The sequence below is a fragment of the Phycodurus eques genome, chromosome 2, assembly GCF_024500275.1.
Source record: "Phycodurus eques isolate BA_2022a chromosome 2, UOR_Pequ_1.1, whole genome shotgun sequence".
NCBI classification, from domain to species: Eukaryota; Metazoa; Chordata; class Actinopteri; order Syngnathiformes; family Syngnathidae; genus Phycodurus; species Phycodurus eques.
This window is the reverse complement of record NC_084526.1, coordinates 1960102-2029579: the sequence shown is the minus strand read 5'-3', so window position 1 is coordinate 2029579 and position 69478 is coordinate 1960102. Positions and strand designations below refer to the sequence as shown.

Sequence of the window (69478 nt, the reverse complement as noted above, 5' to 3'; positions counted from 1 at the left end):
GTGTTTTTGGCCAGCTTTTCTATTGCCCATATCACACAAAAACACTCCCCAAAGAGTCAATTTTTTGCGACACAAACTGAATTTCTCCGGAACCCATCATCCCACTTTCAAAATTCTTGATTTGCTGTACTCAGGTTGAAGTGGCCATTCCAACCAAACTTGTCATTTAAGACTGTCATTTTTGGAAAACCTTACGTGTTTAGGTTGGATCTCAATGCGGCGGATCAGTTCGGTGTTCTCCCAATCATAAAATCCCAGATCATTCACTGACCTCACCCCAAGCAAGAAACCTCCATTGATGCCTGCAGTGTCCAAAAAAAGAACATATTGGTTGTTGTTTTTACCAGCAATAACCTATTGAACCACAAGTTTGCTTTATGACAGTAATGCCATTACCCTTTGCTTCAAAGTCAGGCGTGAATGATTTCTTTACTTTGAAATTCTGCATTATTTTCACGATGCTTCTGCTTTCTCTAATCGCATATCTGTTAAAAAGAGAAGAGGCATTAACTATTACATATAGTTAATGCCTCTTAAACATACTGTAAATAAGAAAGACAATTATATGAGTAGGGATTGTGTTAGATATATTGTAGAAGTTATAATTTATTTGCTTAGCTTGCATGAGTATTATGGACAATTTTTAGAAAGAAAGATGTCTCGCCTTCAAGAAGATGACTCAGCAGGAATCATCAGAGAGAAGGACGTGGCCGGGACGTGGCAGGTGTTGGTGCCATGTTTTCACCTTGAAACCCTCCCCTTAGTGTGTTGTGTCTTGTAAACTTAGAAACCTCCCTATTTTCAAATAAATGCAGGAGCGACGGGAGAGATTGTTTAGAGCGTGTTGAGAGGCTGTAACCTGAACAATCTCCCATGCGCCCTCCTCATGAGAAAAAGAGACCAGCGTCTTCATTCCTTTTGTGTCTATTCATTATAATGTTGGGTAAGATAAATCCAACAGATTGTCTGCTGCTGTCATTTTACACAAATACATAAGCACTGAATAGAACATTTGCTCATACAGTAGCAATTGAGCAGTAAAGCAACCCAGACAGAATTAAAAGTGAACACTTACTCAGATGAGTCATGTGCCAAAGCAAACTCCTGTGCTGAGCCGAAGATCTTGATTCTCAGAGCTATGGCGGTACAGATGATGTCTCTCCATCGCCACACACTGCAACAAACCTATAAATGAGAGCTCGACATGAGAGCAGGTCACTCAGCAAGACATTGAAATTGTTTGTGCACATTCAGCGTACCTCCCGTTGGGGTTATGGTGGATAGTTTGAAGGTGTATCTCAAAACTTTCCAAGGCTTTCACCGCCAGTGGGAGCCTCTCTCCATCCTTAATCTCAGCATCACCCATTTCCATCAAGTTGTCGTGCTGTATTTGACGGTGCTTGGCCCAAATAATCTTCCCGCTGGTGTCCATTGACATGGCCGGCTCCTCGCGGCCCACCTGAAGACAAAACAAACAACAGATGTGATCGACAATGTTTTTTTTTGTATGCATGAAAGCAATGTGAAGACTGCTTTTATATCACCTGCACGATATTGAAGGGTACTTACACTATAGTAACAAGGTACAGTACTATCTTGATGAGTGCCCCAAATGACACGTTTTTCGAGTTACAAAGTCATGCTTGATCAATTTTTTGCTTTTAAGGTACGGTATGCCCTTGCAAGTGGGCAAGAAGAGCCACAATTGATTATGCACTTTCGGCTGTTAATTTAATATAAAAAACAGCCAAACACAAAATGACAGCACCCATAAGGAGCTGCTGTAGGCCCCAACTCACGCCTAGAAGATCACACGCAGAGTAACCTAACTACTAAGTCCACCCACATTCACCATCCTGACACGCTCCTTAAAGGCACACTTCCAACACGTACTACTGTACATACAGTAATACTTTATAAAACCAGTTTATTTCTTCACATTCTCTTTTTATTGTTTCATTATGTTTTTATACAATTTAGTTGTATTTGTCTTTATCAGAAACACAGCAAAAAAAACAAAAAAAAACTTGTGGTGTTTTTTTGGGGGTCCTGATTCAATGGCATTTCAATTAATTTAATGGTGAAAAATTGAGTTATAAGCTTGGTCACGGAACAAATGAACCTTGTACGCCAAGGTATGATTGTAACTCACATTAAGAAAAATTTACTTGCAGGAGCTGTGTGACTTCAATGATTAAAAATACTGTTCTTGTACTTTAACAATGATGCTGCCTTCATCATAGCCCAGCGCTACATTGTTGGAGCCCCTGAGGACGCACGCACAACGCACTCGCTCCATACCGTAGTTGAGGGTGCTCTCCAGGCGGTATGTGCTTGAGTGCCAAATACGTACCGTACCTTCAGTGAGAGATAATGTTGTGCGAAGCAAAGACTAATATAGTTGTTGGAAGAGAACGGAACACGAGATATTGCAGCTCACCATCTTCTCACTCAGTGATTATGATTGGCAGCTCTGGGTGGAAGCTAACGCATGAGACATTCTGAGCATGGCCGTCCAGTGTCTGAACACAGGTCTTGTTCTAGAACAGAATTAAACTCCAGATAAATTATTTTTAGAGATGTCCCAATCGCATTTTGTTTTGCACCCAAGTCGGTCTTTAATGTTAAATAACTCCCGATACTCAGTCCCAATCAGATACATAAAATGAATAATAAATAAAAATGATAAATAAAAAAAATAATAAAATATTTAGCATTTACCAAAAATAAATAATTTTGGTAATCCTAATTGACCTAAAACAGGAAAAAAAACATCATAACATACTTGTCTTTTAGTGTTGGCAGCTATAGGTGGTAACTAGCCACATTTTCAGTTTTTTTGTGAAGGCCTTGTATGTTTGTAAGCAGTTTAACCTCCTCAGGTACTGAGTTCCACTCACCAGCGCTCCTCACTGACCAGGCTGACTTACTGAAAGTGCTCCTGCACAGAGGAATGAGACAGTCACCTCTGACAGAGCCTTGAGTGACACGCTCAGAGCTGTTTCTTAGGCTGATGAACTCAGCCAGAGGAGCTGGAGCCAAATCATGCAGTACTTTATAAATCAAATTTAAATCTGCAAATATGTGAAGGTTGTCCCAGTTTAAAAGACTGTATTTTTTTTTAATTGCACAGTGATGATAGTGCCTTGTTTTTTTTATCCATCACTTTAATTATTTGTTTGTACAAAACTTCCAATGTTTTTTTTGCATTCTGACCAGCCTGGGACCAACTGGTTATGCAATAGTTAAAGTGACTAAGAATCATTGAATGTAAGTATATTTTTGCGGCTTCAGTTGACATTTCATTTCGAATTGCACGAACATTTGTGAGGTTTAATTTGATGTTTTTACACAATTTGTCAATATGGGCTTCAAAGGAAAGCTGTGAATCTATTATTAACCCAAGATATTTGTATTGGCTGACAATTTGCATTTTTTCTCCATTAACAAGTATGTCGGGGTCAGGTGAGACTCTATTTGTTTAAGTGAAATACATGACTACAGTTTTAGAAACGTTTAGCTGTAGACAGCACTCCTGCAACCAAGTTGTGACACAGGACATTGTATTAGTGAGTTTAGCAGCAACAGTATCTTTGGAGCGACCATGAACAAAGAAAACCGTGTCATTTGCATACATTACGCACTCAGCTTCAGAACAAACAGTGGGCAAATCGTTGATATAAAGACTAAAGACAAGGGGGCCTAATATTGATCCCTGAGGGACTCCAGACTGCAGATCAGAGTCTCTTGACTCTGATCTGCAGTTGTTAACTGATACAGATCATGCAGATATGATTCAATCCAGCTCACAGCTTTGCGAGAGAAGTTACATTTTGAGAGCTTGGTAAGAAGAACAGAGTGATTTACTGTGTCGAAAGCTTTCCTGAGGTCCAAGAGGTTCCTGAGTGCGCCCCTACAACTCCACCCTTGTCGAGAGAAGATTTTATTTTCTCAATGAAGAGGCATGTAGCCATTTCAGTGAAATGCTTGGATCTGAAACCAAACTGCATGGCGTGGAGAGAGGGGGAGCTGCTGTATAAATAATGGACAATCTGCTCTGACACCCATTTTTCTGTAATTTTGGAAATGGCCTGAAGAATGCTTATAGGTCGGTAGTTATTCAGAGAAGTTGAATCACCGGATTTAACGACAGGGGTAACAATAGCAGATTTCCAGGCCTTTGGAAAGTGACCAGATGAAATTGAAAGATTAATGATTGTGGCAATAGGGGTAGCAAGAGTTGTACCTAGATCTTTGAGCATGTTCGTGTCCATTCCGAAAACATCCTTTGCCTTAGATGGTTTGAATGAATGAATTAAATCGATAACTTTGGTCTCAGTAATATTTGTAATAGTAAAGAACTGCGTTGCAGACAATGCAGGGTATTCCTTCCTTTGTTTTGCTGCAAATTTAGCAGAGATTTCTGACACAGATTCAATGAAGTAGTGGTTAAAAGCATCAGCCATCACTTGAGGTTCCGTCAGGATGTTTCCATTTAATTGAATTTGCATTAGCTTTGTTTTGTTATTTTGTGTATCACACAGGAGGTTTTTTTATATAATTCCAGGTTATTTTAGAATTTCCCTTTGCACTATTCAAAGCAGGAAAGAAAAAGTCAGCTTTAGATTTTCTTATTTCTTTCACTACCCTATTTCTCAGTGAAATAAAGTGGTGTCTATTGTATCGTGATTTGACCGTCAACTTCAAGGAATTATCTCGTTCTTTCATCAGTTTCAGAATAAATGGAAGGAAACAAGGAAGGCCATTCTTTCTAGCTTTTAGTTTAATTATCCGTGTAAATTGTATAATCATTTTTTGTATTTTGTTGAGTGGCACGGTGGCCGACTGGTTAGAGCGTCAGCCTCACAGTTCTGAAGACCCGGGTTTAATCCCCGGCCCTGCCTGTGTGGAGTTTGCATGTTCTCCCCCTGCCTGTGTGGGTTTTCTCCCGGCACTCCGGTTTCCTTCCACATCCCAAAAACATGCATGAATTGGAGACTCTAAATTGCCCATAGGCATGACTGTGAGTGCGAATGGTTGTTTGTTCCTATGTGCCCTGGGATTGGCTGGCAACCAGTTCAGGGTGTACCCCACCTCCAGTTTACTTCTTGGATAGACTGTTGGAAATTTTGTTGTTCATGTTTTGGTATCCTATAGGATTCAGTGGTGGCCAAGGGTTTGAAGCGCTTTTTATTTAATTTTCTTGTGACCATTATAAGATTGTGATCAGATAATCCTGTGAGCATATTGTATGGCTTTAAGATCCTTTCTGGCCTATTAGTAAAAGCTAGATAAATCTGAGTGCGGGTGGAGTTTGTAATTCCCGCAGGGCCATTAATTACCTGAGTCATATCCATATCATCCATAACCCTTTTCAATTTTTTCCTAACTTTGTTAACTTCCCAATTAACATTTGGTCACCCATTATTATCACGTCTTTTGCAAGATTGAGTTGTTTCAGTAAAATTTCCAGCTTTTCATAAAAATCTGCATTTGATGAGGGTGGCCTATAAATAACTACAAGAAAAAAAGACATTTGCTGTGACAAAGAAACAGTTAGTCCAAGAAATCCTGTAACATGTATTTCATCCATGCATCCATCCATCCATTTTCTGAGCCGCTTCTCCTCACAAGGGTTGCGGGCGTGCTGGAGCCTATCCCTGCTATCATCGCAGGGCACATACAAACAAACAACCATTCGCACTCACAGTCACACCTATGGGAAATTTAGAGTCTCCAATTAATGCATGTTTTTGGGATGTGGGAGGAAACCGGAGTGCCCGAAGAAAAGAAAACCCACGCAGGTACGGGGAGAACATGCAAACTCCACACAGGCAGGGTCGGTGATTGAACCCGGGTCCTCACAACTGTGAGGCTGACGCTCTAACCAGTCGTCCACCGTGCCGCACATGTATTTCATTACAATTAAAAGTGTCCTTGGCATAAATCATAACACCTCCTCCCTTAGAACCCTGTCTGTCTTTTCTAAACATTTTATAACCAAGGACAGATAGTATTGCTGAGGGCGAAGATTCATGGAGCCATGTCTCAGATAGGCAGAGGAAGTCAATATTTGAGTCAGTGAGAAGTTGATTGACCTGATCACTTTTCGTTAAAATGCTTCGTATATTTAAGTGTGCACAAAGAATGCCTCTTGGTTTACGTGTTGAGTCCCATATTAATTTAGAGTTATTGGTTTACGTGTTGAGTCCCATATTAATTTAGAGTTATTAACGGTTTGGAACACCCTGCATTTCCGGTGCTTTAGTATTGCGGGGGTTTTGGCAGCCCACTGTTTCTTTTATTGGCAATGTTTCCATATAGCTTTACGCTGCCAGCTTCCACATCAGCCAGCAGTGGTGAAGGCCCAGCTGGCAGAGGTGGAGGCCCAGCCAGCAGAGGTGGAGGCCCAGCCGGCAGAGGTGGACGCCCAGCCGGCAGTGGTGGAGGCCCAGCCGGCAGTGGTGGAGGCCCAGCCAACAGTGGCGGAGGCCCAGCCAGCAGAGGCGGAGGCCCAGCCAGCAGAGGCGGAAGCCCAGCCAGCAGTGGTGGAGGCGGAAGCCCAGCTAGCAGTGGTGGAGGCCCAGCTGGCAGAGGTGGAGGCCCAGCCAGCAGAGGTGGAGGCCCAGCCGGCAGAGGTGGATGCCCAGCCGGCAGTGGTGGAGGCCCAGCCGGCAGTGGTGGAGGCCCAGCCAACAGTGGCGGAGGCCCATCCAGCAGAGGCGGAGGCCCAGCTAGCAGAGGCGGAGGCCCAGCTAGCAGAGGCGGAGGCCCAGCTAGCAGTGGTGGAGGCCCAGCTGGCAGAGGTTTGAGGCCCAGCTAGCAGTGGTGGAGGCCCAGCTAGCAGAGGTGGAGGCCCAGCTAGCAGTGGTGGAGGCCCAACTAGCAGTGGTGTTGGCCCAGGTAGCAGTGGTAGAGGCCCAGCTAGCAGAGGTGGAGGCCCAGCCGGTAGAGGTGGTGGCCTAGCTAGCAATGATTTTAGCTGATCTAGCAGTGGTGTTAGTCTGGCTGCTCGAGGTAAAGGCCCAGTTGGCAGTGATGTTGGCCCAGGTACTTTCTCATTAGACCTCAAACTTTTACAAGTACTACAGATTTTGTTAGCTCTCCAAGTCTCACCATCTGGAAATTGAGTAGCTTAATAGGTGCAAGTGTTCATTAAAAGCGAAGCAGAGGTTTTATTCTTAAAAATTACAATTTATATATACAATCAAGCCATATACCTACACCCAGAAATTTCATCTGCCCTACAGATAGTCCGCTGCCTTGGCCATTTTAGAGCGCCTCATTGTCAGCTGTGAGTGCGTACACATCATGGAGAGAAAGTTGGAAGAGCAAGGAGTAGGTAAGAAGTCAGATGTGACAGCCAGCATGTGTACCGGGGCTTCATGGTAGCTTGGCTGCTTTAGAGCGCCCCGTTGTCACGGCATGGAAAAGTCCCGTGACAACCCGGTGGGATATATTCCAGCCCCCGAACGATTTAAGCGTATATATTTTCGTGGCTCAAACATGTAGATATGTGTAGGCATAAGAAAGATGCTAGAAAAATGAACATCCATTTTCAGGTCATAGTAGTAGTATTTGATTGACAGTTAAGCAGGTTGTGGTTTTATGCATTCAGCGGACACGCCCCCATCATTTGAGAGGAGAAAAGAAGATTTATTTTTCATGATTTTGAAATGATTATATTATATGATTTTATATACTTGATTTTATTTTTTAATCATTCAAATTTGGCACGGTTGTTAACAATACTCCTCCTTGTGGCATGTAAATTTTAGAAGATTTAATAAAGACTCAATTGAAATGTATCGCTCATAAATGTGTAAATAAAAATTAAATGTTTGAGAACTGTACTTAAATGTACTGTACTGGATTCAAAAAAGTTTATATCACTGTAACATTATGGACAGCTTAAACATTTAATTCAGTGACTGTTAGAGTTTCAGAAAAGAGAACAAAAGTCGCGGCCGGGGTATAACCTGCCGGCCGTACAAACCTCTATTGCCCGGTTCCTTTATTCTGTTCGAGGTAAAACTTCCATGATTCCACTTACCCTTTTCATGGAAAGTTTAAACAATTTATTTGACAATACAAAGTCAAACAATAAGGTTGGAAAAGGTTTAGCGCTGGGCTCTCCCACGTGTGGCTCAGAACAGCATGTGTGGTGAAGAGAGCGCAGAAATTCTTGCCCGCTTGTTTTGTGGTCAAAACCGCTTCCCGTCGTGACGTCATGCAGTCTCGGACCAATCGTAGCTTCACCCTAGTGTATGAGGTCCGTTCGGAAATTCAGTCCGATGCTCCCATCGCGCCCCCCAGAGACAGACCATGCTCCACTTTCTATAACTTTCCTAATGAGCGTGTTGGCTATTGCTCGGGATACATCTGTACATCCGCCATATGGAATGTGTCAGTTTTACTTGTATCAAGTGATAAACAAGGCAAGATAAATCCAACAGGCACGCACACTAACAACGCTCTGAGTTACCGAAGGTTCCGGGGTGTGGACAGCGCGCCCGGAGTGAACTTCCCAACGCACTCTATGTTGATATGTTGTGCGTTTGTTGTGTCGGTGCGACTGAGGGTAATGCAATTATATGTTTATAAGGATATCTGGATGTGTAAGTGTAATGGAATGAATCAAACAAAAGTGTATACAGTGTTGTGTAAGCGTGCAGCCAGGAATTTCTATCAACTCCCCCTGTTGTGTGTGTGTGTGTGTGTGAACAATGTGTATCCTATATGTAGACCCCCATACCCAACACCAAAGTACCCGGCCCCCCAACGGGTTTGACTTTTGACAACTCCGCCACTGGGCGGTGGGTAGGTGTGTGCGACAGTTGGAAAAACCTAACTATGTATCGGAGAAAAAAGGTGGGGACTACTTCGTACAAGTTTGTGTCACGTACTACTATTGATACTCATACCATATTTTGAGCAGAACTGCATGAGATTACGCAGGAGTTGTGGTTTGGGCGCTGTACGAACAACTTCTTCCTACCTTAATAGTCCTGTCTTGGGAGGCACTTGCAAACTGATTATTGTCTTTAGGGTTGATGACGATCTGCATGACATAGTGCCTGTGACCCTCAAACACCTGGCTGCAGGTCCACTTCTTGTCCCAGTCCCATAGCTTGATCAACTTATCATCTACAAAGAGATGGGCACAGTGTTTAAGAAGTGCACCGCTGGAGGAATACATTTATCTGTTTGTTGGTGTGGATTACAAGAAGAAGCATACCACTGCTGGTGAGGATGAAGGGCTGAGTTGGGTGGACAGCGATGCAACGGATGTAGTCAGAGTGAGCCTCAAACATGTGAACACGCTCCAAGGTGTTGTAGTTGAACACACGGATCTGCAGGTCATCCTACCAAGGGAGAAGAACATTTTCTAACCATTAATAGTCATGAAAAAAACACTCTGACAAAATATTCTCTTGGTATCAGTCTATTTAGGAAAATGAAAGGATATGAAAACCCAGTTATCAAAAGAAAACAGTAGTGTGATAACAGTGTTTAAGATAGATAGTCTTGCCTTGACTTATGAGTTCATTCTGTGACCAACCTCGTAACCAGGGGTGGGGAGAGTAGCCAAATATTGTACTCAAGTAAGAATACTGTTACTTAAGAATAATATGACTCAAGTAAATAGTAGTCATCCAAATATTTACTTGAGTAAAAAAGTACTCAATGAAAAAAATACTCAAGTAAAGAGTAACTTCTGATTTTTTTTGTTTTGTTTTTTTTAATCAGAGCATGAACATCAAATAACATTTTTTAAAAAACAACATATGGGAGTCAACACACACCTGCCACCATTTAAATTTTTAACTGCCCAGAAATCGATTAGTGGAGGACCCGTTGACGTTGAATGTGCAGAGGAGCTAATAAAGCCATTAAAAGCATTAAATCGGTGCTTCGTGCCTTTATTGTTGCCGCCACCCAGCTCAGCTGTGCAACGAGAGAAGGGAGTTAACCCCTGCGTCTCCCGACCACGGTCAGGTGACCGTAGCAGGAAAGGTTAACACTTCGTATAGAGTAACTAAAATACATTAAAATAAAAAAATAAGATGCCGTACTTACCATTACTGCTGAGAGTGTGAAAAAAGGAGGGCGAAAAAAGCAAAGATACTCCCGCAGCACAAACAGAGAAAAGCACTATGCACTAGCTAAGCAGAAACACTATGGTGCTGGGACAAAATGGCGGACGAGGCACGGGCGTCGTAAAGTCGAAACGCCGTAGGTCGAGTGCGTCGTAACTCGAGGACTTCCTGTATTATGACCTTTACTCTAAATATGCCATATTAAAAAAATTGAAAGTGGAATATTTGTTATGACATAATTAGAGCCTTGAATAAGTCATAACAAAATAGATTTGTATGCATTATCATTTTTGGAAGAATGGCAGTTTAAAAAAACAACAACACTGCAGTAATTTGAGCCAAAAGATGGTAGAGGCTTTTAAGTGTGAAACTACCTCAAGAATATTTGATTACTTTCAACCCCCTATTTGTGTATTTTTTTAAATAATGCCCTCTCAGGACAATAAAAGCAGTATTCTGTTATGACCATAACTCTAAATATGCCCTACATGTATCCATCCATCCATTTTCTGAGCCGCGTCTCCTAACTAGGATCGCGGGCGTGCTGGAGCCTATCCCAGCTATCATCGGGCAGGAGGCGGGGTACACCCTGAACTGGTTGCCAGCCAATCGCAGGGCACATACAAACAAACAACCAGTCGCACTCACATTCACACCTATGGGCTATTTAGAGTTGTCAATTAACCTACCATGCATGTTTTTGGGATCTGGGAGGAAACCGGAGTGCCCAGAGAAAATCCACGCAGGCACGGGGAGAACATGCAAACTCCACACAGGCGGGGCCGGGGATTGAACCCGGGTCCTCAGAACTGTGAGGCTGACGCTCTAACCAGTCGTCCACCGTGCCGCCCCCTACATGTATATTTAAAAAAAAAAAAAAAAAAAAAGTGGAAAATTTTATATGAGGTAATTACACCCTTAAATTTTGTTTATTTTAAATATAGCGAGGCTGTCCCCGATGGTGCCGTCATGCTTCCGGGTTTTCATCTTCACCGAGCAGACCGCATCACGGAGTTATCGGGGAAAACAAAAGGCGGCGGGATATGCTTCTATATCAACGAAAAATGGTGTACGGACGTCACGGAGCTCAGCACACACTGCAGCCCGCAGTTGGAGTCGCTGTTTTTTTAACTGTAATCCATTCTACTCGCCGCGTGAATTTGCATCATTCATCCTGGCTGGCGTATACATCCCGCCTCAAGCTAACACGTACGCCGCACTGCTAACGCTCGCCGAACAAGTCAACGAAATTGAAAAAAAAACACCCGGACTCGTCCATCATTATTCTCTGGGACTTTAACAAAGCTAAACTCAACCACGAACTCCCTAAATACAAGCAGCACATCGACTGTCCTACCAGGGAAAATAACATTTTAGACCACTGCTATACTACGCTAAAAAACGCATACCGTGCTATACCTCGTGCAGCCCTGGGCTCGTCTGATCACTGCTTAATTCTCTTAATACCGACGTACAGGCAAGAACTTAAATGCGCGAAGCCTACAGTGAAAACAGTGAAAAAGTGGACCAATGAAGCAAAGGTAGAACTTCAAAGCTGTTTAGACTGCACAGACTGGAGTGTCTTTTAAAATTCAGCTGGCAGCCTGGATGAATATACGGACACTGTCACATCCTATATAAGTTTCTGTGAAGAGGTTTGTGTACCAACAAAGTCATTTCGCACTTTCAACAACAACAAGCCGTGGTTCACTGCCAAATTTAAGCAGCTTCGCCAAGCTGAGGAGGACGCATATCAGAGCGGGGACAGGGCCCTGTATAATCGAGCTAGAAACCAGCTGACTAAAGAAATTAACATTACAAAGAGGAACTATGCAGCAAAGTTGGAAAAACAGTTTAGCGCTAACGACTCTAAACGACACCACCGACCCCTATCACACCACCGACTTCTGCGTTAACCATCCACGAACAGGATGTGAGCCGCATCTTCAAACAACAAAAGATTAGCAAAGCGGCAGGCCCAGACCATGTGTCCCCATCCTGCCTCAAAGTCTGCGCGGACCAGCTCGCACCAGTCTTCACTACGCGAGGATCCTGTTCGTGGACTTCAGCTCAGCGTTCAACACCATCATCCCTGAACTCCTTTCATCCAAGCTTCTCCAGCTCAGCGTCTCACCTGCCATCTGCCAGTGGATTTACAGCTTTCTGACGGGCAGGACACAGCAAGTGGGGCTGGGGGAGGCCACCTCATCCACACGCAGCATAAGCACTGGGGCGCCCCAAAGTTGTGTCCTCTCTCCGCTGCTCTTCTCTCTCTACACGAACGACTGCACCTCAACGCACCCGGCTGTCAAACTCCTGAAGTTTCCAGATGACACCACTGTCATCGGCCTCATCAAAGACGGCGACGAGTCTGAATATCGACAGGAAGCGGAGCGGTTGGAGCTGCGGTGCAGCCGACACTACCTAGAGCTGAACACGTAGAGATGACTGTAGAGATGATCGTGGGCTTCAGGAGGCATCCTCCGCCACAGCTGCCCCTCACGTTGTCCAGCTGTCTTGTGTCAACCGTCGAGACCTTCAAGTTCCTGGGAATTACAGTCTATCAGGACCTGAAGTGGGCGACCAACATCAACTCCATCCTCAAAAAGGCCCAGCAGAGGATGTACTTCCTGCGGCTTCTGAGAAAGCACGGCCTTGCCACGGGAGCTGCTGAGGCACTTCTACACAGAGGTCATCGAATCAGTCCTGTGTTCTTCCATCACAGTCTGGTTTGGTGCTGCTACAAAAAAGGACAAACTCCGACTGCAACGGACAATCAAAACTGTTGAAAGGATTGTCGGTACCCCCCACCGACCCTTGAGGACCTGCACGCTGCCAGAACCAAGACAAGAGCGTGCAAAATCCTCTCGGATCCTCCACATCCCATCATCAGCTCTTCCGGCTCCTTCCCTCAGGTAGGCGCTACCGATCAATGCAAACTAGAACTAGCAGACATTCCAACAGCTTCTTCCCTCTTCCAATCAACGTCTTAAACACCTAACCTACAATTCCATTACAACATGCTGGCAATTTTTTTTACTTGAGTTTGTTGTCACATTTCTGTGGGGCCAATTATATATTACTCGGGCCCTCAGTGTAGTAGTCTCGCCACGCTGCACTATTTGCATATCTGTTGTTGACCAATACTGGCCACTCATGCCAGAGTAGCATCTGCAACATTAGCACAATCAACATTGTCCCAGATTATCGCACTACTAGTCACTTTAAACTGCATACATTCCTTGAGGTTTCGGCGCTCTTTGCACAATGGTCATTGAACCGGACTATTGCTATATTAGTCATTCAAACTGATCTAAGTGCTAGAGGACATTCTTTTTGCACAATTGTCAAAAAAAAAACATTAATTTGTATCTGCATTACCAGATTACTAGCAACCTTTTATTGCTCAGTGACTGTTTTTCTCAGTGTCTTTAAGTCTCACAAGTATTCTCTGTCATTTGAGTGTCTGTGTCGTAATAGAGCGGCTCCAACTACCAGAGACAAATTCCTTGTGTGTTTTTTGGACATACTTCACAAAATAAAGATGATTCTGATTCTGATGTAGTAGTTGGCTTCTTTCGGTGCAGGCTATCTTGTTTTCATTGTTGTTTACTGTTTTACTAGAAGTGTCGTTTTTTTATGTCGCTGTTGCCGAGATATTTTGTCCAAGTTGCGTTGCCGTACTACCAGCGTTGCAAATCTGCTTCTCTGTATGCATTACGTAACCACACTCGCTTCACTAAATAATTCCTCCGAAATTAATGACTGTTTGAACCTACTGAAGCTTCGACGCACTACGTCCAATACTACTTGACTGGATTAAAACGTAATTCATTAAATCTTAGTGTCGGTCCACGTTTGAAGCATCTCCAGCTAGCTTAGATTGCTAGCCGCGAATGAATAAAGAGACGCCTTCCTTAGCAACACGTCGCTAAGCAGAGATCAAGTGTGAGTGTTCCGTTTTGTGAAATGAGTGCAAAAGCAAGAGGGGAGCATGTGGAGGAGCTTTGGGGAGCTAAAGAGGAAAACGATAGACTGGACGCTGTTTTCAAGGAGCCTCGAGTTGTGTTACACAGAACGGGTTCGTTCAATTCGTACTCTCAAATGTTTAGTAAGTAGACTCAACTTTCGCCTCATTGCATGAATAACGTTATTTCTATTTAATACAAGACTTTTAACATGAGAGAATCTTTACTATGCAGCGGCGGGCCTTCGGTGTGTAAATGTGCTTACTTTCTAGCATTGTGTCTTGTTTTCATTTGCTGCTGCACGCTGTCATCTAGTGGCCATTTTGTGTCATTTTAGATGCCACGTAAACACTGTTTTGTCAGGTTTGAAAGACGTTCTGTCTGTCGTTCGTGATAAATATAACGATTTGAAACATCGTGGATTAGACTGTTAGAGTCACTTTATTTTCATGTTTGATATTTATTGCTTTCTCTGTCTAATAATGGAATTTCCTTAGATAATTTAATGTAAAAAGATTATTATCCAAAATTGTGCTTTTGCACCTGGCCAGTTTCACTCTTTCAGTTGTCAATAAAGATAAGGTCAACTGCTCAACCTGCTGTCCACAGGCGGTGTTGAGCTGACTGCCTTCGTATACAATGAACATAGGTCACACTTACAAATGAAGAAAATAGACTGTTGGGGATACATTAATGCAATTTGATTCAACAAATATTAGCCTTTCGTAAGTTTTCTTAAAATTGACGACTCCAGTCAAGTTATGTGACTCGAGTCCCCCACCTCTGCGTTCCCACCCTCACCTATGGTCACAAGCTGTGGCTCATGTCCAGAAAAACAACACCACAGATGCAAGCTGTGAAAAATTTGTTTCCTCCATAGGGTGTCTTGGCTCTCTCCAGAAATGGGATGAGAAGTTTGCTCATCTTGGAGCGATTCATAGTAGTGGCTAAGGCATCTCGTTAGGATGCCGCCTGGATGCCTCCCTAGTGAGATGTTCCGGACATGTGCCGTCCGGAGGAGGCCTCAGGGATAAGCCATGACAAGCTGGACAGACAGTGGGAGGGATCTCAAGTCTGTTAATTACGATACAGTGAAAACAAGCCAGAAGTTCTCACGCTACTGCAGGGGACGGGCGTCGCCATGGCGACTTAGAGCGGTCTCTCGCCGGGTGCGCGAGTGAAATCTGACCTTCCCTGATTAAGAGCCTGACCCATCGACCCGACCCCGGATGCATATTGGCATCCTGACAATTGCTGATTGTGTACTTTCCTTTACTGAGCTGCTCAACACCTTTAAAGGAACAATGTGATTCTCCAATATCATCATTTTGCATGTTCTTGCTAAACATTGCCGAAATCACGAATTATACATGTGTTTGACAATGTAATGCAAAGCTAGACTTGAGCAAACCATGTGTGTTTGTCTTCATGTACCCTGCAGACGTCAGTCAGGAACGCTTTCATCCTGAGCAGCAGGAATGTAGCTCCAAGGTGGAGCAGCAGGAGTCAGAGTCCCACCACATCAAAGTGGAAGAGGAGCCAGACTACTTCCACATTAAAGAGGAAGAGGAGCCAGAGCCATCTCACATTAAAGAGGAAGAGGAGCTGGAGCACCCGTGCATTAAAGAGGAAGAGGAGGAGGCTGATATCACGTCATCACCATCCCCTTTTGTCATTGTGAAGGTTGAAGGTGATGAAGAAGAGCGTGATGGAGACCACTGTGGAGGAGGATCACAAGGAGACGACCTCTTAGCTCCACTTTCAGATAGTGGCGACACAACGTCACACTATTTTGACACTGATGATGATGATGATGGTGAAGACTCTAAAGGTGATGCACGTAACAATGACAGCAAATACCTGAGTTGTCCTCAGTGTGGCAAGACGTTCGGTACCAAGTACACATTGAGAGTGCACATTATGACGCACACTGGAGAAAGACCTTTTGCCTGCTTAGTTTGTGGTAAACGATTCTCTGTAAAGGGAGTCCTAAAAAGGCACACAAGAACACACACTGGAGAGAAACCTTTTGCCTGCTCAGTTTGTGGTAAAAGATTTTCTACAAAGGGACACTTAAATAGACACTCAACAACACACAGTGGTGAGAAAACATTTGCCTGCCCAGTTTGCGGTCAAACATTCTCTGAAAAGGAAAACTTAAAAAGGCACACACGAACACACACTGGAGAGAAACCATTTTCCTGCTTAATTTGTGGTCTTAAACTATCTCAAAAGTCCAATTTAACAAGTCACATGAAAACACACACTGGAGAGAAACCTTTTGCGTGTTCAGTTTGTAGTAAAAGCTTCTCTTTAAAGACAAGTTTAATAAGTCACACAAGAACACACACCGGGGAGAAACCTTTTGCCTGTTCAGTTTGTGGTAAAAGATTCGCTCGTAAGGCATATTTAACCACACATACACAAGAGCACACACTGGCGAGAAAACTCTTGACTGCTTAGTATGCACTTACAGTTTCAGTGTTTGTTGATTATGATTTGCATGTGCTGGTTCAACAGTGATAATCTTGGGTATCATATGGTATTTATTCATTTATGTGTGTATAAATATAATTTCCAATTACTATTACCATCATATTATTGTATATTAAATTATAACTCATTTGGGCCAGTTGAATTCATGATGTCAATCTTTCAGGCACCACCCACTTCTCATGACAAAAGTTGAGAGTGAGAATGAAGATCTTTCAGCTCAACTCTTTCTTCACCACAACATGTCTGTGTTACTAGTGTTAACTGATAGTTAAATAGTGTGTTATTTATGAATTATTAGCCTGCATTCTACTTTCGGTCTTTCACGCCAAAGAATAACTCATAACTCTTTATAACGATGTAAACGTAATCATAGATTAGTTTAAATTTACCACAGAGCATCACCCAGTTTTAATAAAAACTGGGAAAACTTTGGAAAGAAATCTGATAACTTTAAGACATTACTGGAGTTCATTTGCAGGGGCACCATATTTCATCCATTGAAGACAATTAATCCACGTATTTATAATGGTGAGTGTGTGATATGATACAGTATCAATAAGCAGAGGGAAGTGCAAAGATAATGATCCTACTAACATTAAATTTATATACCCTGGCTAATTTTCATCAACCCTGTTCCTCTGGTAAAATCTGGATTTACTGAGATGATGAGAAGGTTGAAACTTGCATTTTTTCTGGCTCAAAGCTATCCAGCTTTGTCTTCTTGTAGCGTAACAGAGCAATGATCAATGAGATTCGCACAGAGGCCACAGAAAAACTCATCAGAGTGTGCAGAGACCAAACGCTTTAGAGTCCCAGGACCAAAAAGGGCATGCAGGTCCCACGCGGGTGACAACGCCCAGCTAACGACTTGGAGCCTGGAAGAATGAAATAGAGCCTGAGAGGAAGAGAGAGAGGGGAGGACAAACCCAAGGAGATCTTGCTTTTAACGTCCCCCCCCTTAAGGCCGTCCTGGCGTCAACGCGGTAAAGTAGATGCCGCCTGGTAATCCATTGCAGTTACTCAGGTTTATGATACAAAATGAATCATGAAACGCCAACATTAAAATATTGATAGGTACAGTATGTGTGAATGTGATTGTGTAGAGGTGAGTGAACATTTTGCACTGCATGTTCTCTTTTCTCTCTGTGTCCCTCCTCAAAACATCTTCTGTCTTGAGTGCATTTTCCAATAAATATCCATCACAATATAAAATCCACAGAGGGCAGACTTTTGACCAAACTCCCTTGTTGCACAGAAAACTGTTCCGGCATAAAATGGTAAGCCTGTATAGATCCTTCATTCTGCATGACTCAACCAGCTGAACAGGAAGCACAATAAATTAATATTTCATGGAACAAATATTAGAATGGAAGCTGTAAATGTGAGTCAATCTTAATGTTTTTAGGCCGACAGAGAAGACCTTGCTGGCCCTGACGGTTCACCATTACTGTATCCGTCGTTGTGTCTGTCTTGACCCGGAGGTTTTACTAAAGCTGACGGATTGTTTGATGGCCGTTGCAAGCAGTTTGTCCAAGTGGAGTCGCCGTACGTCTGCTGCCGATCTGCTTCCGTGTACGATTTGGCTAACTAAAATGCTTCACTAAAAACTAAAATAATAATCATTCCTAAATTATTACAAAACGAAGTTGAAGCTTTCCATTCATGGGATAGGTGACGTCATTATGCCGTAAATAATCACGCCACTTTAAAATTACTTCATGGGATAGTCACAGTACGCCCTAGGACAGCTTTACTGCCTAGCTTAGCTTAGCTTGCTAGGCGCTAACAAAAAGACTCGTTTGTTATCAATACATCGCTAAGCAGAGATCACGTGTGAGTGTAAAGTGTTGTGCTTATCATGCGAAAATGTGCGCAGAAAGTGTGAAGGAAGAGTACAGTGAGCAACTTTGTGGAACAAAAGAGGAGAGCGAGCAACAACGTCAACTTTTGGACGCAGTTTGCAAGCAGCCTCGAGTTGCGTTAATACACAGAGCAGGTTTGTTCACTTACCACGCTCGCTTGTTCAGTAAACACTTTCAGTTCTTAAAGATGATAATGCCGATAACATTAATGAAACATTGTTGGCATGATCCATCCGAGAATCCCGACTATATGGCGAGCCTTTGGTACCCGGGTCTCCAGTGACTACCCAACACGTCACGATGGTGGAGATTATTGTTGCCAATTTGCCGGAAGACCAAAATTCAGACTTCGATATTCTATCTGCATAAACACATTTTCTCACACTGAAACACATTTCAGTGTTCAATCAAAACGCACCTCGATAGTACACTGACACTGAAACATAAGTAAAAGCAGCGGCATCATAGATGACAAAACATGGAACTTCAAATTATTAGTATTTTTTTAATTAAGCAGTGGAGGATATTAGGAAATATATATATATATATTCTCTTTATAAAATAAGATAAAATGTTGAGATAGTGGCTCAGCTATTTTAACATTTTCAAGCGCTATTAAAAAAAAAAAAATCTCTCGCAGCTGCTGAGATTTGTAGCTTTGTTTAAAATGAAATTATTTTCCCGTCCCGTGAGACTCTTCACCTGTAAAACATAAAGGTTGGGAAACAGTGGAAGCACATCAGCCCTGGTCATATTAGATTGACATGGCAACAGATAGAGGGTGAAATCTGATTGGACAAAGAAAAGAAAAAAATCCAACATACACCTATTGGAAATAGTGCAGCCAACAGAAACCAGTAAACTGTTGGGAAGAAATAAATACTATTTAATGTAACAAATATTAGAATTTAGGATATAAATCTAGGTGTGTCCTTCTGATAGTGTCTTGCTAGCTCTTACTTCCCACCGCTCTATGGGTTTGGAAATACATTCCAAATACATCTGCAAATACATTTGCGAGGCGGCCATCTCTGGCTAATTTTGGGCCACCTCGGGCTCAAAAATCTAACTCGGCTCAGTTTTCACGAGAGACTAGAAACATTCTGGGCTGATCACCAGCCAATCGCAGGGCACAAAAAGACCAACTACTATTCACACTCACATTCACACCTTTAGACAATTAGTCTTTAACAGAGTTAATTTGCATGTTTTTAGAATATGGGAGGAAGTCGCAGGACCCAAGAAACAAAATACAAATGCACGGTGGGTGGAAACATCCAAACTTAAAAGCCGTAGCCGAAAATCGAACCTTAGAACTGTGTGGCCCTCATCTACGATATTTCCTTTATACATTTATAGAATATGAATAGATTTATTTGTATTTATTATAACATTGTTTGAATAAGCAGGAGAAAATGGATGGCGATACAGGCACATCTCAATAATTGTAATTCTAAAATTGTAATGAATATGGTGAAAGAGTTTTATTTATTTATTTCAGTACTTATACATTACATAGATCCATTAAACACTTTGGAAAATACTTTTCAGAAGGCAAATACCTGCCTAATTTCTACATTGAAAATATTTGTCATTGTTTCTTGATTGTTTGTTATGTAATATTCTAGTTTCCAGAGATGGCGAGTTTGGGGTCTTCATATTCTGTAAACTGTAATCATCAAAATTATACATATACATTTTAAAAAATCATGAAATAGTTCATTCTGAGTGTGTATAGTGCATTTCTATTATATGAGTTTCACCTTTTTCATTTAAGTACTTTAAGTGAAACTTTTGACACTGTTCAAATTTATTGTGATGTACCTGTACTGTAACATTATTAACAAGAATCAAGTTTGATGTCTTGTTTTTTCTTTTTGGGTGTGGTGCAATAAATAACGCATAACCATAACCATCCTGAAAACTACTGATTATGTATTTTCAATTACTGAACTGTCTTGAATGGCTTTGAACGGAATGTAAATGTGGCTCTCAGACCTCATAATTAAACATATTTCTTACATTACCAAAAAAAAATAAAACTTTTCAAACAATAATACACATCAAAGTTAGAGCAAAGTTTGAGTTGATCAAATCATGTTTTTGTCATCTTGTGCCCTTCAGATGTCGTTGAAGATCTTCATCCTGAGCAGCAGGAGTCAGAGCCCCACCACATCAAAGACGAAGAGGACCCACAGCCCGCCTGCATTAAAGAGGACGGCGACATCACCGCGTTGCAGTTCCCTTGTATCGTGAAGATTGAAGCTGATGAAGAAGAGGGGGATGAAGACCACTATGGAGGATCACAGGCAGACAGCTTCTTAGCTCCACAATGTGAGAGTGACAACATAACGTTGCACTCTTCTGACACTGATAATGAAGAACACTCTAAAGGTGATATGACATGTCACCATGACAACAAACGCTTGTCCTCAGTGTGACAAAACATTTGGTTCGAAGGCCACTTTGAGAGGGCACATGAGAACGCACACTGGGGAGAAACCGTTTTCCTGCTCGATCTGCAACTCCAGTTTCAGTGAACGTTCCAAACTGGTTAAACACTCAAGAAAACAGAGTGGCGAGAAACCTTTTGCTTGCTCAGTGTGTGGTAGAAGATTAGCTGTAAAGGAACATTTAAGAGCGCACACAAGAACACACACTGGGGAGAAACCTTTTCCATGCTCATTTTGTTATAAAAGATTTGGTCAGAAAGGAAGTTTAAATAGACACACAAGAACACACACTGGGGGAAAATATTTAGTCTGCTTAGTCTGCACCAAGCGTTTCAGTGTTCAATCAAAATTGGTTAAACACGTGAGAGCACACACTGATGAGAAAATTTACCATTGCAGTGTGTTTAAGGTTATCTTTTAATTATCAGTTTGTATGCATGCTTGTTCTCTTTCTTTTGCTCAAGGGCGACATCTCGTGATCCATCCATCTATCCGTTTTAAGAAATCATCGTTGATGGGTTTTCACCACCTCTTTTGTGTGTAAAAAAAGAATATTTTTTCCTAATGACTTCCGTGATACTAAAAATAATTGTAGAATTATATGTTAGGATTAAGATAGCGGATTTTTGTTGGATGAAATTACATGGTTTGGTGGAACATTTTAGTTTAGATGTACAGTTTATAATTCTCTTTTATGTGTAAGTTTTACAGTAAACTTCAACTGGGCGATAATACAAATAAAGCAGCAAGCCTGCTGTACTTCTTACTTACATGTACATGCTTGATGAAGTTTAGCTATGAAATCAGATTTCTGCCAAATAGATTCACACAAAACTATAAATCGCAAACGCGATGACGACTTTTGCATTTGCGTTTGTTTTTTTTGCGTCCGTTTTTTGTTTTTTTTCACTTAAGTTTCTGTTTTACGTTTCTTTTTTTTCGTTGACTTTTGGCACAAACCTCACGGGTGGGTGGGCTTTATGAGGAATGTGTCCTCATTGGCTAATTTGTTTTGAGCGACAGGTAATGCCCCCGGATGTGATTTTTGATTTTTTTTTTTCACTTCACACTTTTTTATTTTTTTTCCACGTCACACTGACTTCTCATGGGCTCACCACCTGTGGGAGGTACCATAGGGGTCGGGTGCAGTGTGAGCAAGGGGGTGACCGAAGGCGGGGACCTTGACGATCCGATCCCCGGCGACAGTAGCTGGCTCTAGGGACGTGGAATGTCACCTATCTGGCAGGGAAGGAGCCCAAGCTGATGTGCGAGGTTGAGAAAAAAATAATAAACAATATTTTTGTCGTCGTTTAAATTTGTATTGTCACTTTGCAAGAACTGTAACAGAAAGGTGTGATGTAACAGTTTACTCACGGAAGGATTTGACAACAAATGACGACGATCAACTCATTACGCAGAGCATATTTACTGAGACGAACTACATTTTCATTATACGAAGAAGCGCGTCATCTAATGACCAGCAGTGGGCGGGGCGAGGCGTCTTGACGTCATGAAGGATGTGACGTCGCTCAGACTACAAAGGCCCGGGCTTCCCTAAATAATTCTTCCTGAATTAATACTGAATTTATTCATGCCTCGACCCAGTACGTCGCTACTTTACTGGGCTTAAACACCACCAGGAAACTTAAGACTTCGTGTCAGCATTAAAAACTCGCCTGGGTGCACTTTGAAGCTTCTGCAACTAGCTTAGTTTAGCTCAGTTTGCTAGCTGTGAACAAAGAGGCACGTTTGTGAGCAACACATCGCTCAGCACAGATAGCGTGTCCGTGAAAAGTGTCGTGAAAATGTGGGCAAAAAGTGTGAAAGAAGAACAGTACGAGGAGGAATTCGCTGGAACTGAAGAAAAAGAGCGACAAAGTCAACAACTGGACGCCGTTTTCAAGAAGCCTCAAGTTGTGTTACGCAGGGCAGGTTTGTTCTTTTCTTACGCTCAAATGTTTAGCAACTAGTTCAATTTCTTCACGATATTCATGCATTTGCAAGAAATTATTAACATTTTATTTAACATTGGTCTATCTGTAAGCAGTGCGGGGCATGCCTTTGGTACTTGGGCCTTCAGTGGTTTAATTACCCGACTTAACCACTTCCTTTTTGTTACCGCCCTATCGCTTCACATTTATAGAAATCAGTGTTGTCATCATATTACAATTCTGACTTCAATATTACACCTGCCGAGAATATCTCACTACTGAAACGATACCTTGGGGGGGGAAACTGAAACATTGTAACATCAGTTGAGTAATAGATGACAAAATATGGGTTATTATTCTTAGTCTGCCTGTGAATATTCTCATTTATCCAGGTCAACCGGAGGAACTGACAGAGCCCGTTCGGATGAGAGGCGAAACGTCTTCCAAGACAACCAGAACAATCCAGTTGCGATTGATTCAATGTCCCGAGAACATTTCTTATTATTTGTATTAATTCAAAGCAATAATTGTCAGTGGAAGATAATGAAAGCTATTACCTGTATTATATTGTGTCATTTCTTGAGGAAATGGGGAAAAAAAGGACACAGCAGGAGACAAGGGGGGGAACCCATAGGACAAGGCCTACGTGTACTTAAACTAGATGCCAAAGTGTAAAAATAAGTCTTAAATTGGGATTTAAATATTTCTACTGAGGTAGCAGCTCTAATATCCACGGTTACGGCATTCCAGAGTACTGGAGACCGAATAGAAAATGTTTGCAAGCTGCGGACTGCTTTGTGGCTCTCGCAGTCATCAAAAGAGCAGCGTTTTGTGAGTGTAGGTTTTGGGACGGAACATACAGTACAACTAAATCAGCGAGATAAGAGGGTGCTAATAGATGGAATATTTTACAAGTCAGTAACAGGATTTTAAAGTTGCATCTCAGGTAGAACAGGAGCCAATGCAAGTTTGCCAGAATGGGGGTAATATGATCGAACTTTCTCGTCCTTGTCAAATGTCTTGCTGGAGTGTTTTGTACTAACTACAGGCTTTTTATACTAGACACAGGAAGACCACAAAGCAGCATGTTACAATGGTCGAGGTGAGACGCAACAAATGCGCGGACTATGATCTCTGCGTCACTCGTGTCACCATATCTTGTATTACAAAGATGAAAAAAACGCAGTTTTGTCAATCTTCTTAAAGTGCTTTTGAAAGGACAGATTTGAGACAAATACAACACAGATTTTTTTGCTGACTCACTTTTGGTCATGCTGCTTTTGTCAAAACCCAAGAGTGATGTCCTTAAACAAGTGGCTGTGTTTAGCAGGGCCTATTATCAACAGCTCAGTTTTCTCAGGGTTACGAAGCAAAACGTTACAGGACATCCACCATTTAATCTCAGCGAGACACGAGCAATCACGTGGGGTAGCTAGTTTTAATGGCATGTATAGCTGAGTATCGTCGTTAAAACGGTGAAAGCTAATCTTACATTTCTGTATAATATTGCCAAGCAAGCAACATGCAAGCACTGAGCAAAAGAAGACTGAGTACCGATCCCTGCAGGACTCCACAAATGACATTCTAATACCGAGAGGTCATATTGGCGGAAGATATGATATAGTAATACTGCATTAAAATAAAATAAGAGATTTACAGTATCTGATTTTAAAATTTGAAAAATGACAACTGTTAAGAATATGCTACTTCAGTGTCTGAACAACACGTCAGCAAGACAGCACCTTGACACAACACCCAAAAAAAATTACATAAAAAAATAAATTACCAAGCATCGTTTTAGTTATTTGAGGACATTATGAAATGTCCAGTGTCCAAATAAGTCAGAGAGGGAAAAAGAAATGTGTATGGGCTGAAATATGTGGCAGCAAGAACTAAATTTGAATCATTTATATTTGAATTTGAATTTCTACAGAATTTGAAAAGCCTGATTTGAATTTCTATTAATTTGAAATATTACATTTAAAAGCTAAATCTGAATGTTATAATTAGAATTTCTTTGTTTGAAACTGAAGTCCAATAAACTTGAAAGTCAATGTGAGATTTTTTTTATCCGCAATGAAAACTAAAATTATATATTTTTACATTCAGTTTGATCCTTTCAGATTCAGTTTGACAAATTCAATTTCAAATTAGCTGTGACAGACATCCGGGAACTGTAAGGAATAGCAAAAGATTAGCGATACACAGGTCTCGTCTTCGGCCAATCAGCGCCTTCCTTTTTTTATCACGTGACATAAAGACTGTCTGCAAATTCAAATCTTTTAACCAGTGACAGTATTTTAACCTTAACCTTACCTTTTAACCTTATGTATCCCTTGTCCATTTTCTTCTGGACATTAGCAGGATATCTCCTGCAGCTTGGATTTGCAAAAAAAAAAAAATAATGCGTTGACCTCTGGTTCCATTTGGTGGTTTAGGGGTGGAATAGACACCAAACACACCCCAAATGCTTGGATTCATTCAGTATTCATAGGAAAAGCATTATCAGGTTTACAGTATATTGAAAAATGTGATTTATAATGGGAATTAATGCTGACATAGAATGGGATAATAGCATATAGTCAATGTTTATCTCCAATTTTAATAACCATGGCTTTTAACTTGTTAAAAACTGTGAGGCCAAATTTCAGCCCATTAATCTTTGACTTCAACAGTTTTGTCTTTGGTTGAAACCATCAAAGTCCAAAAAATGTCCCAAAAACAATGGACAAAGTATGCATAAGGGCTGGACTCCAATTCATTCACGTAAACCCCCTAAATTCATTTGAAACAGTGGTGTCTGTATCGAGATGTGCTGTATGCTGTTTCTACCCCTAGGCAGCAAAGCCTAAGGCATGGAGTTCAATGCCTGGACTACGTTACGTTGGAAAAGAACCGGAAAGACGACTTCGTCATGTCGGTGTGATATGCGAGAGGAAGCAACTTTTAATCTCTTTCTGACCGTATGGTGCATTCCACAAAGGTTATGAAAAGGTGGTATAAAGGTTAAAATACTGTTGCTGGTTAGAAGATTTGACTTTCCGGAAAGTCTCTGTCACGTGATTAAAAAAACGGACGCGCTGATTGGCCGAAGACGAGATCTGCGTATCGCCAATCGATTGCTATTCCTTACAGTTCCCGGATGTCCGTCACATTTAATTTTAAATTGAATTTATCAAACTGTATCTGAAATGATCAAACTGAATGTGAAAATATATAATTGGATTTTTCATTGTGGATAAAAAAAAAAAAACTTTCAAGTTTATTGGACTTCAGTTTCAAACTAATAAATTCAATTTCAAATTATACTATTCAGATTCAGTTTTTAAAGGCAATGTTTCAAATTAAACAATACAAATTCAAATTGTGTTTTTCAAATTCAGTTTTTGAATGCAATTACTCAAGTGTATGTCTTTTGTGAATTTTCAGACACGTGTTGTGTATGTAAAGTAGCAATCTGGCCTACAAAATGAGGAGAATAGACAGTTGGGAATAAATTAAAACCATTTCATAAAGCAAATGTGCCAAAACATGGATAGACAATAATACACAATATCAAAGTCATAAAACGAGACTTGACTGAGAATTGTTTGACTTTTCCAAACCATGTGTATTTGTCTTGTGTCCTGCAGACCTCAGTGAAGAAGATCGTCATCCTGAGCAGCAGGAGTGGAGCTCCAGATACGAGCCAGGTTCCCGCCGAATCAAAGAGGAAGAGGAGCCAGCGTCCCGCTGCATTAAAGAAGAGGAGGAGGACGCTGACATCACTGAGTTGCCTTGGTCTTGCGTCATTGTGAAGCTTGAAGGTGATGGAGAAGACCACTGTGGAGGATCACAAGCAGAAAGCTTCTTAGCGCCACGATCACATAGTGGCGACACAACATCAGATGATGATGATGAGGAGGAGGAGGAGGAGGAGGAGGAATTCTCTAAAGGTGATATGTCTCATGACAGGGACAACAAACACTTGAAGTGCTCCCAGTGTGACAAAACGTTTAGTACAAAGTACGCTTTGAGAGTGCACAAGAGAACACACGCTGGAAAGGAACGATTCTCCTGCTCATTTTGTGGTAAAAGATTCATTCAGAAGGGGCATTTCAACGCACACACAAGGACACACACTGGGGAGAAGCCTTTTTCCTGCTCGGTTTGTGGTAAAAGATTCACTCAGAAGGGACATTTCAACGCACACACAAGGACACACACTGGGGAGAAGCCTTTTTCCTGCTCAGTTTGTGGTAAAAAATTCACTCAGAAGGGACATTTCAACACACACACGAGGACACACACTGGAGAGAAGCCTTTTGCCTGCTCAGTTTGTGGTAAAAGATTCACTCAGAAAGGATATTTGGGAACACACGCAAGGACACACACTGGAGAAAATCCTTTTGCTTGCTCAATTTGTGGTCTTACACTTACTCAGAAGTCCAATTTAATAATTCACACGAGGACACACACTGGAGAGAAACCTTTTGCTTGCTCAGTTTGTGGTAAAAGTTTCTCAATCAAGAAAAGTTTAATAGTCCACACGAGAACACACACTGGGGAGAAGCCTTTTGCCTGCTCAGTTTGTGGTCATAGCTTTTCTACAAAGGGACATTTAAGACGACACACAAGAACACACACTGGAGAGAAACCTTTTTCCTGCTTAGTGTGTGGTCTTCGATTAACTCAAAAGAATAATTTAACTAAGCACATGAGAACGCACACTGGGGAGAAACCTTTTGCGTGCTCGGTTTGTGGTAAAACATTCGCTCAGAAGGCCCAATTAAACACACACACAAGAACACACACAGGGGAGAAACCCTTTTCCTGTTCAGTCTGCACCTACAGCTTCAGTGAACGTTCAAAACTGGTTAAGCACATGAGAACACACACTGGTGAGAAAGTGTACTGCTGCAGTGTGTGTGATGAAAGATTCTCTCATAAGTATCAGCTTGACAAACATGGGTGTTTTGGTCAACCACTGATGGCTTTGAGTATTGTATAATATTTAAGAATTCTTGGGTGTATAAACGCAAGTTCCTATTATTACTGGCATATATATGTTGCTACTCATTTACAGTGAATACTTTGACTTGCAAGTTTAATTTATTTCTTGATTAGGCTTTTAACTCAATTTACTGACCCACTGAATGAATGGAAATGTCACTAATCTGTTAAAGCTCCCCACCACCCCCCCAAAAAAACAAGATTTTGTTTTGTTTGTATTAAAGAAAATAATACTTTAATATATAATAAAAAAGAATGTAAATAAATATTCTTGTTTTATCAATTGTGATTACTGTACATCCTATAGTATTTACGTGTTGGATGTGTGCCTTTAAGGGCCTCATTCTGATTTTAATGGGGGGGGGGGGAGTTTCTCGGTTCATTCGTATTGTAAATACCAAATTGTCAAAAAGGGTATCGATTGAGATAGATATTGATATACATTGGAAAAAAAGCAAAATCAAAATAAAAACCACATTTAAACTGGGCGTCATGGTGATTGACAGGTTAGAGCGTCTGCCTCACAGTTCTGAGGACCTGGGTTCAATTCCCGGCCCCGCCTGTGTGGAGTTTGCATGTTCTCCCTGTGCCTGGGTTTTCTCCAGGCACTCCGGTTTCCTCCCACATCCCAAAAACATGGATGGTAGGTTAATCAAAGACTCTAAATTGCCCGTAGGTGTGAATGTGAGTGCAGATGGTTGTTTGTTTGTCTGTGCACTGCGATTGGCTGGCAACCAGTTCAGGGTGTAGCCCGCCTCCTTCCCGAAGATAGCTAGGATAGGCTCCAGCACTCCCGCGACCCTTGTGAGGATAAGCGGCTCAGAAAATGGATGGATGGAACATTTAAACTGGTTGGGAGTGGATGTTTCCATTCTGGCAGTTTGCACGCCTTGAGTGTGTGTGTCTTTCAAGACTTTATAAAGTGAAAAGAAAACTTACTTTAAATTCGACACATCACTGAGATGGGTGTTGTTAACAAGCACGCCGAATTTGAATTAATAAAAAAAAATGCCAAGTGTTTAAAATGTGACTCCAAAATTGTAAAATATAGTGATCTACCAGCTGTTTGATGCCTTGGGCATGTTGCTGAAGGCGTTTTGTTGCTGAATCTACTCTCGACCTTCAGCTTATGTTTTCTGCCCGATTACGTCATTTATACATTTTGGGACATGGGATCAATTACACATCAAATTTTCAGTTTCTGAAAGAGGCCTTGAAGGGCTAGCACTTTTGTATAGGAAATGAATGAAGCGTTTTTTATTTTAAAAAGTGGAGATAGATACCCTATGCTGACCATGGAGAAGAATTACATTTTATTTTAAGAAGCGGAATCTCCCCCATCTTGCTGTAGAAAGACTGCAGTATGAGCAATACTGTAAAGGTGAGGAAGTGTGCTTCTGAAAATACTAAAGCATTTAGTTTTGGGGATATTTTCCAACCTGTCCATTGTGTAAACAAACTGAAATTTAAATATACAAATGAATGATATTTTATTCCGACTGAACTAATTTCTTGGACAAAAACGCTATGGAGTCAAAGAAGCAAAACAATACAAACATATATTAAAAATTGAAGACTTGTCTATAACTGGCGACGAACCAGCTGAAAAGGAAACTAAATCGAGTTGACAATCCGCACCAGATGATGGCAGGAAAACGCCTAAGCCATCATTACAGAGACGAGGAAGAAAAAGACGCCGAAGAAGAAGACCGAAACAGAAAAAGACGAGGAGGAAGAAACCGTTAGCAAGGCATGATTGTTGGGTACGTCTTATTTCCTTCTTTGGCACGACAATTTTTATTCATTATGTACACATTGCTTTCGTATAAAAGTAGAGTAAACATTGTTTTAGTGTAAGAGTAAAGTCAACATAATTGTGATGATCTGAATGACTTCGCGCTTTGAAGCGACACGTTGGAATCGAGCAAGATTGTACAGAATTGTGATTATCGTGTGAAAATGTGTAAAATAGAAATGCTGAGAGCGTTGCTGAGGCAACGACTAAGTGCGACCGTTGAAGAAATATTTGTGGTGCTTGAAGGAACGATAGCAGAATACGAGGAGGAACTTTGCCGGACGAGAGAGAACGAGCGACAGCGTCAACTATTGGACGCTGTTTTCAAGCCTCTAACTGAGTTCCACATCGCAGGTTTGTTCACGTCTTCCTGACATGTTGAGTAATGTTCTGTCTTATCATTAACGCTATTCATATAACCGGTTTCTTCCGGAAGGTCCATTCTGTTGAGCTTGAAACAGTTACCAATGTGTCGGACTGACAGCTGGAAAGTAGAGACAGTTAGCAAGATAACCCCCAAGTAAGGAGTTCAGACAATTTGCTCATCTAGATGCCCGACTAGGTAAACATTTTTCATGTAGCCTCGCCACGAACCATTATTTCCATTCGCAGCAAGCTCAACAATGTGCCTTGACTGAGGAAAGCTTGAAGTTTCCAAACCTGTTTGTCTTCTTGTGTCCTGCAGATGTCATTGAAGAAGATCTTCATTGCGAGCAGCAGAAGTGGAGCTCCAGGATGGAGCAGCGGGAGCCGGAGCCGCCCCTCACCAAAGTGGAAGACGATGAGAATTCCAATGAAGCTGGGACGTTGTGTTAAACATAAATAAAAACAGAATACGATGATTTGCAAATCATGTTTGACCTGTATTTAATTGAATACACTACAAAGACAAGATATTTAATGTTCAATCTGATAAACTTGATTGCTTTTAGCAAATAATCATTAACTTTGAATTTTATGGCTGCAACATGTTCCAAAAAAGCTGGGACAGGATCATGTTTACCACTGTGTTACATCACATTTTCTTTTAACAACTTTCAATAAACGCTTGGCAACTGAGGACACTAATTGTTGAACCTTTGTAGGTGGAATTATTTCCCATTTTGCTTGATGTCTCCGTTGTCGTATTTTATGCTTCATAACGCGCCACATATTTTCAATGTTAGACAGGTCTGGACTGCAGGCAGGCTAGTCTTGTACCCGCACTCTTTTACTCCGATGCCACGTAACACGTGCAGAATGTGGTTTGGCATTGTCTTGCTGAAATAAGCAGGGGCGTCCATGTAAAAGACGTTGCTTGGATGGCAGCATATGTTTCTCCAAAACCTGTATGTACGTTTCAGCATTAATGGTGCCTTCACAGATGTGTAAGTTACCCATGCCATTGGCACTAACACAGCCCCATACCATCACAGATGCTGGCTTTTGAACTTTGCGTCCATAACAGTCCGGATGGTTCTTTTCCTCTTTGGCCCGGAGGACACGACGTCCACAATTTCCAAAAACAATTAGAAATGTGGACTCATCGGACCACAGAACACTTTTCCACTTTGCATCAGTCCATCTTAGATTACCAGAGAAGCTGGTGGCGTTTCTGGGTGTTGTTGATAATTTTGCTTTGCATAGTAGAGTTTCAAGTTGCAATTACGGATGTAGTGCCGCACTGTATTTACTTAAATTGTTTTTATGAAGAGTTCCTGAGCCCATGTGGTGATATCCTTTACACAATGATGTCAGTTTTTGATGCAGTGCCGCCTGAGGGATCGAAGGTCACGGGCATTCATTGTTGGTTTTCGGCCTTGCCACTTCCATGCAGTGATTTCTCCAGATTCTCTGAACCTTTTGATAATATTGTGGACCGTAGATTATGAAATCCCTAAATTCCTTGCAATTGTACATTGAGGAACATTGTCCTTCAACTGTTGGACTATTTTCTCAAGCACTTGTTCACAGAGACCTGAACCTCACCCGATATTTGCTTGTGAATGACTGAGCAATTCAGAGAAGCTCCTTTTCTACCCAATCATGGCACCCACCTGTTCCCAATTAGCCTGTTTACCTGTGGGATGTTCCAAACAGGTGTTTGATGAGCATTCCTCAACTTTCACAGTCTTTTTTGCCACCTGTCCCAGCTTTTTTGGAACCTGTTGCAGTCATAACATTCTAAGTTAATGATTATTTGCTAAAAGCAATCAAGTTTATCAGTTTGAACATTAAATATCTTGATTTTTGGGAGCTTCCTTTACCCATGACCTTTCCCGCTACTGAATTGCTTTTATGCATCCTTTACTTCAGGGGTGTCAAACTCCTTTTTGTCACGGGACGTCATCGTAGTTATGACTTCCTTCAGAGGGCCGCGACAACTGTGAACCCATATAAGGGAAATATTACCTCCTATACTGTAGTTACATACAGTATGCATAACACATTGATGAATAGCCAGTTTTTAAATCAGAAGCCAATAAAAACATGCTTGCAAATATCCCAATGGTATTACACCAGAACACAATGAGCAATTTTGATTTGCTCTCGCGGGCCACATAAAATGATGTGGCGGCCGGATCTGGCCCCCGGGCCACCAGTTTGACATTTTGCTTTACTTGCTGAAAGTGAGACAGATGTACCGGAAGATATTGTGTGTAATTACACACTCACACCTCAGGGGGGCAGTAATGCACTAGAATGCATGAACTGTGTGAACCGGAAGTTAAAAGGCAAGCGACAACAGCGTACAAAACGTCGTTCGTGTAACCATGATCAATGGGCGCCGTTTAGTCTTGTTTTCTCTTGCTTTCTTAAATATATACTCATTTCTGTAGTTTCATACCGTCACAGTTAATGTTTTGTATCTGACCAAAGTCGTTATAGTGCACTTTGAAGCTTCTTAAGCTTCGAGTTTAACACGTTATCTACCACCAAAGACATCGCTAAGCCGAGATCGCGTTTGGGTGGAAAGTCTTGTGATTTTATCGCGCGAAAATGTGTAAAGTGGAAACGCTGAGAGCTCTGCTAAATGAGCGACTAAGTGCGGCTGTGGAAGAAATAGTTGTCGTGTTTGAAAGAACGATAGCAGAGTACGAGGAGGAACTTTGTCGAACAAAAGAGGAGAACGAGCGTCAACGTCAACTACTGGACGCTGTTTTCAAGCCTCAAGTTGTGTTACGCAGAGGTTTGTGTATTGTTTCCTCTCACGTTTGTTGACTTTCTCTTTCACCACGAACAAGAAGCGAATAAGGTTTTCACCCTGAAGGCCAAATTTCATATTAGAATCCTTATGAGGATGAAAAATAGCTTAGTTATTTTGTTTCCAAGCACGGTATTCAAGATGTCTGGCTCACAGTCGACAATTGACTTTTTCAGGCACAGCTCAATAAATTAGAATATGGTAGAAATTTTTTTATTGCCCTACTCCTACGTTATATAGATTATTTAAGCACTTGGGCAAATACTTTTCAGAGGGCAAATTAAAAGTCATTGATTGTTACGTAATACGGCAGTCTCGAGAGATGGTGAATTTTATATTATACCATTAAATATAATTATTGTATATATTATTATACAAAAAAATAAGAAAATAAATATTTGACTCCGAGTGTGTGTAGTGCATCGCTATAATATGAGTTTCACTTTTTTAATTGAACTACATTACTAAATTTAGCTTTTGACAGAGTTCTAATTTATTGACATGTACCTGTACAAACCATGTTTGTCCTGCAGAAAGTTCCAGAAAAGAATACCTTCCCTCTGAGCAGCAGGCGTCAATCTCCAAGTTGGAACCGCAGGAGGCCGAGGCCCCACACATTAAAGAGGAAGAGGAGGAGGAGAAGGCCGAAATCACCAAGTTGCCATTTACTGGTGTTTCTTTGAAGGCCGACAACGAGGGTGAAGAAGAAGGTGATGGAGGATCACAAGCTGACAACCTCTTTGCGCCATTGTCGGATAGTGAAGACATAATAACGTCACACTCTCCTGACACTGATGATGAGGAATACCCGAAGAGTGAGATGACATGTCACGCTGACAAAAAACGCTGGAAATGTTCTCAGTGTGACAAAACATTTCACTACAGCAGTGCACTAATCAAACACTCGAGAATTCACACGGGAGAGAAACCTTTCATGTGTTCAGTGTGTGGCAAAAGTTTCGCTCATAAGGGAAATTTGACAGCCCACACGAGGACGCACACTGGAGAAAAACCGTTTTCCTGCTCAATCTGCAACAAAAGTTTTACTGGTAGCTCAACGTTGATCAAACACACGAGGAGACACACCGGAGAGAAACCTTTTAGATGCTCAGTGTGTGGTAAAAGATACAGACAAAATGAAACTTTGAAAGCACATGCAAGAACACACACTGGCGAGAAACCTTTTTTGTGCTTAGCCTGCAACAAAAGTTATAGTTCACGTTCATCATTTGCCCGACACAGAAGAACTCACACTGGTGAGATACAGTAATGTTCAGTTCCGGGTGTGTGCAATAACACGTTCCCTCATAAGTATCGGCTTGGCACACACACACAAGTGTGTAGCGGTAAAATGAAGCTGCGGGACTTTCAACACTTTGAGAAACTTTGACTTTCATTCGTTCATGGTGGTTGTAATGCAATGAGGACATGACTTTGATGAGCAGGTCTGACACATGTTCTCAAAAATGTGGAAACTCCCTCATTAATATTCCATTCACTTGTTCATTTTCAGAGGATGAATTGAGTCTCTTTGCAAGGGACGAAAGGACGTCATTGTACGTGGGAGCTGATCGGTGTCGTAGGCCTCCTCTGTTTACATATAATCTTTCGACCTAAATGTACATTGGGAGGAAAAAAGTATGTCAACCCTTAAATTACTGCATAAATGAGTCACAAAATGTGGTCTTCTCTTCAACTAAATCACAAGAGTTAAAAAAAAAAAAAGTCTCCTTAAACTAGTACCACACAAACAATTGTGTTTTCAAATTTGTATTGACTTAAGGCAAGTATAGAATAGGAAATTAAAAAAAGTCTACATTAAGGAAATAAACATACAGAGAGTATGTAAGTGGATCAGTAGTGCGATAATTGTGACACAACGGCGATTCTGCAAATGCTGCAGAGTGGGCCGTGATAACAAGTCATGGAAAACAGTGGCAAATATATATTTAAGTATGCAACTGTTGTTTATGTTAAAGTGGATTTGGAGGGAAAAGATGTTTGGAATAGTATCTGTGAAAATAAATATCAAATTTTCTTACAGATTTTCTGTCAAAATAAATAGAATAGATCCATTTAGCTAGTAGTAGATACACTTGATTTACACCAGTGAGCAACAAAAAAATTTTTTGGTTGGCCAGTTTGGACCCCTGAGCCTTGAGTTTGACCCCCACGTCATCGCCCTTGTAACTGCTGCTCGGTCATCAATTCAGCAGAATCCTTCAAAACACAAACGCTCATGACTTTTTCAGCATTTAATGCCTGAAGCGTATTTACAGCATGGTGATGACCGCAGCATCACACAACCAAAGCCAGTAAGACAACAAAGGCAATAGCTGGGTTTACATGCAGAATTTTGTTTCATTCTGATTGAAATCATTCCGATTAAAGATTAAAAATTCATCTTTTGAAAAGCAAATCTTTTCACTTAAGAGTAAAATTAAAGGAATTAGCTCTCTTTTTCAGAGTAAATTCCGAAACTGTGAAGAAAAAATAATATTCTTTGCACCACAGCCAGTGGGACAATTTGAACACTTCCTTTATCCATGATATTTCCCGCTACTGTAACATAAGATATTGTGCGTAATTACACCCTCACACCTCAGGGGGGCAGTAATGCACTAGAATGCATGCACTGTGTCACCCGGAAATTAAAAGGCAAGCGACAACAGTGTACAAGACGTCGTTCATGTAACCATGACCACTGGACTCCGTTTAGTCTTGTTTTCTTAAATATATACTCATTTCTGTAGTTTGCTACCGTCACAGTTAATGTTTTGTATCTGACCAAAGTCGTTATAGTCCACTTTGAAGCTTCTTAAGCTTCGAGTTTAGCACGTTATCTACCACCAAAGACATCGCTAAGCCGAGATCGCGTTTGGGTGGAAAGTGTTGTGATTTTATCGCGCGAAAATGTGTAAAGTGGAAACGCTGAGAGCTCTGCTAAATGAGCGACTAAGTGCGGCTGTGGAAGAAATAGTTGTCGTGTTTGAAAGAACGATAGCAGAGTACGAGGAGGAACTTTGTCGAACAAAAGAGGAGAATGAGCGACAACGTCAACTACTGGACGCTGTTTTGAAGTCTCAAGTTGGCTTACACAAAGGTCTGGGCATTATTTCCTCTCACGTTTAAATATATATATATTTACAAATCATGAAATATATCACTCTGTGTGTAATGCATATGAGTTTCACTTTTTGAAATGAACTACCCGCAGGTGGGAGTAAGTCACATATGTGCAAGTTTCAAGTCAAGTCGTACAGTCTTGCTCCAGTCAGTGGTATTAAAATTTAGTTTTTCCACAAATCCATCCATCCATCCATTTTCTGAGCCGCTTATCCTCACTAGGGTCGCGGGCATGCTGGAGCCTATTCCAGCTGTCATCGGGCAGGAGGCGGGGTACACCCTGAACTGGTTGCCAGCCAATCGCAGGGCACATACAAACAGACAACCATTCGCACTCACATGCACACCTACGGGCAATTTAGAGTATCCAATTTATGCATGTTTTTGGGATGTGGGAGGAAACCGGAGTGCCCGGAGAAAACCCACGCAGGCACAGGGAGAACATGCAAACTCCACACAGGCGGGGATATAACATTTTTCACGGCGGCACGGTGATTGACTGGTTAGAGCGTCTGCCTCACAGTTCTGAGGACCGGGGTCCAATCCCCAGCCCCGCCTGTGTGGACTTTGTCATGTAGTCAAAGTCAAGTCGTCTTTTGGCTACCAAGTCTAAAGTCTTTCTTAAGTATTTGGCAAGCAAGTCACAAGTCATAAAACTGTCGACTCGACTGGCGTCAAGTCAAATTACTCGAGTCCCCCCATCTCTGGAACTACCTAACTAAACCAAGCTTTTGACAATATTCTAATTTATTGAGCTGTACCTGAACAAACCATGTTTGTCTTTATCCTCCAGAAAGTTCCGGTGAAGAATGTCTTCCCTCTGAGCAGCAGGCGTTGCTCTCCAGGTTGGAACCGCAGGAGCCCAAGGCCCCACACGTTAAAGAGGAAGAGGAGGAGGGGAAGGTCGATATCACCAAATTGCCATTGACTGGTGTTTCTCTGAAGGCCGACGACGAGGGTGAAGAAGAAGGTGATGGAGGCCACTGTGGAGGATCGCAAGCTGACAACCTCTTAGCGCCACTGTCGCATAGTGAAGACATAATGTCACACTCTCCTGAAACTGATGATGAGGAATACTCGAAGAGTGATATGACATGTCATGATGACAAAAAACACTGGAAGTGTTCTCAGTGTGGGAAAACGTTTCACTACAGGTGTGCGCTAATCAAACACAATATAATTCACACAGGAGAGAAACCTTTCATGTGTTCAGTTTGTGGCAAAGGTTTCGCTCACAAGGGAAGTTTGACGACCCACACAAGGACACACACTGGAGAAAAACCGTATTCCTGCTCAATCTGCAACAATAGGTTTACTTGTAGCTCAGCGTTGGTTAAACACATGAGGAGACACACTGGGGAGAAACCTTTTAGATGCTCAGTGTGCGGTAAAAGATACACACGAAACGAAAATCTGAAAGTACATGCAAGAACACACACTGGCGAGAAACCTTTTTTGTGCTTAGTCTGCAACAAAAGCTTCAATTCGCCTTCATCATTTGTCCAACACAGAAGAACTCACACTGGCGAGAAACCTTTTTCGTGCTTGGTCTGTAACAAAAGCTTCAATTCGCATTCATCATTTGCCCGACACAGAAGCACACACAGTGGTGAGATACAGTAATGTTCAGTTGCGGTGTCTGCAATAAGACGTTCCCTCCTAAGTATCAGCTTGACACACACACACACACACACACACACACACACACACGCACGTGTGTAGTGGTAAAATGAAGCTGCGGGACTTTCAAGACTTTGAGAAACTTTGGCTTTCATTCATTCATCGTTGTTGTAATGCAATACATGAGGACATGACTGATGAGCGGGTCGGACGTGTTCTCAAAAATGTAAAAAAAACAAAAAAAAAACTTAAGATCAAGGACCCTGAGACTAGTTGTGAATCATACGACGTGCACTGTAAAATTACTGCTATTATTTAGAGTCTAAGTCTTAGACCAGTGTCAAAATCACAGGGCACATCGTAGTTATGGTTTCCCTCAGAGGTTTGTTGTTACTAAAATCTTATGTAATGGTTTAATCAGCTCATCATTTTATCACATATAGACATACAGTTTTCCCTGCAATTGATCATTTATTCTTTTATAACAAATTTAAATTAGAATCATAAGTCGTGAAAAATTGTGGCATACAAATATTTAAGTACACTTCATGTTAAGTTTGTTACGGAAGGATTCTCTAAAAACAATGCTCATGCTATCTGTTAAAAGTGAAGAAAAAGTCATCTGCACTCTTCTATCAAGTGAATCCCAATAAATCTTACAAAGGTTTTTTTTTTTTTTTTTTTTTTTTTCAGTTCAAAGTGGATCTTGTACAGGGCAGTCTATTACTCAGATTTGTTAAACAATAAAATACATTCCAGAAGACCAATTACCAACCTAGTTTCCATAGTAAAAAGCATTTTGATTTTTATGTAACATTCTAATTTCTTGAGATGGTAAATTTGGGGGTTTCGTTAGCTGTTAGCTACATTCCAAAATATAAAAATCATGAACTATTTCACTGTGTGGTGAATCTGTCAATTTGAGTTTTACTCAATAAATTAAACTACTGAAATAAACGCTATAATTTATTGAAAACCACCTCTATTTTTAAAGGGATACATTCTTGCAAATGTTATGATCAATAAACGTAGATGGAACTTCCCGTTGTAGCACAATTAATTAAAAAATATATTCTTTCCTTGCTTCTTCTCAGTGACGAAATAACTCTGCAGTTGATCAAATGCATACTTTGATCAAATGTGTACTTGACAGAAAGAATTATTGGGAAAAGAAGGAATTACTAAAGGAACTACTAATCATTTGCCACTTAGTACAGTGTGCACTTCAAAAAGAGAGCCCAATAACATTTCCTGAAAGTCAAGACACTATACCAGAACATCTCGAGTGCAATGACACCTGAGTGAGGCAGTGATGTAGTGGACTATACGAGCTGGGTCTCGTCTCCCGGAAGTCCATTCATCCGTCTTCTGCCTTTCTATCTAAACGGAAACAATAGCAAGATGTCCTCAGGTCGTTAAATCGATCGCAACTGGACTGCTGTGATTGTCTTAGAAGACGTTTCCCCTCTCATCCGGGCAGGCTTCATCACTCCATGCCCAAGGCTGGTTAGGACAGGACTAGCCTGGGTGTTGGTGTGAAAACCCAAACCACACGTGGTGTCACACTCTTTTGGGATTCGACAGCCATTGAGATCCCTTGTCTGTCAACACCATATATTGAATACATCAATCAGTAATATGGATAGTTAGGATAAACACATTGATTGATAGATGTGATATTGATAGAAAGCGACAGAGTAAAATGAGACAAGATTATTATTTTTCCTCAATATATTTTTTGTGAAATTTTTCTGTCTGCTGTATCCCATAAGAACCTCACCCTGCGTCGGGGATGTCAAGCTCATTTACACTATGCGCCACATTGTAGTAATACTCTCAGAATCTGAATCCTCTTTATTGGCAAAGTACAGTATGTTAAAAACACATCAAATGGAGCACTCTAGTACAACAACAAACAAGCCATTGGAACAAAAAATGTTGAGGAAATAAACACATTTGTACAGCGAGTCAGTGAGAAACGTAAGGGATAACGGCAATTGTGCAAATGCAGCAGAGTGGGCCGTGATAACATGATAATGATGAATTTGAAATCAGAAGTCATGGGAAACAGTCACAACTATATATATATAACTATGCAACTGTTGCTGATGTTAAAAGTGGATTTGGAGGGAATATATGTTTGTAATAGTATCTGTAAAAAGTGAAGATAATTATCCAATTTTGGTACGGATTTTCTGTCAAAATAAAAACAACACATCCATTTAGTAAGTGAGTCACAAAAATTATTTGGCGGGCCAGCTTGGACCTTGAGTTTCATCATCCTTGTAAATGCTAGTGGGTCATCAATTCAGCAGAATAATTCAAAACAAAAACACTAATGACTGACATGAAAGCGTATTCACAGGATGGTGAAAACACACAAAGCCAGTAAAACAACAAAGGTAATAGGCTTTACATGCAGACTTTTTTTTCCATTCTGATTGATTCCGATTGAAGCTCTCAGGTCTGAGTTGGTGTATCTATTCCAATCAAATGTACGACTGCGTTGAATCAGAACAGCCGTTTTACAGACGTGTGACATGCGTGATTTATCAAGATTGAGTTCACTTGTTTATTTAGCACAGTAGTTGTGATTGTTCTAACACTTTTATTAAAGCAACAGCATGATACTATTGTGCTGGAATCCAAAATTTTTACATTTTCCAGCGGTTCCGTATTTGTTCAAACTTTTGGAATACAGGGTAAACCAGGCTAATGTTACCAAAAAAAAGTCTTCAGTTAATTTCAATTGCTGCAGTTTCATTATTCTCAACACACTTGTGCTTAATCAGCTTCTCCTTACGAGAAAATTTCTTATCGCACGCACTGCAACTGAAACCTTTTTCGCCAGTGTGAGTCCTCATGTGAGTTTTGAGAGTACCCCTTTGAGTTACTCGAAGGCCACACACTGAGCAGGCGAAAGGTTTTTCTCCGGTGTGTATTCGCATGTGCGTCAACATATTTGACTTGATTGAGAAGCGTTGACCACACACTGAGCACGGAAAGGGTTTCTCACCGGTGTGTATTCTCATGTGTTGAGTCAATGCCGAACCCTCAGTAAAACCTCTGTTGCAAACTGAGCATGTAAAAGGTTTCTCTCCTGTGTGTGTTCTTACGTGTGTTATCAAATTTTCCTTTTGGGCGAACCCTTTACCGCAAACTGAGCAGACGAAAGGTTTCTCACCGGTGTGTGTTCTCATGTGCACCTTCAAAATGTACTTGTCAACACAGGTCTTCCCGCATTCGGAGCATTTCAAGTGCTCGTTGTCAGTGTGATTTCGCATGTGTCTTTTCAGAGAATAATTGCTCCCAAACGCTTTGTCACACTGAGGGCATTTGAAGCGTTTGTCATCGGTGCGACAGGTCACATCAGTGTCAGGAGAGCGCGACTTTGTGTCGTCGCTATCGGAAAGCGGCGCAAAGAGGCGGTCTGCTTGTGATCCTCCACGGTGGTCTCCGTCATCTTCTTCTTCTTCGTCGCTTTTCACAATGACACGAATCACTGCCGACTCCAACCCTTGAAGCTGATCTCGCTCCCCTTCCTCTTTAATGTGGGGGCCATCTGGCTCCTGCTGCTCCACCCTGGAGCTCCACTCCTGCGACTCAGAAGGAACATCTTCTTCACTCACGTCTGCAAAAACACACCGATTCGTATAAAAAGCAAGAATAACCAGGTGTTTCCCAAACATTGTATGAAAAGGACACTAACAACATCTGACCGGGCGAGAAGGCACAACAAAAGCCTCTTTAACACAGAGACCCGGCAAAACTGCTGCCTCAGAATGTACAGAATTGATAAATTTTTGGATTTTACACAGAAACTAGCGCTTTCACACAGCGACACTGCTTTCTGCAGTCAGATAATTAGACAATGTCTAGTGTATGATGTACAGTACCTTGACTTACCAGCAAGCTTCAGATATGCCACTGCTCGAATAAAGTGGAGAAAAAAAGTGAAGTAAAAAAAGAAATGGAGAAATTAAGTACTGTAAAGCTGTCACACGTAGGCAAGCAAAGCCACAATCGCACGATGCACTTTCAGTCGTTTATTGAACAGGGCACACAAACAGTCAGTTTCACACAAATACAAAATGAGACCAGACGCAAAGAGCTGCTGTAGGCCACAAACCCCTGCCGAGATGCTCAAACCCAAACTAATGAATGGTGAATGGCCACGTTGGGCCATTCACTAGACCACAGTCCTTAAAAACAAACATCCAACACACGAATATTTCATACACTTAAAAAACGCTTCATAAAAGAGAATGTAACAAAAAGTAAACAAGGTTTTTTTTTTGGTTGGTTTTTCATTGGTGCTGGAACGGTTTTTCATTGGTGCTGGCATGTCAATTCATTTCAATGGGGAAAACTTATTTGACACACAAGGAAACCGAGTTAAGATCTTGGTCATGAAACAATTTAAACACCTACGTCCAGGTACAACTGCATAACATGTTTGAAGAGCTCTTTCCAAAATCGGTATACAGTAATAAAAACCATGGTTAACTGACACCCTCCCTAAAAAGCAAATAGATGATTTTTTTTCAGAAAATGGTCAGGTAATCGGTTCCACAGGAAAAAAATAAATGTAAATGAGAGTACCTCTCTATCACCAATTCAAAAAACAATAAAATTGCTAATAGTAAAGTGGTAATTGGTAGTAAAGTGGTAATTGGTATTTTTTTTACTTCTGGTGCATTTTTTTAAATAATCAAATCATCTAATGTTTATTTTGAAGGATAATGTAAGATGAGTCTGTTTTGTGATTGTACTTTGGGGTATATTTAAAAAAAACAAAAACTTTTTGCTCGTTCTGAAAAGCCCCAAGATGCTGCCAAATCACTGTCTAAATAGGGATTGGTGTAAAGGAAGTATGTTGAAGTTATATATCTCAACTGTACCAAGATCTTTGCATGTTTAGCCTTGGCAGTTAGTGGAAGTTACGGAGAGTCTTTGCTGTTTAGTCATCTGTCAGCATCCCTCGCCAGCACATGTTTACTATAACCCCGATTCCAATGAAGTTGGGATGTTGTGTTAAACATAAATAAAAACAGAATACAATAATTTGCAAATCATGTTCAACCTATATTTAATTGAATACACTCCAAAGACAAGATATCTAATGTTCAAACTGATGAACTTTATTGTTTTTAGCAAATAATCATCAACTTTTAATTTTATGGCTGCAACACGTTCCAAAAAAGACTGAGAAAGTTGAGGAATGCTCATCAAACATCTGTTTGGAACATCCCACAGGTGAACAGGCTAATTGGGAACAGGTGGGTGCCATGATTGGCTATAGAAGGAGCTTCCCTGAATTGCTCAGTCATTCACAAGCAAAGATGGGGCGAGGTTCACCTTTTTGTGAACAAAGTGCATGAGAAAATAGTTCAACAGTTTAAGAACAATGTTCCTCAACATGCAATTACAAGGAATTTCATCATCTACGGTCCATAATATCATCAAAAGGTTCAGAAAATCTGGAGAAATCACTGCATGTACGCGGCAAGGCCGAAACCAACATTGAATGCCCGTGACGGTTGATCCGTCAGGCGCACTGCATCAAAAACCGACATCAATGTGTAAAGGATGTCACCACATGGGCTCAGAAACACTTCAGAAAACCAATGTCAGTAAATAGAGTTTGGCGCTACATCCGTAAGTGCAACTTGAAACTCTACTATGCAAAGCAAAAGCCATTTATCAACAACACCCAGAAACACCACCGGCTTCTCTGGGCCCGAGCTCATCTAAGATGGACCGATGCAAAGTGGAAAAGTGTTCTGTGGTCCGACGAGTCCACATTTCAAATTGTTTTTGGAAATTGTGGACATCGTGTCCTCCGGGCCAAAGAGGAAAATAACCATCCGGACTGTTATGAACGCAAAGTTCAAAAGCCAGCATCTGTGATGGTCTGGGGCTGTGTTAGTGCCAATGGCATGGGTAACTTACACATCTGTGAAGGCACCATTCATGCTGAAAGGTACACACAAGTTTTGGAGAAACATATGCTGCCATCCAAGCTGCGTCTTTTTCATGGACGCCCCTACTTATTGCAGCATGATAATGCCAAACCACATTCTGCACGTGTTACAACAGCGTGGCTTTGTAGTAAAAGAGTGCGGGTACTAGACTGGCCTGCCTGCAGTCCAGACGCATGGCGCATTATGAAGCGTAAAATACGACAACGGAGACCCCGGACTGTTGAACAGCTGAAGCTGTACATCAAGCAAGAATGGGAAAGAATTCCACCTACAAAGCTTCAACAATTAGTGTCCTCAGTTCCCAAACGTTTATTGAATGTTGTTCAAAGAAAAGGTGATGTAACACAGTTGTAAACATGACACTGTCCCAGCTTTTTTGGAACGTGGTGCAGCCATAAAATTCTAAGTTCATGATTATTTGCTAAAAACAATCAGGTTTATCAGTTTGAACATTAAATATCTTGTCTTTGTAGTGGATTCAATTAAATATAGGTGGAACATGATTTGCAAATCATTGTATTCTGTTTTTATTTATGTTTAACACAACGTCCCAACTTTCATTGGAATTGGGGTTGTACATGCAGAAAGGCAACAAGCTAAAAAAGATGTGAAAATGTCCTCTTGTAAAGGCAGTGTGAAGGGGGCCGAACTTAAGGAATGGGACTGACTCACTGGTGGAAGGCAGCACGCAAGGTCTTCTGACTAACGCGGCAGCTGCTGTCACGCTAATACTGAACACGAGCTGCCTCGGGATCACAAACATACAATTGTTTATACTCACGAGGAGGAACCGAGCGTATCAGTACAACCTTGGGCAATGACACGCATGCTGTGAAAGACAAAGATGTTACTTTCTAATCACATGTACCCTAGCAGCCTGCTCTGGCAAACTTCCATTTCCGAGGGTCCACAAAATAAATAGCAATAATTTATTATGTGATATCATTTTAAAAACTGCATATCTACATACGGGGACTGGCGTGTCATTTTAAAAAAAACAACAACAACATGATAAACCATTTATTCATCCCCACCTTAGTTTTGGGATAAAATCTCATATCATCACATAAATCTGATATCCATCCATCCATTTTCCATACCGCTTATGGGCGTGCTGGAGCCTATCCAAGCTTTATTTGGGCGGGAGGCGGGGCACACCCTGAACTGGTCGCCAGCCAATCGCAGGGCACACACAAACAAACAACCATTCGTGCACACATTCACACTTAAGGGAAATTTAGAGTCTTTAATTAACCTACCACGCATGTTTTTTGGGATGTGGGAGGAAACCGGAGTGCCCGGAGAAAACCCACGCAGGCACGGGGAGAACATGCAAACTCCACACAGGCGGAGCCGGGATTTGAACTATCCCCACATGAAAAAAAAGGTGTATTACTACGGATATACAGTACTATTTTTCTTTTTGATCAAAATCTTTTTTTTCGGAATATAAAAGCTTTATTTTTTAGAGACGAAAGGTGTTTTTTCCCCAGTATAACAGGCATAATCATATAAGAAAACAAGTGTATTTTTTAAATTCACTCCAAATTAATTATAGATATATAAAATATTAATTTATTTCCTTGCTAACCAAGAAAAACAACAAGCGGTGATGACTGAAACATTTGTAGGGCCGGAAAGAAAAAAGACCCCCAACCAGTCTTAGTGACTTCAGCAAAAAACAACTTCAGGGGGCGCAAGTGAAGGTTTCACAATCTGCATTTTCCAGAAGGCTGATCTTGACAAAAAAAGAAGAGAGAAGATATCACTAAACAAGCAGGTGGGAGAAGGGAACTCACCTGGTTCATGTAATTCAACTTGAGTCTTCTTGAGCGTGTCCAGTAGTTGACGTTGTCGCTCGTTCTCCTCTTTTGTCCGACAAAGTTCCTTCTCGTACTCTGCTATCGTTCTTTCAAACACGACAAATATTTCTTCAACGGCTGCATTCAGTCTCTGGCTCAGTAACGCTCTCAGCATTTCCACTTTACACATTTCCGCACTATCGCGATCACAATGCGCGTTGCTAAAGTTGCGTCGCTCTTCCTTTGCTTTGCGGCAAGCTAAGCTAAGCTAACTGGAAAGCGTTACAAAGTCACCGCTCAAAGATTGAATTGAAGAATGAATGCATTGTGTTTTAATCCAGTACGTACAGTGTCGAGGCTACGGAGCGTGTGTCCAATCATCCAGGGAAATCTTCAGTGAGGTTTGGATCACGGTTTGGAGCTCACTGCACTCAAACCAGCACTGGGAAACCGGACGTGACGTAAAGAAGCGCGAGTACGACGCTCAGTCCATTGCACGTTTCAAAGTAGCACGCAGTGGACCGTGACTTGAATTTTGAGTGCAACCTTCCAATGATTTTTTTTTTAAGTTACAAGCCGTTGTTTTGAGTTACGAGAGAGGCTCAAGCAGATACAACCAGTTTGAGCGAAGTGGGGGAAAAAAAGGGTAAACGGCCAAACTGATGCAAACGCAGCAATCATGCAAAACCCACTGCAAGAAAAACAAAATGCTGCAATCAGAAATGAAACTTACAAATCCACAAAATAAATGTCAGAGAAAAATGCTGCAACAGAGAAATTCTGAAATGTGACTCCACGAAACTATATGTCAGCTGGCCTCTGAGGATGTGCACCAGTCCTGTCCTGTGGGACCAGACTCTCTTGAAAACAAGAGTGGGATGCAAAGAACAACTGTTGGAGAGAGGAACGAAAATGTTTTTCATTTCATTTCACTTTTTTATTAACTGTTTGTCTTTTTTAAACACTTGTCTGTCATCTTTTACAATATTGAGCAGTGTAGTTCAATAACTTTGATGTTATTAGAGCTTTGATATTTGCTCCCTCCTTCTTCACATTTGCACTCTTTTCTCTTTCCTTGCCATCTCCCTGAGTCACCTGAGCTCGGATTAACAGAATTTAAAAAATTGTACGTACAATTCATTTTCATTCTATTGGCAAGTGTTGCATATGGGAAAAGTATTGTTTTCCAGTCGTTTTGCCGAACCGGTTCAGGTTTGTGAGAAGGGACGCATCTGGTTTCTCGGTTTAGAGGTCCACCTTGCATAAACAATTCTATGTATGCATAACATTTGTGTGAAAAAATGTTGTAGCAGTTCGGATTGGGTGAGGCCCGTCTTCCCTTCAGAGAGATATTTACAACTTCAGAGCGAAGTTGCAGGATGACATTACACGTGAGGACCATGTAAGGATAGGGGACTTGGATAACGCACACAATTCACCACACAAGTGAGGCGAGGGATATAGAGTGAGGAAATTCGACCAAGAGGGGATTGTTTTTGTTTATCTATGAATAATATTCCAATTAAAGTAATTTAGTCATCCCCCAGAGAGTTTTATTTGCTAGTTTTCAAAGGCTTTGTGACTGGTTTATTTGCGAGTTAGGCTTGCCTTTTCGAACCATTTTAGATTTCGGCCGCAAGCCGATGGCAAGTCTTAAATTGTGCACGTTCAAACTAGCATGCTAGCGTTTGAACTACAGTATTCGCTTTCAAAATTGTACCTGACCTCAGGGCACAAATTTAAATTGTGTTTGTTTTGTGTTTGTTCAGATTTCTACATATATATATATATATATATAAAGTATCTCCCTCTTATCACTCAAGTATTCCAGGATGACACACAGGAATTTATACTGTACTTATATTCAAGTGTTCTGGGATCAGTGTGTGGTATATTTATGATACTTTAGACAATTAGTATAGGCAATTGTAAACACTTTTAGGGGCTCGTCAACAGCTCAGTTTTTGCTCTTCGCGGCAGGCTCGGTTCCTATTTCCCTAACCCTCACGTGCAGATGTTAAAGAACATTTGAACTGTTTGAACATTTGAACTGTTGCTAACCAAAACAACAGCGTGACAAAGATACTGGGCACCATCACTGTGTGGGACACATTTAGAGTATATACTTTTACAGCTTACCACACAAAGTCAAAAGTTCTTCTTAAAGCGTCGTTGTTCTTCTCACCAGCACACTTAAGTTGGCACTTATCACAGAACCTTTGATCACACATTGCAACTGAAGGGTTTGTCAGCAGAATGTAATTGTATGTGTTTTGTAAAAGGCGCCCTTTGAGAGAATTGCTTACCACAAATGGAGCAAGAGAAGCGTTTCTCCCCAGTGTGTGTTCTCATGTGTTGAACCAATCCCGAGCGATCGCTGAAATTTAAATTGCAGATGGCACAGGTAAAAGGTTTCTCTCCAGTGTGTGTTCTTGTGTGTGTTATTAAATGTCCCTTTATAGAGAATCTTTTACCACAAAGTGAGCACGCAAAAGGTTTCTCTCCAGTGTGTCTTCTCATGTGTTTACCCAAATTGGAGCGATCACTGAAACTTAAGTTGCAGACTGAACATGCAAACGGTTTCTCTCCAGTGTGTATCCGAGTGTGTTTAACCATTGCTGAATAATCAATGAAACTTTTGTTGCAGACTGAGCAAGAATAGGGTTTGTCTCCAGTGTGTATTCTGGTGTGTGTCGTTAAGTGTGCCTTCTGAGAGAACCTTTTACCACAAACTGAACACATGAATGGTTTATCTCCAGTGTGAATCATCATGTGCACTCTCAAAGTATACTTCGTACCAAACATTTTGTCACATTGAGAACATTTCCAGTGTGTGTTGCCAGTGTGACATGTCGTATCACCTTTAGAGTGTTCATCATCAGTGTCTGGTGAGTGAGAGTGTGATAGTGGAGCAAAGCGGCTGTCCGCTCGTGATCCTTCACAGTGGACTCCATCACCTTCTGTTGTCACCTGTTGACTTGAGCTGCTGCTCGGAGGCTCCGCCCCTCTGTACTCCTCACTCTGACTTTTGTCTTCATCATATTCACTCTTCACAATGACACGAGCAAATGGCAAGTCCAGCAGTTGAAGATGCTCTCCTCTCTCCTCTTCCTCTTTAATGCAGAAGGGATCTGCCTCCTCCTCTTCCCCTTCATATCGGGGGGGCTCTGGCTCCTGCTGCTCCACCCTGGAGTTACACTCCTGCTGCTCAAGAGGAAGATCATCGTCACTGACGTCTGGAGGACACACAAACGAAGAGAGTCAGCCCAGACCAACCAAACGCGAACATTTACAAGCCATCGCAGAATTTCCACCAAATCAGATGGATCTCATTGTTCAAAGGTATCAATTTCCAAGGCATTAAATACACCACGGGGAACAGTTAAGACAGTCATCATCAATAGGAGAAAATATTGCACTACAGTGACAGTACCAAAAACTGCACATCCCTCCAAATTTGATGAAAAGACGAGGAGAAAACTGGTCAGGAACCCCATCGAACATCTGAGGGTGATATGAAGAGGGTAGTGTACAGAAAATAACCTCACAATCTGACCGATTTAGAGCGTTTTTGCGCATCAAATGTATCTATTCAAACACTCAATAAGCACCAGAACAAAGCAATTCCCAGACCTCCTGCAAGGCAGCTGCAGAGGTGCGTGAACGCACGAGAAAACGGAGTTGTCCCTCGCCTTTTCCAAATCGTGTTGAGTTGAATGTGATTAAGTGGACAAACCTGCTCTGTGTGCTTCATCTTGAGGCCTGAAAACGGTGTCCAGTAGTTGACGTTGTCGCTCGTTCTCCTTTTTTGTCCGACAAAGTTCCTCCTCGTACTCTGCTATCGTTCTTGCAAAAACTCCAAATACTTCTTCGATGGCCGCACTTAGTCGCGCGTTCAGCAACGCTCTCAGCATTTCTACTTTACACATTTTCACACGCGAGTGATGTGGTGATAACAAACGCGTCGCTTTTGTAGCAGCTTGCGAGCTAAGCTAACCTTAGCTAGCTAGGGAAACATTTTTAAAAATGCACCTAAATGAGTTGATTAGGGTCCAAAAGTAGTTGGTGACATTGACAGAAATCCGTACGGAATAGCGACCAAACAGATTTGCGACCACAACGAAACGGACTATAAACGCCGTCTCGCGTTTGCTTTCTGCTGCTGGCAGACAAGTCAAGAAAGCTTGCGAACAAGACCGGTCGTTCATTTGAATGCATTAGTGCCTCCCGCAGGTGTGGAGGTGTAATTACACGTTTGACAGGTAACAGTGCTGTAGTATACTGCTGCTGTATTATGGGCTACTCGTGTTTGTTTTAGTGTTTGAACCGCAGAACTTGTTCTGCAAAAACTGTACACGTACGTATGGAAGATACTAACGTGAATTATTAACTAATCATTTGTTTTGACAGACGCCCCTTCCGCATAGCGCCCCACCCCCACCACTCGTGGATTCTGTTTACTGTATGTATGAATTGAAAGTTCAGTGACGTTTGTGCTTCATTCACTTATCCAAAATCGCCGTATGAATGCGAGTCGGGTCATTCAAGTCCGTAACAACGCTGGCAGTGTCATCATGGTGTTGATCATGCTGTTTGGGCTCATCAGGGCACTTCATCTAGTGTTTCCAGAAAACCTCAAGTACACCTCTTGAGTTTTTGAGATCATTATGAACTTGGATGGACCCAAGCTAAATGCAAAGGACCAGCAGCTGAAAATCCAACTTTTTTTCGTAAGGGACAGTCAGGGTGTGTGCTCACAGTCCGAGACTGTCATCGAAGATACTTTTTTAGGACTTAAAATGTGTTAATTCAAGATGCACTAACCTGCGTTGCTATATGAGTGACAAGACTCAAATGTGTTTTATACAACTCCAAAAGAAGCTTCAAAATGTAAGCATGTAAAGTTCAAAATGCATTTCCAAAGAATGTAGTTTTATTTTGTGAGTTTTCAATAAAAACACATTTACCAGATTTTGTGTTGTGTGAAATAAATTGTGGGTGGGAAGAGGTAAATGCTAAAAGAATCTATTTTAGATTAATTATAGTAATTTGAGTAGGACTGATGTGAATCAATTTAGGCCTCTAAATGTACTTATTTTACTGTGGCGTTATTTGATGAAAATGGGTTTGGCTGACTCAACTATATCACATTACGCAGAACTACTAACTTTGAGTTGAAGTCACACAAATGAAATGTATGGAAAACCTGCCCAAAATTTATTTGTGTCATTTTTTTGAGAGTATTCTACTGCAGTAATCATACAACATATACTGTAGAGAAAATATTTCATTCTATGACAAGCTACTATAGCAGAGCAGAGTTTATAAATAAAGTAGTTTATAGCTGTATATGATTCAGTGTATTCAATTGACATTTTTCATTTGCTCATTCGTTTATTCTATAATTCGTCTCTACAGATCACTTTGCTCAATAATGCGTTATCCTTCATGATCGTTTTTGTTATTTCATATAGCCATCTTGTATTTTGTTAACGAAGCATGCATTTGCCAGTGTTGGTGTATTTTGGTTCATTTGTAGTTTCACAACCATGTTATAATCCCTCCCGATAATAGTATGCTTTCCACTTTTCTTTCATGAACACAAATATGCAAGAAAAAGTGCGGTGAGATGACGCCATCTAATAAAGTGTAATTACTGTCAGTCCGTAGTATGTGTGTGTTGGATGAGCGCCTTTATGGGAAGTAGTCTAGTCAGTGATATCAGTTGTTGTTCCTTGCAAACATTATTTTACTTCAATAAACGGCTGCAAGGGTATCGCGACTGTGGCTCTCCTTACTCACGAGAGGGAATTGCAGCACTTTAATTGCTCCATTTTTCACTTCACCCCAGCGGCTGTACACCTGAAGCTCGCTCATAACTCAAATGTTAAATTTTTAAGAGAGAAAACAAAAAATTGGACCAAGCAACAGCTGGTAACTTGAAAAACGCATTGGTACTGGCACTTGCAAGTGCCAGTAGCTGAACCGATACTGAGAGGACATCATCATTTTAAAAACTTTATTTATGTACACTAAACCTCGATATGGTGTGACATTTATGTGTAAAGTTGCTTAAGGACACAGCACATAAACGACAATAATGAGCATTTGTGGCACAACTTGACACACTCTTATCCATATGCATACATCATGTACTGGGTGAGCAGCAATCTTAGTTTTAGTAAACAAATAAAGATTGTAAAACTGTAATCAGGTACCCTGTTTCATGTGATGTGTCACCTGATAATTGTCATCTTATAAAAGTGCACCTGTGAGAGAATCTTTTACCACAAACTAAGCAGATGGTTTCTGCCCAGTGTATGTTCTCATGTGTTGGCCCAAATTTGAATGAACATTAAAACTTTGGTTGTACACAGAGTAGGCAAAATGTTTGCCCCCAGTGTGCGTTTTCTTGTGTTGAATCAATGCCGAACGATCACCGAAACGTTTGTTGCAGAGCGAGCAGGAAAATGGTTTCTCGCCGGTGTGCGTTCTTGTGTGTGTTATCAAATTGGCCTTCTGAGAGAATCTTTTACCGCAGATTGAGCACATGAATGGTTTCTCCCCTGTGTGAACCATCATATGTCTTCTCAAATTCCTCCTGTCACCAAGAGTTCGCCCACATTGAGAGCATTTCCAGTGTTCTTTGCCAACAGCGTGACTTTTCATGTGCCTGGTCAAAGTATACTTGCTCCCAAACGCTTTGTCACATTGAGAGCACTTCCAGTGTGTGTTGTCAGTGTGTGACGTTCTACTGTCACTATCTGACAGCGGAGTTAAGAGGCCGTCTGTTTGTGATTGTCCACAGTGGTCTCCATCGGCTTCTGTTGCCATGCGTTGAGTTGAGCTGCCGCTTGGAGGCTGCAGCCATCTGTTCTGCTCACTTTGATGGTGAAGCCGCTGTGACTGCTGACCTTCATCGTCTTCCCTCTTGAAAGAAACAGCAGTCAATGGCAACTCGGTGATATCGGCCTCCTCCTCTTCCTCTTTAATGTGCAGGGGCTCTGGATCCTGTTGCTCCACCTTGGAGCTCCACTCCTGCTGCTCAAGGGGAAGATCTTCTTCACTGACGTCTACAGGACACAAACACACGTGCTTTATTTAAGTCGAGCTTTGCACAGTTAAGATAAGATAATCCTTGGCTCATTTTTTCCCCAACTCCCCGACTTCACGGGATGAGATTTACAGTATTGGGACCGCGCTGATTTGGCACAGTTCTCGAGGGCAACGGTCCACAATTGAGTTTATTCTTTTGCACCACGAGGGTGTTTCTCGTATATTTTAAACTGCTGGATTCCACTTTCCCCAAGATTGTGCATAATTGGCGATTTAAGCATAATTGACCTCCCTAATACATATTCACAATCTTTACTTGTCGCATTAGCTACCGCTAAGAAAACAATTCTATTAAACTGAAAAAAAAAAAAAAAGCGATTAACATCAATCAGTGGCTAAATCTCATCATAGAATATATTGCGTTAGAAAAAATATCAACAGAATGAAAAAAATCAATGACACACATGTAGTTAGCTGGTCACCTTTCCTCAACAGCTAAATCTAGAGTCTTGATTCCTTTGCCTAGGTAGGGTGCCAGTTGACATTTGACATTAGCAAGACTATTTTCATAAGTGTGAAAGTAAACAATGGAATGATTCTTTGTTGTCGAGGTTGTTGTTTTATTATTATTCTATTCATTTCTTTTTCCTCTTATTTTCACACATTTTAGATCAGTTTGCATGGTGAGAGGACACATGCATGCTGTGGGGATCTTCTCCTCTTGTCCCTGTGTTTGCCGTTCCAGAATCTGTGGGGCGGGACATTTTTCACTTCTTCCTTATTTCTGGGGTGGGGAGCGGGGGGGTACCACTGGGGCGACCTCCTGGGGAGTATTGGCGGTGTGATGGTGACTCGCCCATGTTCCGTGGGTGCTGGTCCACCGCTCTGGCTGCTGGTGGGGGCCCCCTTGTCGCTCCCCGGGCCTGCTTCCTCCTCTTCTCTCAGTTCCTTGCGTCCCGCTGCGGTCGCCTCTTCCTCTTCCCGTGGGGGAGCCGGGCGGTCCCCTGCGGGCTGTGGGGCCTGCTGCGGGGTTCTTTTCCTTGCCTGGTCCGTGCGCCCTGCCCCTCCACCCTGGATTTTAAATGCATCACACACACTCCCCATGTTTTAATGCACCACATACACTTATCTCTGGGGGCGGTGGGCCGTGGCTGGGGGGAGGGGGTGTTTGGCTGTTGGGGAGTAGTGCCTAGCAGCCCTGCCACCACTCCCTCAGATCACTGACCTCTCCAGATTTGAATGCACAACACCACTCAGGGGGACACTGATACACGGGATAGGGCCAATGACTGCCAGTAGGGGACCTGGCAGTCTAGTAACGGGGGGGAGGTGGGTCTCACTTACTTGCATGGCGGTGCTCCTGAGGCCGAACCCCCCGGGCCGGATGACTGCTTGGTGTTGGAGCTGACCTCTCATAGCCCGCGGCTGCTCCTTGGTTCCCCCCCCCTCCCCCCTTATCGTTCCCTTGTCGGGTGCCCCTATTCACCCTCCTTTCCAACAAACAAGGGACACTCTCCCGCCCTCGGGCTGGGCAGGGACTGGCTGCAGTGCGGGCCCTGCGGGTTGGAGAGTCTTGCTCTCCTGGGGGTCGAGGGGTGGGGGCGTGTGTTGGCTAGAGGAGTGTCATTGGGACCCTGCGGCCCCCACCGGGTGGGAGTTGTCGGGGCTCCTCGGTGGGGCTGGCGGACCGCCCTGGGTCCCTCGGTGTGGGACGTATCCCGTCCGCCGGGCTGCTCTCGGGTGGACCACAGGGCCTGATCCCACCCATCGATTGGGTGGGTTCCTCGGCCTCCGCGGTGCGGCCACACCAAATACAGGAGACTTCTATCAGTCTTTGTGCATGTAAAACCGTGTTAATTCACTTGCATGTACCCATAGGCACACACCCCTAGGACTCTTTCACTGGGTGTGGGGTCCCGCAAACAACTCATGAATATGCAAATCGCTTGTGTATCCCCTATTGTCCTGTAGACTTTTATAATTCACATAATTAATCACACCACACTTCAGTTGTACCGCCGGGTTCACGACCCTTGTCCTGTTCTATCTTGTCCTGTCCTTCACTCACGGGGTAGCACTACAGCCCCATACAATACTCATATTGAATGTTTCATTGTTGGAGATAATGTAATTATTTACTTCTCTCGTCCTGTTTACAATTATTGCTTTGTCTTTTGTCTTTGTTTCTTTCTCCCTTCTAGAAACCTTTTTCTGTTCGACTGATCAAGTCTGATTCTCAATAAACCTCATTTACAATACCACAAGGGAAGCTTAAAAACTCCACTTTGACACAATAAAACTGTTCCGGCATGAAAGGAATACAGATTTTCCATTCTGCTTGACCGAACAGCCGAACAGGACAAAAAAAATGAAAGAAAAAAAAATTGGATAAATCGAACATCCACGTACACGTAATGAAAGCGGTGCAGACAAGAGAAACACTACGAAGTGAGAACAAACTGTGGCTAATATATGAACATAAATTGATGAAACGAAATATTATAATTCAGGTTGTAAATGTTGGTCAAAGCTGGATTTGAAACAAGTGAGAGGGGGAAAAAATTAACAAACCTGCTCCGAGTATGTCAGCTTGAGGCCTGAAAACGGCGTCCAGCAGGTGACGTTGTCTCTCGTTCTCCTCTTTTGTTCGGCAAAGTTCCTCCTCGTACTCTGCGATGGTTCTGGCAAAAACTCCGAATATTTCTTCGACGGCCGCACTTAGTCGCTGATTGAGCAGCGCCTTCAGCATTTCTACTTTGCACATTTTTCACCCACTTGCAACTCACTTGCTCACTTCCGCGTCTTTGTTCGCAGCTAGCGAGCTAAAGCTAAGCTTAAACCAACCGGAGAAGCTTCAAAGTGCACCGAGACCGCACGAATTGTACCAGCCAGCCGGTCAGTCAACTTTACTGGCGGAAACGCCGACTGCCTGCCCGGACGTGCTGCGTCGAGGGTTCTTCGTGCGTCGAGTAATCCAACAAGTTTATTAGAAAAACGTTGGACGAGGCTTGTTTTCGGGGCAGTGACGTCATCGCCGACGCAGGCTCATCCCGCTCCTTTGATCTTCAAAGACATCAAAGTGTCGACATGTTGTTTGATGTAGTCGTCCTAGCTAATCACATTTGGAATATGACTATCAAAGACAAATTGAATTCTATCCAAGACACGTGACCAACTGATTCTTTTAATTCGAGTTAGAGATTGCCCTTTTTTAATTTTGGTATTTATTTATTTTTGACTTCCGGTAGACCAGAAACGGTTAATACGTTCTACTGCCTCCGTCAGATGTGGAAGTGTTATTACAATCTTGACATATTTATTTGCAATGCATGTCCACAAATCTTTTTTTTTTAAACTGTTAATCAGATTTGCCGTCCAAGCAGTGACCCACTTGAACACGAGAAAAATGAATAAAATACAAATTCTGAAAAATGTGTGATGACAGTGGTTTTTTTAAAGCGCAAAAACAAGCCATTTGAACATTGTCGTACACTGTGATTCGTTGTAATGACACTCCACGCCTGATGATGATAGTACTGCACCAAAATCCACGAGCTTTTTCTCCTCTACCGGAACTAAATAATAAAAAAAAGACGACGAAACAAAAAGAAAGTACATGAACGCGAGGTTGTTCATTGTGCTCGTTGAACTTCATTTTTATGCTTCTTCGTATATCTTAGCTTGGCAAAATTAGGTAACACATCGCTAAGCAGAGATATAGATAAGTACAAGTGTGTGAGAAAATGTGTAAAGTGGAAATGCTGAGAGCGTTGCTGAATGCGCGACTCGGTGCGGCCGTCGAAGAAGTCGTTGGAGTTTTTCAAAGGACGATCGCAGAGTACGAGGAGGAACTTGGTCGAACGAAAGAGGAGAATGAGAGACAGCGTCGACAACTCGCCGCTGTTTCCTTGCCTCAAGTTGACTTGCACGTAACAGGTTTGGTCACGTCTTTATTGCATTTAAATTTTTATAATTAGCACTACAGTATTCCGAAACAAAAATGCTTTTCACCCTGAAATTCCGTTTTTCAAATGGACTGGTCAACATCTGCAGTCATTAATTTCACGTACTTAAAAAAAAAAAAAAAAAAAAAAACCTTCGAATTTAGTTTTTTTGATTGCTTAAACTTGAGAGTGAGGTGGATCTAGATGGGACAGGTCATTTGAGCCATTCTTTCTGAATTGCCCGGCATATGTGAGGAAAAAAAACACCACATTACAAAACTACAAGCAATCATCACTAAAATGTCTGTACCTCTGCCCACTTCCACCTCTGAAAATATCAGAACGATCGCTCCCATATATTGGATTTTATAGGTTATTTGAAAAACGCTTCAACATCCATAAAATGCAAAATGTGGTCGCGATCGTTCTGATATTTTCAGAGGTTGACATAGCCAATAAGTAGAGATGTCCACAGAATTACTGGCAGTGGTTGATTGCATTTTTGTGACATTAAGCTACGTGAAGTTTTTTCTCTCTATTTCTTCTTGTGTCCTGCAGACAACAGTGACAAATTTCTTCCGCCGGAGCAGCAGGATGACCAGTCCAGGCTGTACCTTGGCTTTTGCCCAAATTCAGCTGGGAGAGAATGCAGTTCCACCGCGATCTTAACGGAGATAAGCAGTAGAGAAAAGGGATGGATGGATGAGCAGCTGAAGTGGAACTTCAGGTTGGAGCAGGAGGAGTTGGAACCCCACCAAGTTAAAGAGATAGACTTGACTGCCGATATCACCAAATGTCCACTGACTGGTGTCCCTGTGAAGACTGAAGACAGTGGTCCGAGGTTGCAGCTTCATCCCGGTCAAAGTGAGGAAAAAAGATGGGCGGAACTTCCTAGCAGCAACTCAAGGCAACACATGACAACAGAAGGTTATGGAGACCACTGTGGAGGATTACAAGCCGAGAGCCTCTTAGCTTCACGATCAGATCGTGACAATAGAACGCCGTACTCTAAAGGTGATATGACGTGTGGGGAAACGTTTGTTGCCAAGAAAATGTGGAGAAGAAACAACGTGCTCCACACAGGAAACAAACCTTTCAGCTTCTCTGATTATAAAATAGTCTGTACAAAAGAACGTTTGATCACAGACACAACAGCGTACACTGGAGGGAAATCACATTTCCTCTTCCACTTACTATAATTAACACTACATTATGACAAAAAATATTTTTCACCCTAAAGGTTCGTGAGTAGGCAGCACGTTGTACAAGTGGTTATCCCGCCAGCCCCTCAGTTCTCAAGTTTGGTGTTCAAATCACGGCCACAGAGTGGCAACGGCAGTCTTGACGTTATTTTTGCATTAACTCATGAACTAATTTATCAATCAATTAAATAATGCAATTCATCTTGGATGTAAAGTATAGCTTTTCTTGTGACCATTGGTTTTTCATAATGTTTCAAGATGAATTGTGAGATCCATTAAGGGCACTATGTAGGATATAACCCGTAACCACTACACATTCGAACAGCATTCAAAAATGGCTAACTCACGTTGAAGTGAACGCCCACGATAGGGCCCGAGCGCGAGAAATTGCAATTGCCCATAAAAGCATCAAAGCACTATTTGCAGTGGTATGTTTAAATGAACCCCCCCCCCCAAAAAAAAAAATTAAAAAATTGGCGAGTAGGGCAAATTCAGGGCATTGTATAGTGGCTAGAGCGTGGTTCCGAACAGACACCGATACTTATATGTTGGGCAGGCTAATGTTGTAAGATGAGTTTTAAATATTAAAAAGTGCTTTGGGATCATAGGTTTCAGTATATTTATGGTTAAAAGTAGTACTATAGCCAAGTCAAAACGTTTTTAGGGGGACTCCCAATTTGCAGCAGGGCTCGGTCCCGATCCCCTGTGGGGGGGGTCACTGGGTAGTCAGTAGGGAAGGGTATGCTGGGAGTTACAAGTGTAGTGAATGTAAACCGGGGAAAGGTGTACAATGCTGAGCATGATTGTGATCCACCCAAACCATGTGTGTTCTCCTTGCAGACGAAAATGAAGAACATCTTGCCCCAGAGCAGCAGGATGACCAGTCCAGGGTGTATCCCGCCTTTAGCCAAAAGTCTGCTGGGACAGGCTGTGACTCACCCACCACCTTTATGAGGATAAGTGGTATAGAAAATGGGTGGATGGGTGAGCAGCAGAAGTGGAACTTCGGGTTGGGGCAAGAGGAGCCAGAGACACCCCACGTCAAAGAGGAAGAGAACGCTACCGTTATCACCAACTGTTCGCTGACCAGTGTCGCTTTGAAGACAAACGATAATGACGACAAGGGTCTGAGGTCCCAGCTTCATCCCAGGCAAAGTGAGGAGAACAGATGGGCCGAGCCCCCGGGCAGCAGCTCAACGCAATGCATGAAAACAGAAGACGATGGAGACCGATGTGGAGGCTCACGAGGGGACGGCCTCTTAACTCCGGTCTCGCTTGACACTGTTGATGAACACTCTCAAGGTGATGTGACCTGCCACAACGACAACACACACTGGAAATGTTCTCAGTGTGGGGAAACTTTTGGTGCCAAGAAAAATCTAAGAAGACACATGATGCTCCACACGGGAGACCAGCCTCTCCGTTTCTCTCATTCCAAAATAGTCTCTACAAAGGGACATTTGATAACGCATGCAAAAGCACACACTGGAAAGAAACCACATTTCTCTATTCGTGATCATTCAGCATCGATTAATGGCAAGAAAAAAAACAATGGTGGTGAGAAACCATTTAAGTGCTCAGTGTGCAGTCAAACATTTTCACAAAAGCCAAATTTGAAGACACACATGAGAATACACACTGGAGAGAAGCCTTTTGCCTGCTCAGTGTGTGATGCTAGATTCACTCAAAAGATTAGTTTAACACATCACCTCAGAACACACACCGGTGAGAGACCATTTTCCTGCTCTGTGTGCAAAAGTAGTTTTGCTTGTCCTGGGACACTTTGGAGGCACATGAAATTGCACACTCGAGTCAAACCATTTGTCTGTCCGAATTGTGGTCAAAGATTTACTCGGAAAGATTATCTTAACAGACACAAGTGTGCTGGTGTCGCTGATAATGTTGGGATTCACTGGCCTGATTTTGGTGCAGCCAGTGCCGGTTCAGTTCCCACTCAGTGACACTTTGAATGTTTGTCACCACGATTGTGATTAGCGGTTAAGGAAATAAAATGGAAGTGTCCTGGTAAGAAATGAAACTTTAGGATTTTAAATAATCTGAATACTTTGAGCGAGCCGAGTCAGTAGTACGTCTGCCTCACAGTTCTGAGGTTCTGGGTTTGAATCTCAGCTCCAGTCTTTTTGTGTGGGGTTCTCCCTGTCCTTGCATGGGATTTACATAATTTACCTTTTTTTTTTTTTAATGGTTTGTATACAAATACTGTAGTTATGTCTCTGAAGTGCCTGTCCACCCATCAAGTGTGAAATTAAAAAAAAATCCAAGTGAATCCTTTGTTATTTACATATTTCTGAAACTGTGTGAGTGACAATAACTGCCCCTCACCAAGTTTCTCTGCTTATGACTGGGCACCTGGAGAAGTACAAAGAGCCAGAAGCCACGGTTGGACGACACTGTTTGATACTACGGGTCTGTCTCCGTCAAGTGGATGTGTGTCTCTGTTTTTATGACGTGTCTTGTTCCAATGACGTCTTGGGATGAGATTTACAAAATTCGTTATATTGTAGAAATACATTGTATCCCACAGATATGTCAGGGGATCTATATATATATATATAAACACACGCAAAACCACAAATACCTGTAACTATAGTAGAACGTGAAATGCTCAGTCAGGGAAGCATCAGTCATGTAATTTTAAGGTTTTTATTTCGAGCCCCATCATGAACCGTGTCATTTGTTACTCATACTTTTATCTATAAACATTTACCTTCATCTGTTCCAACCAGGAAAGCATTTATGCACGCTAGTATCATCTGTTTGTTGAGATTATTTTCCAAATGTGGAGAAATTGTGAGCAAAAAACAACAACAACAAAAAACAACAATATGGTTCAATCCAAAAACTTTTGAAAAAGAATGCACCTCTAAAATCCACTATTCCATAGTAATAGAATTAAACCCAAACTATGACATTTTCCCCCAGAACATTCTCATCAAAAACACAATGTAGACTTTCACCAATGTTTGCACTTTTAAATAGAATGCAATATTCAATCTTAGTGTGTGAGTGAACACACACTAAGATTGAATATTACGTTCTATTGCACTGTATTTTCACCTGTGAAGACAGTATTTCATCACTACACGGCGATCAAGTATGTGCAAATCTTTGCATCCAACAAAACTCAACGCAGGTCTGCTTACCTTTTGGATTTGACATGATAGATTCTTAAACAGTGTAGTCCAACCATGGTTTCTGGATCTTCACCTAGCCCGGCTTCAAGTCACAGGTGTAGAAATGCAAAAGGGCTCTCTCATAGACACATTTTCAGAAACAGCTAAAGCAAGATTTATATGGTTGTTTTTTCACACTTGACGAGTGGACAGGCACGTCAGACAAAACTACAGTATTTGCATACAATCCATTCAATAAAATTCCCTTTCACATAATTAGACCCCTTTCAAAAAATAAAGCATGAAGCTTATTTAAACTTATTTACAGGGTTGTGACACACGACTTTCCCACTAGTCATCTTGGCCGTCTTTTTTCCTGCCTTGTCCTATGATGATGCTAATCATGTGGGGTTGAGGGTTGACGTCTACGCCAAAGATTCCAGCGTCCGAGGTCGTACCAGAGGCGTAACAGCACTAGTGTTTAGTTAGAGTGCAACGTTTAACACACGAGACTCAGTGGCTTCTTTCCTTTGTGTCAACGCCGCCACGCATCGAACTACAGTCAAACCTTGGTTCAGCATTTTTATATTTTCCCAGACTCGGTTTACGAACTGAGTGGCCACAAAGTCAGTCTCTCAAAGTCCATCCATCCATTTTCTGTTGTGCTATCCTCATTAGGGTCGCAGGTGAGCTGTGGCCTAATCCAATTGACTTTCATCACATCACATACCGGTCACACAAGAAGAATATGCAAACTACATATGAGATATTTTTGTCGCACAAACTGTCACTGAACAATTTATCACCAGTGTGTCCTCATGTGCTTTTTCAACGTGCATTGAACAGAAAATCCTTGACCACAATTTGGGCACACAAATGGTTTCGCACCATTGTGTGTTCTCATGTGCCTCATAAGTGAGGCAGGATGTGCAAAACCTTTCTTACACACCGAGCAGGAGAACGGTCTCTCACCGGTATGTGTTCTGTTGTGATGTATTAAAGTAATCTTTTGAGTGAATCGTAGACCGCAAACTGAGCAGGCAAAAGGTCTCTCTCCAGTGTGTATTCTCATGTGGGTCATCATATTTTGTTTTTGTGAAAATGTTTGACTGCATACTGAGCACTTAAACAGTTTCTCACCAGTGTGTGTTTTCTTACCATTAATCATAGGTGAATGATCACTAAAAGAGGAATGTGGTTTATCTCCAGTGTGTGCTTTTGTAATTGTTGTTAAATGTCCCTTTGTAGAGACTATTTTGGAATGAGAAAAACTGACAGGCTGGTCTCCCGTGTGGAGCACCATGTGTCTTCTTAGATTTTTCTTGGCACCAAAGGTTTCCCCACACTGAGAACATTTCCAGTGTGTGTTGTCGGTGTGGCACGTCACATCACCTTGAGAGTGTTCATCAACAGTGTCAAGCGAGACCGGAGCTAAGAGGCCGTCCGCTCGTGATCCTCCACATCGGCCTCCATCGTCTTCGGTTTTCATGGGTTGCGTTGAGCTGCTGCTCGAGGGCTCGGCCCATCTGTTCTCCACACTTTGCCTGGGATGAAGCTGGGACCTCAGACCGTTGCCGTCATTATCGTTTGTCTTCAAAGCGACACTGGTCAGCGGACAGTTGGTGATAACGGTAGCGTTCTCTTCCTCTTTCACGTGGGGTGTCTCTGGCTCCTCTTGCGCCAACCCGAAGTTCTCCTTCTGCTGCTCACCCATCCACCCATTTTCCATACCACTTATCCTCGAAAAGGTGGTGGGTGAGTTACAGCCTGTCCCAGCTGACTTTGGGCTAAAGGCGGGATACACCCTGGACTGGTCGTTCTGCTGCTCTGGGGGAAGATGTTCTTCATTTTCGTCTGCACGGAGAACACACATGGGTTGGGTGGATCACAATCATGCTCAGCAACGTGTAACTTTCTCCTGTATAGTGACTCTCCGCATTCTCTCTCTCTTCACATTTCCAATGTTTTGGACACTTAATCTTCCATTTTTATGCTCTTCTAAAACCGCAGATAAAAAGGAGCGAGGTGAAGAGACAATACGCTGCCACACTGAAGGCACACAGGATAATTTCTTCAAAGCAAAGATGTAGCTATCAAGTGTGTAGATGCTGTCCGTTCATTCTAAAAATGTGGTACAAATGAAAGGCAAAAATTAACTATCGTCCGAAAAGCGAGTCCAATTTTTTTTGTACAAATCGTTGTTGGTCAGTCCCCATGTGGATCTGAAACCCCACACAAGAACATGCAAAATCCCCAAATGAATGCGGTAGCCGAGATTCGAACCCCCAACCTGAGAACTGTTTGGCAGACGATCTAACCACAAGCACGCCATGCTGCCTACAATATGAAAATTGACCTTTATGGCATGAAGCAATTTTTGGGCATGCTGCAGTGTTCATTTTGAATCAAGACGAGAACAAACCTGTTTTGCGTAAGTCAACTTGAGGCATGGAAACAGCTGCGAGTTGTTGACGTTGTCTCTCATTCTCCTCTTTAGTTCGATAAAGTTCCTCCTCGTACTCTGCTATCGTTCTTTGAAACGCTGTAAATATTTCTTCGACGGCAGCACTCAGCCGTGCATTCAGCAACGCTTTGAGCTTTTCCGCTTTACACATTTTCACACGATAAACACAATACTTTATGATCTCTGCAACGCAAACTGTTGCTAACTTACGTGTAGCTTAGCTTGCCGCTGGCGAGCTAGAATAGCTGAGAAGAAACTGAAAAATGCACCGGGACGACTTTAGCCGGACGCAAATAATTGTACTACTCTGCTGGCTGCGTTAACTTAAAACACAAAAACATCGAGATGAACAACCTCGCGTCGTACTGCTAACGTTTTGCCTTGCGTTTTTTTACACAACTTCCGGTAGAGACAACGGTCGTAATCACTTGCGCTACAGTACTGCCATCAGCAGGCGTGGAGTGTCATTACACGCTCCACCATCATCTTGTTCTGTATGAACGGTCGGAATTTTATAAAATTAAATCTAGTCATCTAAACTATGACAAAAACGGATGGAATGTGTTGCATGTTGGTATTTGGTAATTAATAAATATAGCATAATTATGCTGCAGGAATGCAGTCTTTGTAGAACTAGAGGAAAGATAAAATAACGTGTGCAAAATCAAGTGATATTATGGCGCCATTTTCTTAGTCCCAGCATTCTGCAAATAATTGAATAAAAATATCTGTCTCTGCACCCTCAATAGCTGTAGAAAACTCATATTACATCGATCCACGACACACATTACAATATTGTATATCATATTACAATCAATATTTTGCAAAAGTATAGCTTAGTTATTGCAAGTCTGAAATTCACCACCTCAAGAAATTACAATATTTTATTAGACACCATCCAAAAATATTTTTCTTATACATAGAAATTAGGTGACAGGCACTGTGCCCTAGTGGTTAGCACGCTTGCATCAAGGTTCTGAGGTTGATGATTCAAATCTCAGCACCTTTCTGTGTGGAGTTAACATGTTCTCCTCGTGCTTGTGAGACTTACACACATTTTTTTGTTTTTTGGGAGGGGGGGTGAATTTCTGTGTGATTGGTGTAGAACTTAGCACGTGATGTGGGACGATTTATTTCAAAGTTTTGTCTTCTTTCGGGCCACATAAAAATCCTTACACTGTAACGAAATCATCGTAAAACATTGTTTAATGAAACACACACTTTGTATAGAACGACATTCAGCTCCAACACAGGAATTATTCAACATCAACACTATTTACTCATCTCTGTTGTCACGTCAACTAGTCAAAGTGTGCTCATGTTGTTACAGTCTTGGGTAGTCTGGTGTGTGAGCCTTGGCCACCTGGGGGCAGTATAATGCAAATATAACTCAAGGATTTACATGGAGACGGTTTCATAGTGGACAAAGAATATATGCCTGTGAGTATTATATTGTCTGTCTACATGTGTTGCTCCGCTGTTTGTGTTCAAATAGCCATTGCTTAAATGGTTATGACTACCGCAACATCAGAGCCATTTCCATTAGCCTGTTTGTTGTGTTTTGCATCGTGTGTTAGCAATGTGCTAGCAGACATTCGTAAGATATGTGGTTTGGTTAAATACACAATGTGTAATTGCGTTTATGTTTAGTTTGACAGTAAACCTCAAGAGGGTGCTGCACGAAACAGCTTGAAGCCCCTTTTTTGAAGAATTCTTCACTACCTGCCAAAGTGGTGCTCGTTGTGAAGTGAGTTGACTTCACTGCCACCATAGAGCCCTCGTCTCACACGTGTTTACTCTCAAGTCAAAGCAAAAAAATCTGCCGAACGACATCTGGTGATCTCAAAATGCATTGTGAGATACATTGAGGGCACTAATAACATATATATCACTACACATTCCAAAAGTAGTACAAAACAGCCAACTTTATATACGTTTATGTAGTGGATCGGGAGTGATTTCAAACACAGCGTTATTATAGTTCATGACTTTTAAAGATTATTTTGCAGCTTCATTTCTTAGCATTACACTTGTGTTTGTTCAGGTTGTCCTTCCGTGTGAATTTTTTATCACATACACTACAGCTGAACACTTTGTCACCCGTGTGTGTTCTTTGGTGCCGAGTACATGTTGAATAAGCACTAAAACTTTTGTTACAGACTAAGCAAGAAAAAGGTTTTTCACCAGTGTGCGTTCTTGTGTGTACCTTCAAAAATGCCTTTTGAGAGAACTTTTTACCACACACTGAACAGGGGAATGGTTTCTCACCAGTGTGTGTTCTCATGTGCACTTTCAAATATTCTTTTTGACTTAATCTCATACCACAAACTGTGCAGGAAAAAGGTTTTTCTCCTGTGTGCGTTCGCGTGTGTTTGATCAAATGTACCTTTTGATTGAATCTTTTACCACAAAATGAGCAATTGAAGGTTTTCTCTCCTTTGTGAATCATCATGTGCCTTTTGAGAGTAGCCGTGTTGATGAAACTTTTGTCACACTGAGAGCATTTAAAGTGCGTGTTGTCGGCGGGACACGTCCTAACACCTTTAGAGTGTTTGTCATCGTCAGTGTCCGGAGAATGTGATTCTGTGTTGTTGCTATCTGACAGTGGAGCTAAGAGGCTGTCTTCTTGTGATCCTCCACGGTGGTCTCTATCATGTTTTGTTGTCGCGTGTTGACTTGAGCAGCCGCTCGGAGGCTTCTCCCCTCTGTTCTCATCACTTTGACTGGGATGAAGCTGTGACCAATGCGCGTTGTCTTCATCATTTTCAATGTTTGCAATGGCATCCGTCACTGTAACGTTGGCGATATCGGCCTGTTCCTTTTCCTCTTTAATGTAAAGAGGCTCTTCCTCTTTAATGTTGGGGGGCTCTCGCTGCTGTTGTTCCATACTGAAGCTCCACCCCTGGTGCTCAGGATGAAGCTCTTCTTCACTGATGTCTGCAGGACACAAGAAGTTGTCTTCTGAAGTCAAGCTTCCCTCAGTCAAGATCAACTTGGAGTATAAAGGACTGATTATTTATTTATTTATTTATTTGACTCGATTTTTCTAACGGTAAATATTATCAGTGTAAGCTACTGTAATTGGTTAAGCATGCATAAGTATGGCCTACACACGTCAGGGATTGGCACGGTTTTATTGCTGGGTGAAAGTCAAGGAAGGACGTGAAGGGGTTGTAATAGATAACTTGTGAAAATCATAACATCTGTTTGGGCAAGAAGTGTGTTTTTGAATAATGCAAAGAATAATGTAAAGTAAAAGCAAAGGTGAGACATTTTTACGTTTCAGGACAAAAGCGGGGAGAATAATACATCCATATAATTTTGGTGCAGGATAACATGTGACTGTTACTCAGCACTGGCATTAAAATAAACAACAATAATAAGTTACTAACCTTACCTGTATGGTGGAACGCAACCTGAGGCTTGAAAACAGCGTCCAGTAGTTGACGTTGTCTTTCGTTCTCCTCTTTAGTTCGGCAAAGCTCCTCCTCGTACTCTGCTATCGTTCTTGCAAACACTACAAACACTTCTTCAACTGCCGCACTTAGTCGCTGATTTAACAACGCTCTCAATATTTCCACTTTACACATTTTCACACGATAATCACAGCAATTTACACTCACACTTGATCGCCTCTTCTTAGCGATGCGTTGCTAACTTCCGCGTCTCGCTCTTCACAGCTAGCACACACACACAAAAAGGAAGCTAAGCTAAGCTAGCCACAAGAGAAGTGTATTCTTTCTTTATTCTGGCAGGAACAATTTCGCCCTGATTTACGGCAGATATTTTGATAATAAAGCACAAAAGTCGCAACGAACCACCAAACGCCTTGCTAAGTTCGGCTTTACTTTTTTCTTTTTTTTTTACTTCCGGGAAAAAAAAACATTACACCTAGTGCATTACTGCCTCTATCAGGTGTGGAGTGTCATTACACGCTTGACCTACATTTTTGAATGTGTGATGCCTGAATGTATGACAAGCATCCATATGCACACAAGGCTCCGAATTCAGTACATCACTCATGAAAAAAGCTTAGTGTTTCAGGATGAACCTAAAATGCACTATAACCTTCAAAGTGGAACTTAACTTGAGATTCTCTAAATTTGTGAATGCCCAGCCATTCTTGTACTTTTTTACAGTTCTATAACAAGGAGCTGAACGGCAAAATTAACACCTGTTTGGTGGTAAGGATACTGCGAACATATTCTCATTTGCAATGCCAACCTTGCTGCAGAGTTGAGTAAAATTGTAGCTGACATCCTTACAAATAAATAAATCAATAAATGTGATACGTGGGTGGCGTTGAACAGTGACTCCCAACCACCGTGCCATGTGAAATTATCCTATTTTATCTAATTGGGCCAAACATTATTCATTTACTACAAATAATATTTTTTTTCTGCGAATAACAGAGAACAATTAAATTCTCTTCTGGAAGCTTTCAGAATGTATCATCATGCTGAGTGTTCACCTGTTGACATTCACACAACAGAATAATAGGTTTGTGTTTAACTAAACAGGCCCAGATTTCACAGTAAGCCAATTTGTGAGTAAAGTGCTGAGAACATTATTATTTCAGTATATTTATGTGACTTTTTTTTCAACTGTGTGCTGTAAGAGTTTCTTTTTAAATGTAAAATATGCACTTTGGCTTAATGAAGTTGGAAAACACTGGTGTAAAATGGTCAGGCGTGGGATGATTTACTTATCTCACAGCTTTCTCCTCTTCGGGCTCACAAGTCCTCAAACAGTAATGGTAGCATAATAAAACACTACAAGGTCATTTTCCTCCTCACATCCACATTTCTGAATGAAACAGACCAAATGTGTTGTTACAGTTTTTTTATTTAAAGTCCCGCAGCTTCATTTCTTCCCAACACACTCATGTTTGCTCAGATTGTGCTCATGAGGGAAGTGTCTACCACACACATTGCAACTAAACACTGTCTCGCAAGCGTGGGATCTTTGGTGTCTAAGAAATGATGAACGACCACTAAAACGTTTGTGACAGACTACGCATTCAAAAGGTGTGTCCTCTCATGTGTACTTTCAAAAACTCTTTATGAGCGAATGTTTTCCTACACGCAGAGCAGGGGAACGGTTTCTCCCCAGTGTGTGTCCGCGTGTGCATTTTCAAATATTCCTTTTGACTTAATCTCACGCCACAAACAGAGCAGGAAAAAAGGGCAGCAAAAACCAAGTGATTCTTTTATATTTATATTGGCGTCAATAAGATCCCACTTGACCAAAGTAATGCAAGTACAACTAAGTGCAATACTGCCCCCGTAAGGTGTGGAGTGTCTTTACACACCTCTGACAGCAAGCACGGCCTCCGCTTGACGAAACATGATCAGAAGCACTGTCCTACATTTACTACATACGTTCGAATATTTGTGCATTAAATTGGATGAATTCATTCCCAACAGTCTATTGTATTCATTTGTTAGTGTTTCTCTTGCTTTTACTGCGTCAATGTAACGATGTGGACGTTAGATTGTGTTGTCCAATCAGATTTCAGGTTTTATGTGTCGATCTACCCTGGGCCTTCAAATCGTTAGTGCTACTGGCCCATGTAACTTGAACTATATGAAGGATGGTAATGTTTCTTTAACCAATCACAGTTCAAATTATTCCATCCTCTTATTGGTTGGTCAGAGCAAGCCAAGTTCCAATAGCAAAACAGATCTCAGATCTCAGCATCTCTGGTGGGAATGATAAATATTATATCAGTATATATATTTTTTTGATCATGTTGTCTGGTATATGTGGCACAGTTGCGTGCTGTTATATTTCATTATTGTATAATATTGATAATTTCTATGATTGCAACATGATAGTGGTGGTATTAAGAGGTGAATTAAGTTGGGTAGACTTGACTCTACAAAAGGTCCAGGTACAATATGCCCGGGCAACCTGGTCCAAAATGTTTATTTCATTCTTATTAGTTTATTATTATGTTTAACAGCTTAAATTTTTCAAGATCCAGAATTTGATTAGCTGTGAAGCATGCTCTGCTAAGGTTGAAGAAACATTTCCCATCAACTAGTCAGAGTGCTCATTTTGTAACAAAGTCTTCAAAGTTTATTTAAAGTACCGTATTTCTTACCATCACACTTACGTTTTTGAAGATTGTGCTTACGAGCGCATGTTTTATCACACACACCGCACCCGAACCTTTTCTCACCTGCGTGTGTTCTTTTGTGTGCTGTCAAATTGTGAATGTTTTAGAGCACACTGAGCAGGAAAATGGTTTCCCTCCCATGTGATCTCTCGTGTGTTGAATGTTTTAGAGCACACTGAGCAGGAAAATGGTTTCTCTCCCATGTGATATCTCGTGTGTTATGTCCAAAGCTGACTTGTAGCCA

General features: G+C 41.7%; 7 protein-coding genes, 1 long non-coding RNA gene and 1 pseudogene across 18 annotated transcripts; 4 read left to right on the top strand and 5 right to left on the bottom strand.

Moving 5' to 3' along the window:
• LOC133399409 (coatomer subunit beta'-like) overlaps positions 1–9134 on the bottom strand; it is a 17640-nt pseudogene extending 8506 nt beyond the window's left edge.
• Positions 9135–13786: 4652 nt separating this feature from the next.
• Positions 13787–16681, top strand: LOC133418079 (zinc finger protein OZF-like). 2 transcript variants are annotated; one of them, XM_061706445.1, is made up of 2 exons: positions 13787–14181; positions 15510–16681. In XM_061706445.1, the coding sequence occupies exons 1-2, from the start codon at positions 14070–14072 to the stop codon at positions 16529–16531; spliced, it is 1134 nt and encodes a 377-aa protein (XP_061562429.1). In that variant the 5' UTR covers positions 13787–14069; the 3' UTR covers positions 16532–16681. The 2 variants fall into 2 exon arrangements, with proteins under 2 accessions (XP_061562429.1, XP_061562420.1); XM_061706436.1 differs by having other exon boundaries at positions 13787–14211.
• A 5708-nt stretch (positions 16682–22389) lies between these two features.
• LOC133417652 (gastrula zinc finger protein XlCGF57.1-like) lies at positions 22390–28285 on the top strand. Of its 2 annotated transcripts, XR_009770372.1 has the most exons (3): positions 22721–22811; positions 23203–23912; positions 26443–26502. XR_009770372.1 is itself a non-coding variant. In XM_061705577.1 (2 exons), the coding sequence occupies exons 1-2, from the start codon at positions 22685–22687 to the stop codon at positions 27798–27800; spliced, it is 1485 nt and encodes a 494-aa protein (XP_061561561.1). In that variant the 5' UTR covers positions 22390–22684; the 3' UTR covers positions 27801–28285. The 2 variants fall into 2 exon arrangements, 1 of the variants encoding a protein (XP_061561561.1); XM_061705577.1 differs by lacking the exon at positions 23203–23912 and having other exon boundaries at positions 22390–22811; positions 26443–28285.
• Positions 28286–29385: 1100 nt separating this feature from the next.
• Positions 29386–30654, top strand: LOC133395273 (uncharacterized). Of its 2 annotated transcripts, XR_009767217.1 has the most exons (4): positions 29386–29565; positions 29844–29951; positions 30034–30117; positions 30283–30654. It is a non-coding gene; the product is annotated as an uncharacterized LOC133395273 (long non-coding RNA). The 2 variants fall into 2 exon arrangements; XR_009767216.1 differs by lacking the exon at positions 30034–30117 and having other exon boundaries at positions 29406–29565.
• Positions 30655–39265: 8611 nt separating this feature from the next.
• On the bottom strand, positions 39266–45648 carry LOC133418128 (gastrula zinc finger protein XlCGF8.2DB-like). The gene is made up of 2 exons (XM_061706532.1): positions 45311–45648; positions 39266–41158 (listed from the first exon to the last, which is right to left on the bottom strand). The coding sequence occupies exons 1-2, from the start codon at positions 45501–45503 to the stop codon at positions 40263–40265; spliced, it is 1089 nt and encodes a 362-aa protein (XP_061562516.1). The 5' UTR covers positions 45504–45648; the 3' UTR covers positions 39266–40262.
• Positions 45649–46269: 621 nt separating this feature from the next.
• On the bottom strand, positions 46270–49500 carry LOC133418021 (gastrula zinc finger protein XlCGF8.2DB-like). Of its 5 annotated transcripts, XM_061706369.1 has the most exons (4): positions 49050–49500; positions 48175–48549; positions 47620–47690; positions 47479–47530 (listed from the first exon to the last, which is right to left on the bottom strand). In XM_061706369.1, the coding sequence occupies exons 1-3, from the start codon at positions 49240–49242 to the stop codon at positions 47662–47664; spliced, it is 597 nt and encodes a 198-aa protein (XP_061562353.1). In that variant the 5' UTR covers positions 49243–49500; the 3' UTR covers positions 47479–47530; positions 47620–47661. The 5 variants fall into 5 exon arrangements, with proteins under 5 accessions (XP_061562325.1, XP_061562335.1, XP_061562317.1 ...); XM_061706341.1 differs by having other exon boundaries at positions 46270–47530; positions 47620–48549; XM_061706351.1 differs by adding an exon at positions 48747–48817 and having other exon boundaries at positions 46270–48549; positions 49050–49141.
• Positions 49501–51349: 1849 nt separating this feature from the next.
• On the bottom strand, positions 51350–55607 carry LOC133418227 (zinc finger protein 22-like). Its single transcript, XM_061706707.1, has 2 exons — positions 54941–55607; positions 51350–52386 (listed from the first exon to the last, which is right to left on the bottom strand). The coding sequence occupies exons 1-2, from the start codon at positions 55131–55133 to the stop codon at positions 51608–51610; spliced, it is 972 nt and encodes a 323-aa protein (XP_061562691.1). The 5' UTR covers positions 55134–55607; the 3' UTR covers positions 51350–51607.
• LOC133417530 (zinc finger and SCAN domain-containing protein 2-like) lies at positions 55079–60864 on the top strand. 2 transcript variants are annotated; one of them, XM_061705267.1, is made up of 3 exons: positions 55079–56305; positions 56872–57177; positions 58356–60864. In XM_061705267.1, exons 1-3 carry the CDS (start codon positions 56113–56115, stop codon positions 59474–59476), a joined length of 1620 nt encoding a protein of 539 aa, XP_061561251.1. In that variant the 5' UTR covers positions 55079–56112; the 3' UTR covers positions 59477–60864. The 2 variants fall into 2 exon arrangements, with proteins under 2 accessions (XP_061561251.1, XP_061561243.1); XM_061705259.1 differs by having other exon boundaries at positions 56872–57327.
• On the bottom strand, positions 60056–66970 carry LOC133417985 (zinc finger protein 501-like). 3 transcript variants are annotated; one of them, XM_061706282.1, is made up of 2 exons: positions 63072–63502; positions 60056–62503 (listed from the first exon to the last, which is right to left on the bottom strand). In XM_061706282.1, exons 1-2 carry the CDS (start codon positions 63262–63264, stop codon positions 61452–61454), a joined length of 1245 nt encoding a protein of 414 aa, XP_061562266.1. In that variant the 5' UTR covers positions 63265–63502; the 3' UTR covers positions 60056–61451. The 3 variants fall into 3 exon arrangements, with proteins under 3 accessions (XP_061562266.1, XP_061562274.1, XP_061562282.1); XM_061706290.1 differs by lacking the exon at positions 63072–63502 and adding an exon at positions 66511–66970 and having other exon boundaries at positions 60058–62503; XM_061706298.1 differs by lacking the exons at positions 60056–62503; positions 63072–63502 and adding exons at positions 64027–66050; positions 66511–66970.
• Between the last annotated feature and the right edge of the window lie 2508 nt (positions 66971–69478).

Excerpts from the sequence above, each read along its gene's own strand:
- LOC133418079 (XM_061706436.1), top strand. The coding sequence starts at position 14,070 with ATGAGTGCAAAAGCAAGAGGGGAGCATGTGGAGGAGCTTTGGGGAGCT. Across the intron at positions 14,212-15,509 it reads TTCGTACTCTCAAATGTTTA|ACGTCAGTCAGGAACGCTTT; the intron begins GTAAGTAGACTC and ends TGTACCCTGCAG.
- LOC133417652 (XM_061705577.1), top strand. The coding sequence starts at position 22,685 with ATGTGGGCAAAAAGTGTGAAAGAAGAACAGTACGAGGAGGAATTCGCT. Across the intron at positions 22,812-26,442 it reads AGTTGTGTTACGCAGGGCAG|ACCTCAGTGAAGAAGATCGT; the intron begins GTTTGTTCTTTT and ends TGTGTCCTGCAG.
- LOC133418128 (XM_061706532.1), bottom strand. The coding sequence starts at position 45,503 with ATGTGTAAAGTGGAAATGCTGAGAGCGTTACTGAGCCAGAGACTGAAT. Across the intron at positions 41,159-45,310 it reads AGTTGAATTACATGAACCAG|ACGTGAGTGAAGAAGATGTT; the intron begins GTGAGTTCCCTT and ends GTGTTTTTGCAG.
- LOC133418021 (XM_061706333.1), bottom strand. The coding sequence starts at position 49,242 with ATGTGTAAAGTAGAAATGCTGAGAGCGTTGCTGAACGCGCGACTAAGT. Across the intron at positions 48,550-49,049 it reads AGATGAAGCACACAGAGCAG|ACGTCAGTGACGATGATCTT; the intron begins GTTTGTCCACTT and ends TGTGTCCTCCAG.
- LOC133418227 (XM_061706707.1), bottom strand. The coding sequence starts at position 55,133 with ATGTGCAAAGTAGAAATGCTGAAGGCGCTGCTCAATCAGCGACTAAGT. Across the intron at positions 52,387-54,940 it reads AGCTGACATACTCGGAGCAG|ACGTCAGTGAAGAAGATCTT; the intron begins GTTTGTTAATTT and ends TGTGTCCTGTAG.
- LOC133417530 (XM_061705259.1), top strand. The coding sequence starts at position 56,113 with ATGTGTAAAGTGGAAATGCTGAGAGCGTTGCTGAATGCGCGACTCGGT. Across the intron at positions 56,306-56,871 it reads AGTTGACTTGCACGTAACAG|ACAACAGTGACAAATTTCTT; the intron begins GTTTGGTCACGT and ends TGTGTCCTGCAG. Across the intron at positions 57,328-58,355 it reads TAGAACGCCGTACTCTAAAG|ACGAAAATGAAGAACATCTT; the intron begins GTGATATGACGT and ends TTCTCCTTGCAG.
- LOC133417985 (XM_061706290.1), bottom strand. The coding sequence starts at position 66,703 with ATGTGTAAAGTGGAAATATTGAGAGCGTTGTTAAATCAGCGACTAAGT. Across the intron at positions 62,504-66,510 it reads GGTTGCGTTCCACCATACAG|ACGAAAATGAAGAACATCTT; the intron begins GTAAGGTTAGTA and ends TTCTCCGTGCAG.